Raw genomic sequence first — 66,633 nt, forward strand, 5'->3', positions numbered from 1 at the left:
ATGCAGTCATATGCGGGCCCCACTGTTATGGATTGAGAGCATAGCTGCCGTGCCCCCAGCACTGCCCTTCACTTCGTGGCCTTGCTCAGACTGGGACACATATAGCAGTGGCAAGTGTCCAACTTGTGGACAAGGCTGCCTGAATATGGGTTACCAGACAAAGACAAAGTAAGTTGTGCTATTTTTTGTGATGAAACATCATAGAAAACACTAGGAAATCTATCTGAAGCAGAGTGAATTGGTCCAAAGATCAACGCCAGAAAATTTAACTCTGGCAAGGTATCACAACTTTGGCATGCTTAACAAATGAAAAGAACTGTTTTCAATATGAGATGTATAGAAAAATATACTTAGGGATGTCCTAGAATTTACATGAGGTTGCTAAGGCTGTGGCATAGATGGAGAGTCCCTTCTGGAGAAGAGAGTGGAACCAGGAATTAGACTCTAAGTAATAATCAAAGTTTGAGTAAATTTTGAGCATCCTTACCAACTTTATCACTCATCAAAAACTTCAAGTGATTAAAGAAAAGATTACACAATATTGAGTTTATAGGGGTGTTAACACCTTCTAAGCACAGTGCTAAATACCAGAGGTGCAATGCTTATTTCTAATGCAGGTGAGCTAACTAGTGCACATGGTCTTACACATTTCTCTCTTCACTATGGCCTATAAACAACCCCAATGAACCTCTGTGCATCCATTACCTCCCCTCAGCCAAAGGTGTCAGATCTTGTTGTGTCAAGTTAAAGTGCACAGGTTCACCTATCCGTCAAAATTAGTTGAGAAAACCTGCACAAATTTCTTTTATATTAGTATTTCCAAGAAAACTGACTAAAATTAACAAAGTTAAAAACAATAACTTGCAGGCTCCTTCTGAATATGATATATCTAACATAAAATGCACAATTTGTTGTCAGCAAACAATTATTAAGAGCCTTCCTTCTTTGATCTTCCAGCTTGAGAGGGAGCTATTTCTTGCGCACTAAAGCTGCTGCGCCTTATGCTTTAGGAGACACCCAGTGAACACTGCAGTCTGGCACACCACCCAGGAACATGTGCAATTTGAGCATCAGTATATTGTGTCCTAATTTTAATTAAGTGTGCATCATGTTCAAAAACAATAAGCCTATGCAACAAGTGTGATAAGACAATGAAAGACAACTACTCTACTAAACAGTTTATTTGTTTCCACCTTTCTGCTTCACGCTGACACAATTATCTACAGGCAGCCATGATGCCGGCCACTGAGTCAAAGTCAATCTTCTCAGTGATGTTTTTAGTCTTGACCGTCTCCTCCTGGTTGCCTACAAATATGCACCCATCATCATTCATTTTCCAGCCATACTTGTTCATCCATGCCTGCTGGGTAGCATCTGAATGGGAAAGAGGTTATAAGGATAAACTTTCAGTATCTAATACAATGTGTAAGACAACAATTGAAATCCATAATTACAAGGAACCCTCATTAAAAGGAGAAAAAAATGTTACATATATCAACAGAAGGAAAAATGTGCAAATTTTATTACTAAATTTTACTGAATCCCTTCTTTTGTCTGGGCATGTTTAGCAAAATTTTTCACGAACCACTAGTGCGGCAGTCACTCACCGTCAACGTTGCCCAGAAGCTGCCCCAGCACATGCCTCTCAATGTGCTGGTAGGTGATGCTGATGACGTGGCAGATGTACTTGCGGATGCTGTCACTGAAGTCCTTTATGCCAGCTGTCTGTAGAATGCAACAAAATTATTTAAACTGGCTTCTTAGGTAATGCTAAAAACTTGTTTACAGATTGACTGAAAAGCCAAGCTAGAGGCAAAGAAGTACTTCATAATCACACATGTCAGTCTAACTTAAGATAATAAAAGGATGGGAAAGGAGCTCTGAAAACTTAATATATTTATTAAATTCAGAATTAGACAATCCATTTGGAACTTGAGGTGTTGTATTTGGTAGAAATGTACCGATGCATTGGAATCGGCGGTATCTGCCCATTTTTTGGGTATCGGTATCGGCTTATTTTAAGCCGATACTTCCGATACCTAAAAGGAATTTACTACTTAGTGATATATTCGATATATATATATATATATATATATATATATATATATATATATATATATATATATATATATTGATATAATACGGCGTATTAAGTTTCCGTATGTCATAGAATACTGTTTCCTGTGGTAATAAGCCACAACCTCTAAATTGGACATATATGAAATGCGTATAGGCTGAACTCCGGCATCCTGTTACACGGTCGGTCATGAGTCACCACGCATTCTCACTGTCTCTGTCAGACACTGCTCCTCCACCCACACAAACACACTGCAGTCTGCTCGAGAGTTATGGTTTGACCGTTTGATATTTATTTTATCATCTTTCCTTGTTATCTATAGGATTCTAATTTGACTGGTGACCTATAAATATTAATTCTAATTATAAGACACCAAAGAATATATATTTCTATTAGTAAACATAAATAAAGGCACTCTAATACGAATACAGCTTGCAGCTATTTCAAGAACAACTCAACCTCTTGTCAATTTCTGTTTTGTTATCTTTAATTATCATGATTTATTCAATATTTTTTTTTTTTTTTATCATTCTGCTGCTAGGCTAATACAATCATCACCTACTGGCTTTCAGCCTCGGGTTAACCACTCGTGGTCACAGCAATTATAAGGAAAAATAAATTATGTTCATAATTTTAATTTAAGTTAAAACGTAATAGTGTAGGTTTAGGTAGGCCAAAAATTCTGGAGCAGCGTTACAACACTGGGCGACCTTCAAGCTTTGTAATGTGTCGTAATTGACAGTTTGTAACTTTGTAGGCTATAGTAAACGTACATCATACTGAATTACGAATATCTGTATTAAAACGAGGCAAATCTCTCCTTCTCCCCCCCCCTCTCTCTCTCTCTTTCGATCAATTGATCGATCAACACACACACACACACAAGAGAGAGAGATAGAGAGAGAAAGTGTGAGTGTATATGCCTAGACCTAAATTATCTCTGTACTATCTACGAGAGAGAGAGAGAGAGAGAGAGAGAGAGAGAGAGAGAGAGAGAGAGAGAGAGAGAGAGAGAGAGAGAGAGATTATTCCTTGTGTGTGCTTCATCACCCAGATATTCCGTTCACTATAGAGTCTTTTGCCCAACGTGGTATCACTGAACCAGAAATGCATCTTTGACAACTCAGGTTACTGGGAAGCTACCAAGCGTGTGAGCGACTATTATTCCTTGAGTGTTGAAAATATAAAACATTTATATAAGACTGGTATGGTCAATTATTTAGTTTTTGTAATTTTATTAAAATGGGAAATGAAAAGAAAAAAAAAAAATAAAATAAAATAAAATAAAAAAAACAGCAAGCCAAGAGAAGCTCTCTAGGTGTAGCAAGACAGGAGTGTGTGGAGAACCTTACCAGATCAGCATATTGGTGCTTCTCCGCCCAGAAGGTGCGGAACTGACACATCTCCAGCAGGTCATGGAGGTACATGATGCGCTTGATGTTGTCGTCCTCCATCTGAATAAGTTGAATGACAAGTTTTCAATAACATATATTGCAACATTCATGCTAACAAGTCATGAAGTATGTGAAGCATGTTGACATTACCTGACTATGTATAGATGTACTTCAGGACCAAAATAGTAGAAAATACAAAATATAACAACTCATGGTATCTAAAGATGTTATTGGTAAAGCAGAGTTTAAGTACAAATAACAATAATGTTTTTAAATATAGAAAATGACCATGATCAACAAACACCAATATAGTGCAACTTTTAATACAAATGATAATACTTGTAGTAGTTTGATCATAATGCTGATTAAGCTGTGTGAAGTATATACATATACCAATGACAGTAATCTAGCAGAATACATAACTGACAGGTTAGAGCTAAATGCCATCTTGATAAGTTTTCTGGACCACCACAAGTCACAGTTCAGGAGGTGTCAACAGTACAGCTGCATTCACTCAACACTTACCTGGTCCTGGCCAAGGAGGCACTTGCAGAGGACAAAGTCAGTGTGTGGGAGGTTGGTGAGAGCCTTGATGAGGATCTGGCATGCCACTGTGCTCTGGTAGGTGCCAGGGTTGAACTGGTACAGCTTGAGGAGTGCCAAGTTGGCCTCCAGATCATAGGTGTTCTCTCTGGCCTGCAGTTCCACGTACCTCTCCAGTGTGGCAATGTTCTCTGGGTTATACCTGGCATTGGGGGAAGGGTATGAAGAGTGCTGAGACCTACACAAGGCTTCAAGATCTCTAAACTGAATCATACGTGTGATGTAAGATAAAATTATGATTAAGAGCTATCTTTCTATTTACCAGACCAGTAATCTTACACAAGGTGACCCACACAGAAGTTACTTAGGTAGATAACTTAAATTTACAAAGATGTCTTAGATATTGGTCTATTAATTTGTTCAGAGATCAAAAGTTTCTATTAAGCATCAGCACTAAAGATAACCATGATTTCTGCCTGGCTCCCATCATTCCTGTGCCATGTACATCACCGGGTAAAGACAGCAAACATTCAGCCTGTGACGGCACAAGAGATTCTATGGCTGATGTGCCAGCACTCATGTTGATTACCTCATCATGATGTCATATATCATATCCACACAGAAATTTACCTCACATGTCACCTGACTGCTCCTACCACACACAGAAAACTTTAAATAGGACTAAGTTCCTCACATAGGATATTCAGTCTCTCTCTCAATGATCAGGAAAACCTGCCAACATAGAATTATAGAGCAGTCATAATGATTAGATTACAATAATGAGTTTGCCTATAGTATGTTTCCCTATAGTGTGCAACCAATGCATACATGATAATAATAAGAAGGTACTATTACAGTCTTACATCAAAATCAACATGGCTTTTCTCACCCTTGCCATGTTATAGAGCTTTTCATTCTGAGTAATTTGAACCCATATGTACCCGAGGCAAATAGTTTATAATGCTGACAACATTATTATTATTTTTTTTTTTTTTTATTTATTTATTTTTTTTTTTTTTTTTTTACACTTATGGGGATAATGAGCAACACCTGCATGTTTGATGGATTGACAGGCACTGAGGAACGCCGTTATGTGTGTTCATTCGTGTGTGTGTATTGTCACATTGTTTGCACACACGTGAAATGAATGGCGATGATTGGTTACTTTGTTTAGGCATGCAGCCACTGACCAATAAAAATAAGACATAATAAATCTAACCAATCTGAGCAATTTATGGAGAAAACTCATTTGGTTTGAATTAGTCTATGGAAGACGTCTCAACAGGCAGAATGTCACCTCAATTGTTTCTATTATGTTGCCAGATTTTATGAAGAGAAATAAGGTATATAATGATTTCTTATTAATTTCTTAGAATTACTCAGATAAGGCTAGTTTGCTTTAGTTAAATCAGATTAATTGAGTTAGATAAAGTTAATTTGTTTTGAAGAAGGCATATCAGCGGTCACCTCAACTAGGTTACGTTAGGTAAAGCTTAAGTTAGGGTTAGGTTAGTTTTAGCTAAATAAGATAAGTTTCAATAGGGTGGCACAGCCTGCAGTGAACAGCAGTGGCAGTGAGTACCTCACAACAATAAGTCAAAATTTTTGACTATTACCTTTGTGGTACTTTGTGATAACAAAACTATTTTCTTCTGATACATTTTGATCTGTTTTCTATTAATCATTTTATTGTTTTCATCACAATACAGTACTTTCCGAGGGAACAGACCGTTTTTGGAGGGAAGGGGGAGGGAGAATATAAAAATGTATTCATTTGCAACAGAAACGAAGTGCAGATTCATTCAAAAACATGTCGAAAACTACCAGAAAAAAATAGCTTTATCCTGAACTGAGTGTTTGGTGTGAGATGGTAAATTTACCAATAACAATACTATGAATACAAAAGGCTTCCTGGCTGTATTATAACCATAATGTTACACAATCTTGCCACAAAGGTCTCTGGTGCTCCACACACCATTAAATACAAGGAAAATTATGGAAAAACTACTCTGCACTTATCATTAAAGCCAGCTGTGACCTCACTGAACATTTTCCTGTGTGTCTCACAACACAAGGGGGCAGTCACAGCCTGTCCTCTAAACACAACTCTCTTCACTCACACAAAACTACATGCATTCCTCACGCAAAATTTGAAATCGAAAAAAAAAAAAAAAAAAGTCCTTTTTCATCCTTTGGAGTTTCCTTCTAATTACTTTCTATTCAATTTGTTTGGGGGACTGGCACCTCAGTGGACTTTTTTCACATTTTCGTTGCCCTTGACCGCTCTTCCCTCAAAAAAAAAATAAACCGGCCAGTGTTGCCTGGCCCGCCCTCGCCCACCTCACTGGCTCCATAAGTGCCCCTTCCTCCTTAGTCCAGACCTTGCCTCAGGAGGATACCTGCTCATTGCCGAGACTGAGGCGACGCAGCCCAGACATGCACACGCCTCACATGGTACAGAGAACCCATTCCCTGAGTAAAGCAAGCAGGCGGAAGGAGCGCCTTGTGACACCTGGCGCCGCACTCCCCCACACCTCCTGGCTGCCGGTAATTACCCTCACCTGCCCATCTCTCCTCGTCACTGCACACAGCGTGGAATAATTTGCTGTATGTTTGGTGCTTACCTCTCAATGCCCCGCAGCATGGAAGCCACGGTGCCCCGCATAGCCTCTGCCTGCTCGGCCATGTTGCTTGTTGACAAGGGAGCGTTCGAGTCTGCGCACACTGAATTTTGTGAATTATTGTATGTATAGATTGACAACATTTTGTATTTAGTTGCATCCTATAACAATAATATATTAGAAATACATATAGACGTCAATACCATGATAGAAATACAAAAAACTTTGTTAATTGATATTTTCGCGTAAAATTCAAGCTATTTTTTTTAATAGCTATTCTAGCATAAATTATTTTCTTCCAATACACACAGAAGCTTACCAAAGATTAATGGAATGTTGTAGTGGTGAAGTGGAATAAGTATGCAGATATGTACTTATTTTATTGTGGTTCGAATTCTTATAGGTTGTCATGGCGACGGGTGACATCAACAAACATTCCGGAGCTTCAAAGTGGGAGAGGCTGGCGGGTGGCAGGCTGGCAGGCTGCAGAGTGAAGGAAATGTTTGCTGTGTTGTGCTGATTGTGGTGGACAGAAAATATTTTAGCATTCCAACAATCACGTGAAGGGGGAACAAGAAGAACACATGGTTGGAATGCTTTAGATTCATTATACCAAGAATTGAGGAGACAGATGAAGTATGACTTTGACAGATTCGATAAAGTGAGATAAAAATCAGACGTAACAAATATTGATAGACAAAAGAGATAAGCACCCGAATTGCATCAAGAAATTTCCCTTACAATTAATGACAAAATCAGGACCAACTGTACATATATATATATATATACCTTGTTTGGTCACACTGTTAAAATCTAGTTAAACAAAATAGTTGAAACCCTCTACGCCACGAAAATAATATACATTCGATAACTTGTGAGCTCGTTCGTAACCTGCCCTTCTTTAATAATGACATACAATGAACTGACGAGTGTGTGAAAGGGCTGACTTAAAGTTCCCGCTAGTTGAACGAAGCACGGTGTTGACTGGACGAGGCGCTTCATTAACTTCATAATCATAACTCATAAAGTCTCACGTGTAAAGGACGGCGAGGAACACAGACGGAGCGATGGACCCGTTGTTCCTGGCCCTCAGCTGCTTCAGGAGGAGGAAGTTTGATCGCTGTATAAAGATATGCACAGAGCTACTAAGCAAGAATCCATACGACCAGGTGAGAGCTACAAACTGCCTTTATTCCCATAGTTTTGGTGAGTTTGGCTGGCGATAGTGTTGTGGTGAGTTTCATCGTGGGGGTCGTAATGGCGGCTGTTGAGTGGTGACAGGTGTGGGAGATCAACTGAGGACCAACTACTGCTTACTTACAACTCTATCACATCATGGCTAGACAGTGGATATACAGTAGACTTAATTCTGTTTGATTTTTCTAAAGCGTTTGATGTTGTCAACCACACTATCCTCCTACAAATACTTTCCTGTCTAAGCATCTCTGGTGTCCTCCGACAGTGGATCAAAGACTTCCTCACTCAGCGAACAGTGTCTGTCTCTGTTACAGGCGTCCCAAGCAGTCACAAGTTAATCCCCAGTGGAGTACCCCAGGGTTCAGTTCTCGGTCTTTTACTTTTTTTTATCTATGTAAACCACTTACCGTCTTACATAAAGAGTGATTGCAAAATATTTGCTGACGATCTAAAGATTTATCTGCCCATTCGTAACTTACCGCACACCCACACAGTTGTTGACATATCTAACTGCCAACTGATATCAACTCTATATATAGAATATCAAACTCCTGGGGGCTTTCTTTAAATATAGATAAGTGTGTCACACTGAGATTCAACAGAGGCACTTTTCCAGAGCAAGACATAGGCCCATATAACACCTACTCACTCAATAGTACAGATATACAAAAGGTTAATGCCCACAAGGATCTTGGTGTACTGGTTGACACTTCTTTACGCTTCCACATGCACATAAAACCACAGTTAACAAGGCTGCAGGTCTGGCAGCAAATTTACTAAAAGCAACTATTTGTAGATCACAGAATTTCATGCTAAATCTGTTTATTACACATGTAAGACCACTACTAGAATACTGTTCATGCCTATGGAACACATGTTATCTTGGAGACCTAAAGATGCTAGAAAGTGTTCAGAGGTCGTGGACTCGACACATAGACAGAATGACTGGACTGTCCTACAAAGAGCGTTTGTTAGCTCTTGACCTCTACTCTGTATGTGGACGCCTTACTCGTGCTGACATAATAAAGTACTAGAAGATCTTCCACTCTGAGTATTCTATCTCTCCCGAGGATTTATTCATCACAACACCACATGCACATACTTGTGGACACTGTTTTAAAATAGCTCACAAGCACAGTTCAGTGGATCTTAGATCTCGATTTTTTTCATTCCAGTGTGTCCGTTTATGGAATTCTTTGCCTGCCCATGTTGTTGCTCTGAACTCGCTGCCATCCTTCAAATCAGTTGTTCACAGTCATTTTGGTGACATTCTGTACGACTTTGTGGAGTAATATGCATACACACATGTGCTGCTGTTTGCTGCACAATAATATATCCTGCATTTCTGAACTGTTTCAAATGGGTACACATTCCAGTCCACTCACAGTTTGTTACAATCATCCAGTAATCTACATCTAAAATTGACTGGCATACCCATTTTCCTAGCTACCTTTTTCCTACTCTTCATTGTATTTTTCTGGTTTGGGAGCTAAGGGTGGCTAACCAGGTGAGTAATCGCGTCTTTTACCCCACCGTATGTCATCTTGGTATTCATTTTCTATATTCTGGCCAAGGGTGGAATTGTACTCAGCCTTATTCATTTTCCGTACTGTCAAAGAGGTGATTGCTCATTGGCACAGAACATTGCTGGCACTCAATGCTCATCTGTGCTTGTGTAGGCGACGCGTATTGTGGTCTTGTGCGAGTCTCTCATCAATGTTGTCTTCATTGTCCACACTTGATGAAACTCTTTAGACTGTTGATGCTACTCTGACTAAAAACTCCTCAGCACCATACATTACTTATTGGAGGTGACAGTGTGGATAGTAGTGGTGCAAGGTAACAAGCTGAGGTGAACATTGCTGGCTGGTTGGATTTAGGGACACTGCAGTTTCCCACATAAAACAGTCCACTAAATACTGTATCAACAAATCTGAGCTTGCTGTTGCCTCAAGTGTTTCAATATGTTTCTCAGTTACTGTGCCAGAAATAGGCATCGTGTTTAGATCTCGAGTCGGACAATAAACCAATCTATTTAACAAAATAAGGCACTGATTATGTTCATCTGGGTGAGAAGAGAGTCATTACTGAAAACTGATTGTAACCCATTACTGCATTCGTGCTCCCTCAGGCAGTGTGGAGCCTCAAGACACGGGCACTGACAGAGCAGGTATGGGTGGATGAGTGTGACGGGGAGGAGGAGGGCCTGGCTGATGTACTGATGGATGACAACACTATAGCCTCAGTAGCCCGGCCTGGCACCTCCCTCCGCACTGCCCCACCCTCCTCAGCAGGCGGACCCTCACAGACCTTCAGGTGAACACACACACACACACACACACACACACACACACACACACACACACACACACACACACACACAGCTGGAAATACAGGAGGAGGATGGGATAAGATACAGAGATGACTACAAAAATGAGAGATTAAATTATGAAAAAGCAGATTTTTTAAGAATTAAGGAACTTTTTTGCTGACAGTGAATGGAGAAACATTATGTACAAAAGGACAATACAAGGAAAATATGAAATATTCATACAGAAGTATAATGAAGGAGTAAAGAAATACATAGCTTTTCATAGAGTTAAGAAAAAAATACACACTTAGTACAATGCTAGATGCACAGAAGTGAAAAAGGCAAAAGATAAAGCTTGGAAGAAGCTCATAAAGCAGAGAAGTGATAATAACAGATGGCAGTACAAGGATGCGAGAAGTTAGTATATTAGAGTAAGGAGAGAGGAGGAAAGAAACTTTGAGAAAGATGTGGGGAGTAAAGGCAAAGACGAACCCAAGCTTTTCTACAAATTCATAGTGGCAAAATGAAGAACTAGGAAACAATAGAAAAATTAATTAAAGGAGGGAAGAAATACCAAACAGAGAAGGAAATGTGTGAAATAATGAATGCAAGCTGCAAAACGGTGTTCACTGTAGAAGATTTTATAGATCCTAATAGGGCATTGCATTGCCAAGGATTACAAGAAATCACAGTGCACAAAGAAGATATTGGAAGATTATTGGATAAGTTGGAAATCAGAAAAGCAATGGAGCCAGATTGTGTATCCGGCTGGGTGCTAAAAGATTGTAAAGAGCAACTACTGGATTCAGTTTGGGAAATAATTACAAGTTCACCAAATGAAGGGAAAGTTCCACTAGAATGGAAAAAAGCCAATGTAATACCAATATTCAAAGGAGGAAAGACAACTGAGCCATTAAGTTACAGACCGATATCACTTACAAGCATTAAGGGAAAGTTGTGTGAAATAATTTATCAAAGAAAAATGGGTTAAACATCTGGAAGAACAAGTCATATCAGACAGACAATTTGGGTTCAGGACAGGATGGTCATGTGTGTCAAACTTATTAAGCTTCTACTCAAGAGTAATAGAAGGACTGGAAAACAGAGATGGATGGGTGGACACAATATATCTGGACATATAAAAGGCTTTTGATAAAGTTCCTCATGGAAGACTACTTTGGAAACTAGAGAACATAGGAGGACTGCAATGAACTTTGTTGGAATGGACAAGGGATTATTTGAAGGACAGGGAGATGAGAACTGTGACGAGAGATACTCATCTTGGGGTAAAGTAACTAGCGGAGTGCCACAAGGGTCAGTGTTAGCCCCCATTATGTTTCAGATTTATGTAAATGACATTCATAATGGGACAAACAGTTACATTAATTTATTTGCTGATGATGCAAAGATGCTAAGAGTTATCAAAACCCAGGAGGACTGTTTGCTATTGCAGGAATATATAAACAAAATCTATGAGTGGAGTAAGAAGTAGAAATTGGAGTTCAATGCCAAGAGATGTCACATAATGGAAGTAGGAAAGAGCAAAAGAAGACCGGTATGGAACTGTCTGATGGGAGAGGAACAAATAATGAAGACTAAAGGGGAAAAAGATCTAGGAGTGATTATACAGGAAAATATGAGCCATGAAAAAACACGTAAGCAAGATATTTGGATTATCGTATAAAATGTTGACTAATATAAGAGAGGCATTTCAATTCATGGCCAAAGATATGATGAAAAAATTCATCACAAGCATGATACGTCCAAGGCTGGAATATGCAGCTATGGTGGGGTCTCTGAGCTCTAAAAAATATATAAGAAGAGTAGAACGGATACAGAAGATTGCTACAAAGATGGTGTAGGAACTAAAGGACCTAACATATGAAGAATGGCTGAAGGAAATAGGACTACCAACCTTGCAAGATAGAAGAGAATGAGGAGACCTAATAACAATGTATACAAGATAGTTAATGACATTGTAAAAATAGACAAGGAAGACCTGGTGCTGGTGACAGAAGATAGAAGGACAAGAAGTCATATAAAGATCAGGATGAGGTAGTGTGTGAAGGATATTGGAAAATACAGTTTTCCACACAGAATAGTAAAGTTGTTACAGCACATAATGTGCATAACTTTAAAGAAAAATTGGATAAATGGAGACATGGAGACAGGACACTATGAGCCCTGCTCAAGCCCTGTACAATACAACTAGGTAAACACACACACACACACATTTAAACATGGCCATTTTTTTCTTTCTTATTTTCTGTCTTTCCATATTACCCATAAGATGTTTTTTTTTTTTTTTTTTTTATTTATTTATTTATTTATTTTATTTTATTTTATTTATTTATTTATTTTTTTTTTTTCTTCATGTATTTGCTAGAAGTTATAAGTACACACTTGCTGTTTTCTCTTTTTCTTAGTTCTATCGTGTGAAAATAGTGCTTGCTTTAGAAGCAAAATGACAAAATTATTTAAAACACAGATCACAATATTGTGTTTTTAAGATTAGCTATGTAGCAAACTTACCTTGAAATGCTGTAGAAAGTTTCAGGTAGTTCTTGATGTGGTTTTGTAATTTTCTCAATATTTGCAGCTCTCATGCTTAGGTCACAAGATTGGTTCCCAACATGGCACTTTTCTCCTGATTTACTTGAGCACACAGATAAATTTTTCAGTAATTCAGAGTATCAAGCATGTTGTGATTACACTCTAGTGTGAGATGTGGTAGCTTCTTTCTCAGAGAATGTAAAGCTATTATCACAGTAAGCAAACTCTGACTCTCAGCAATGTGTCTCTAATAAGGGGACTTGTAGCATTAATTCACTGTACCAGTAAACCATCTATTTCAGGCCGTCCACACAGTCCGGTCGCCCCCTGAGTGGTGTGGTGCGGCCAGGGTCCCAGGGAGGACGGCCAGGCACCATGGACCAGGCTTTGCGTACCCCTCGCACTGCCCAGACTGCTCGCCCAGTCTCGGCCACTTCAGGTTAGGGTTCACCACTTGTCTGTGTCATTCCTGAGTTCAATAACATTGTTCTTCATTCTCAGCAGTACCAGCAGCCTCTGAATCCATCTCTGCACAAAGAGGCATCCATCAGTTTTCTTACATCTGCTGTCTTGTCTGTTTGAGGTCAATGCAGCAAATATTTTTCGATCACTGACTCCATCTAGTTTGCTTCCATCAAAATATACATATCTCAAAGAAAGTTGTGTGACCATATCTTCATTTAGAATCATGAAGCAGCTTTATTTTAGGGGCTAGTTTTGTGTTCATGTTTTAGTGACAAGACAGTCAAGGCTGACCAGAATCCTACAGTCTTTATTGGTTTAGTAATTGGTAACATGTCAGGTTTGTATTGAATTTGAATGTCCTACCAAGATTCTATTCTCAGTGACAACCTCTCATGGTCAATATAGTATCTTACTTTCATATCAGATTCTAAATGTGTCAGGGGAGCATCAAAGTGGGGAATGGCATTGCGTGTATAGAGAAGTGATGTAAAATAAGTAATAGTGCATGCTTCTGTCAGGACGACACGTCAGGTTGGGCACGGCCTCCATGGTGCAGGTTGGGGAGGGACCTTTCATCAACTTGGCACGCCTCAATGTTGCCAAGTACGCAGCACAGCAGAACATTGCCAAGGCACTCTTTGAATACATCTACTTCCACGAGAATGACGTTAGACATGTAAGTGTGTTGATAGTGATATTCTCTCTCTCTCTCTCTCTCTCTCTCTCTCTCTCTCTCTCTCTCTCTCTCTCTCTCTCTCTCTCTCTCTCTCTCTCTCTCTCTCTCTCTCTCTCTCTCTCTCTCTCTCTCTCTGGTATTTTTACACACCTACATTCTCTGCATCCTTGAAGTATAAGACACTCGTGTCTAAAATTCATGAAAAAATGAGATGCATATCCCATAGACAGATCTCAGACACATTGTAGTAGTTGTTACTGCATCATAACTTTCAAAAGAAGGCTCTCTCTGCACCACACAAGTCCACTGAGAGGTCTAAGCAGGATTATATGTTGGACACCCTGCTTCTCCTCACATGCCTTTTTCCTATAAACAGTTTAACATGTAGTTATTATAGTTAGACTGGTGATTAAGGTTGATAACATTCATACTTAATACAAATGAAAAGAAAAGGATAAGTTAGCAATAGTGCCGTGTTATAACTTTTCACTAATTATTTTTGACATGCATAGAAACAAGAAATAATATTATGAGATCTCTAGTGATTGACTAAGAACCAAGTGGATTCTTGTATTATTTGCACCTAAAATTAATTGTGGCTTCACTGTTTACTTTCCCATTATCATATTAATATAATTTGCTCATCCATCTTGTACAAGTCTTTATCTTTGAATCATCACATCATCCTCTTTGTTCATTATCATTCACAAACTTCCTAATATCAACCAACTTCTCATGTACTGTTCATGGTCAGAAAAAATTCTCTCAGACAGAAAAGTAACTAATTCCTTGAACTTTATCCATCTCCTGACTTGCTATGATATACCTTTTCATACACAGGACCTTTTGCAACAGAAACTGTCTTGTTTAAAGAAAGTCACAATCATTAGGTGCTTTCCTTCCTTTTCTTTAGCATGTTGTTTTTTCTCTTCCACATAAGGTGAGTTGTGTTTCTTAGAATTTATTTGTACACCTTTGATAATTTTTGTACTGTGAGTCAAGACATGCTTCATATTGCATTGAATATACTTCTGTTTGTACTGATGTAAATTGTGCTGAAATACTTTGGTGTGACAGGCGCTGGACTTGGCAGCTCAGGCAACACAGGTGTTGGAGTTCAAGGACTGGTGGTGGAAGGTGCAGCTGGGCCGCTGCTACTACAGGCTGGGCTTGTTCCGGGATGCTGAGAAGCAGTTCAAGGTCGGGTTTCATGTTTTTGCTTTACAATAGAGCTAGCAAGCTCAAAGGTTTTGTTTATAAGTGATAATTTAAGATAAAAACACTTGTTTTTGTCTAGTGTAAGAAGAAGCATTACAACTCTTACAACTCGCTTAAGTTAAGAGATCAATGTGTTATTTTATGTAGTTTTTGTTATAGTGAAGAAGTGAGATGATGATATATAGATTTATGACAGGACTGCAGTTCAGTGATCAATGCAGTACATCAACTGATTCATGGCAGTGTTATCAGTGTGAGTAGTGTTCTCTCATAACAGTAGTTGTCACCCCTTTGTGTTGCTGTTGCCTTGCCCTAACTCCATTTTCTTGCACAGGCATGATAAAAGCTGTATACTTGCTTCATTTGGCAACAAGCCTGTAATTACAATAGATCATTTTAGTGGTCACATGTCAGATGATATGTTGATTGGTTAGCAGTTAGCACATCTCAGTCACTGCATTACAAGGTGACCTAATAGTGGTGTTGATGGCTGTTGTGTTGCAGTCAGCACTGAAGCAACAGGACAACATCAACACCTACCTGCTGCTAGGCCGAGTGTACATCCGCCTGGACCAGCCGGTGGGTGCCCTGGAGGTGTACCGAGAGGGACTGGATAAGTTTCCCGGTGAGGTGACGCTGCTCACGGCCATGGCAAGGTGACTCACTCCTCAGGGAAACTACTTGTGTGTGAAGAGTTGTTGTTGGTCCTGAACACTCACTTCATAGTGTTAATTCATTTAGTGTAGCTGAAGTGTATTGAAGGCTTTAGTTCACATGTGCTTCATTGGTCCTTTTTCTTGCTCAAAGGTAGGTTGCATATTATATTCATGTTTACTTATGTGTAAGTTAGGTTATACAATTTCTTTTAAATTTCATTTGTTTGATTACTTATTTATTTATTTATTTATTTATTTTATTTTATTTTTTGTATGTATGCTAAACAGGCATCTTGTATAGAAAGGCAATCCATGGCTATTAATAGTACAAGTTTATCACATAATGTTTACACTAAGCCTCCTTTATAAAGCAAAACTGGTCATAACATGCAAACACATCACACATCCACCTCCACAATGACTACTACTGCAAGGCATTTTGTGATTGTGCATTACATTGCTGGTAAAGTATCACCTGGCCTTGCCTCTCCCTAGGATACACGAGGGCCTGCACGACCTGCCCAAGGCCGTCAAGTATTACCGAGACGTCCTGAACTATGACGCCACACACGTGGAGGCCATCGCCTGCACCGCCACCACTCACTTCTACAGCGACCAGCCTGAGGTGGCACTCCGCTTCTACAGGTGACTCATCTATCCTATGTCTCTTGTGTCTGTCTTGCCATCGTTTGCTCTCCCATTCATGATGAAGGTGTTGCTCAAGGAAGTCTGCTCAGCACCACAGTGTTCCTGGGGTTTCCTTGCCAGCACCTTTAGTCCTGCCCTGAGATGACTTTGGTTTGTATGCTGCCATGCAGAGCTCCCATTTCAGACTCTCACTATGTCATTCCCCTGGTATTGTGGTCACTTCTCGGGCTGCTAATCCAAGTTTCCATCTTTTCCTAATGTAAGTGAATAATTAGCATACTGTGACTCATATTTACTGGGTAAGGTTTAGAAACTCTCTCTCTCTCTCTCTCTCTCTCTCTCTCTCTCTCTCTCTCTCTCTCTCTCTCTCTCTCTCTCTCTCTCTCTCTCTCTCTCTCTCTCTCTCTCTCTCTCTCTCTCTCTCTCTCTCTAAACACTTTAAACACTTTAAACACTTTATTATATCTACCTGTATACAGAGGATAACTAAATAATGACAGTAAAACAATAAAGATTATAGTAGTAATAATAATGGCAATGACAATGACAAAGATAATAGTAATAGTTCTAATAACATATACAATAATAATAATACTATTTATAATAAAATAATAATAATAAAAACAATAGTAATAAAATGTGACACTAGACATAGCAAAACAAGGATATCAGTATTAGGAGAATTTGTGATGGATTTACATATAGCAAAATTATGAATTGTTGTCAGTACATAGATAAGAACATTTGTTTCAGTTTATTTTTGAAAGTTGATACACTGTTACATTCTTTAACACATTGTGGTAGTGTATTCCAAATTGTAGGACCTTTGTACATCAATGATTGTCTAAAAGTGGTTAAATTGTGTCGAGGAACATTTAAAGTGTGGTTGTTTCGGGTAGAATAGCGATGCGATAGCGTTGCAGGCGTGTGGTTATTTTTTAAGTGTTTGAACATGTGAGTGGCAATAAAGAGTTTGGACCTAGGGCTTATCTGTTACAACTTTAGCAAATAAATGTCTTGAACAAGAATTTGATGTGCTTTTGTTTTCAGTGCTTTTATCATGGGAAGGAAATGGAATACAGCATTTCATGACAATTGTGTATATCATATTCATGCATTTATGTTGTAGTAGTCTGACATCATCTTATCTTCACACAGACGACTGCTTCAGATGGGCATCTATAACTGTGAGATATTCAACAACCTTGGTCTGTGCTGCTTCTATGCCCAGCAGTACGACATGACTCTCACCTGCTTTGAGCGAGCACTCAGCCTGGCCACAGACAAGAGCATTGCTGACGTGTGGTACAATCTGGGCCACGTTGCCTTGGTGGGTGTTTGCTTGCTTGCTTAGAGGGTGCTGTGTACTGGGTGTAGGTAGGTGCTCAAGGACTACATATACAGGCAACACCCACTTAACGAAGGGGTTACGTTCCTAAAAAACCCTTCGTTAAGCGAGACTTCGTTAAGCGAACCGATAATAACAAGTTTAACCCCTGACTTGAACTTCCATTGAGAGTAAGCAAAGAGAGAGTGGATCATACTACAGTGAAAGGTTTAATGAAAGTAAAAATTATGAAATTAAACATTTAGGCAGTTTGATTAAAGTCATTATAATGAACACTAATGTATGTATGTGTGTAACTTTATAATGTTGATGATCATAAATTTATGAAGAGAGGGAGAGTGAAACGGGAAAGACACTAACTGGCAACCCGTGGAATGTAAACAAAGGGCGCATCATTGTATCACATACAAAACTTATGTACCACATTTCCACAAGGCTTTCCATTTTATCCATTGTAGAGAGGTGGTTCTTTTAGCTTGCAAGGAAGATACAGTCTCACCAGCCTTCTTAATAGAGTCTGCTGACTTGAAAATAGTAGAGACAGTAGATGGAGTCAAGATGGTGGCGAGCAATGCTATTAGTTTTCTCGTATCTGTGAATGATATCCAGCTTCACTTCGAGAGTAAGAGACTTCCTGGTCTTCTTAGCAATGCTAGGCGACATTGCAGGGCATTTTGGTTGTAAATTTAGCGAGGGAAGACGAGCTGCAGCTGACGCTGTTATTGTTTTTGAATAGGGGCAGTGAGTGGTGCGCGTTTCGTCCACGAGAGGCGCTGGTGTATTCAAAAGCCTGTCGGCTTGTGTGATATGGCGGGGCTTTCACACTTGGAAAAAATTACCTGGATTAAAACTTTGTTGAAGCGAGTTTGGTGTTCGTTAAACGAGCAGATGGTAGTAAAATGAAACCTTCGATGTAGCAAAATTTCGTTAAGCGGAGGTTGCCTGTACTGGATAAAGGGATGAATTATGAGAAGGAAGAAAAGTAAGCAAGGGGGAGGACTAAGAAAAGAATACTAGGTTGATATTCTTTGCTACATGATTCCCTGTCATGCACCTCATATGTATATAGATAAAGTACAATGTATGATGTGTGGAAGATCTGCATTATTAGTATGTGAAGAAATGTTAAGCTGTGAAATATCCTTGTCTTACAGTGAGTCTGGGCAGGAAAGGATTGTGGTTAAAGTGTGGAATAACATTCATTTGTAGCTAAAAGGTTGAAGTGTTGATGATGTGTCTCGTGGCTGCTTAAGATTCAGGAAAGACATTCTAGACGTGTGGCTCTGTTCGGTGTGTGAGTGATGTGGTATAAGAGGTTATTTTCTATTTGTTCCTTTTGTTTTCTGATTGATATTTGTTATTCCAAATTGAATTTTTGACATTTACTCTACCCACTGATTGTGAAATATGAAATGAAGATAATGAATACAATACACAGTCAGTTGCTTAGCCACGAGATGCCAAATATTCATAATATTGCCAAGGTAAATTACCATAATTTCCTGTTGTAGCATTCATATTAGTACATCTGCACAAGCCATGAACTGTTACAACAGAATAGATAACAGAAACAATTGTGTGTAGTTGATAGAACTATTGCTTTGCCTCAGGGTATTGGGGACATCAATCTGGCGTACCAGTGCTTCCGGCTGGCCCTGGTGTCAGACAACGACCACGGAGAGTCCTACAACAACCTGGGCGTCCTGGAGTACCGGCGAGGCAACCTGGAGACGGCCCGGGCCTTCTTCATGACTGCTGCCAACCTGTCCCCACACATGTTCCAGCCACACTACAACCATGCCAAGCTGGCTCACAAGGTCAGTGCTACCCTCCCCAATATTACTGCCATCTCAAGAACACAGTAGTCACACTCACCTCATTTTTTTTCTCTGCCTTTTTAACATGTTAGTTCTTACCATCATCATCACCGTCAACATTTTAGGTAGGGATCTTCATAGGGCACGTCTTTGCTTTCACAGTCAAGAATGGTGTTTTGTGATGTATTAGCACACAAAATCAACAAATTTGACACTTGTCTCCATAGTTCAAGAGGCTTCACCTAACACACACTGATAATGAAAATATGACTTGGAAAAATTCTGTCATTTTCATCGTGGTGGATATAGGACAAAGACAATGGGAGAAGGGTGAAGATAATTTCCACATAGATATTTTTTGGCAGAAATGCCATAGAAATGTCTTAAAATTCATATGCATGTACATCGTACTTTACAGTACCATTTTTCTGTACTGATGTTTGTAAATGGTGACAGTTAATCAGACAGTTGCAATATGAAGATGCAAGCAACATGTGGATAGGCTGTTTATGAATTAGGACAGAATGCTGGAGGGATTACTGTACTGATGTCTTCATTTATGCCAAGCTGATTAATTCTCTTACTCAGCATTCATGGATTGCATAGAAGTAGTGGTGTGGTATACGAGTGTTTCACTTGTGTTTTATGTTTGTTTCTTTTCAGAAAACAGTATTTTATTTTTATGAAATTGAAGTTTATTTAAATTTCTGTGGTTTCTTAATTTCAGGTTGGAGACTTGCAGACAAGTTTCATCATTGTCCAGAAAGCTTTGGCACTTTTCCCAGAGCATGTTGACTCAAAAGAGCTCCTCAAAACTCTGGAGATGCACTTCCATACATTATAAAATATATTAAGGTGAGTTGTGTTCTGTGATCTCAAGTTAATGTAGTAAAGATGTATCTGTATGGTGTTAGTAAAGTATTTAGGTAACATTTGGTGCTTTTTAATAGTCCTTACTAACATGATGGTTGTACAGATTCTAATAAATCTGTTCACTGGGTTGCATGAAGGTAAGATTTGCTCTATTTTGATGGGAAGATAATGACATTGCTAGTTTTTGTGGTGGAAAGTGAAGGATATTTGTAGCACATTGTAGTGAAAGTCAAAACTGTGAAAATATCCTGGAATGTTGAATGGAGCCCTAGATTATATGAAAAAAGTGATTTACCTTGGATGAGGCAGACTAAGTAAACTGTCCCACAAGGCTGAGTACTGTGTAGGTTAAACTGACATAGTCTTCAGGTGTGGCTTTCTTCATAACCCTTAACCACACTCGCTTAACATCCATTCCATTCACACATGCTAATCATCTCAGCATTCACTGTTCTGCATGTCTAATTAACTTTCTCAAAACACCAATGCTCATTTTCTCATTTCTCATTGAATTTCTGATTGTTACTCCACGTATACTCCTCAAACACTTCATTTCCATTGCATTTGACTGTTTCTTCTTTGCTAATCACACATTCAGTATTTTAGCACTGTGCAGCACAATGTGCACCACCATTCCTTGATGTTACTCTCTCGTTATACTTTATCCTGTATCGTATGTTTGAACACCTTCAGTCTACCAGTGACTTTTCTTGCACCTTTCACCCTGCACTTCACCTGTTTCAACTCTTCCAGCCTTTGCAACTTCATTCTACATACATTATGTCCTCGTTATACAGTAGTTCTTTATCCGGTAAATTCACAGATACGGTATTTGGAAATTATTTCCCTCGAATCAATATACGGTAAGAGAAATTCACAGATGCGGTATCCGCTCATGTCATCCGAGAGGGCCCAGCGCGGGGGAGCAGGGGTGATGACATCATCCACACCACGCCTCCCTGCCACTCACAATACTGACTTTAACTTGACCACCCTTGGAGCCTCTTATCTCTTCCCCTACCCCCCACCCCCTTTTTTTAACTGCATTACATATTACTTGCATGCATTACTAATTAGATGAATAAATGGAATATTAAAGGGTCTATTGTAAGCATAAATACATATATTCATAATAATCATGGCAAACACTAAAAGCCTACTACAAGCGGTGAACCATGCAGCAACTGATAAAGGGCACAGATGGGCCTGGCAAGCCCACTATCAGAGAATGGTGGAAGTCGTTTAACATCAAGCACGCCTTAGATAACATCAAGTCATCGTGGGACGAAGTGAAGACGTTTACCATGAACTTGCCATGGAATAAAGTATGGCCAGAATGCGCGCATGACTTCCCAGGCTTCGCTGAAGACGACATCGGTGCGATCAGAAATGACTTAGTAAATCTGTGCCATAGGGCTGGCTTCGATGAAGTTGTTGATGATGATGATGTTCAAGATCTTTTGGAAAGTCATGCTAAATCTCTCTCAAATTATGAACTTAGAGAACAAGACAAGGCATTAGAGGAGACAGAAAAAGAGGGAGACGAGGAAGAAGAACCTATGCGTGGCCTGGACATCAAAACTTTTAGAGAATGTCTCTGTGGTATCGAAAAACCTCTGGAAACCGTGAAGGAGCGTGACCCAAATCCTGCCAGGAGTAGCAAAGTGGCTCATGGCGTAGAGAAAAGTGTTAAGATTTATCAAGAAATCTATGATGAAAAACAAAACTAAACAGTCCTCCATTCACTTCTTCAAGCCAGTCAGACATGCCGTCCCTATCACACCTGCCGATCCTGCTACAGCTGGCCCTTCCTTAATATCCTCTTTCTTCAAACCATTGAAACGTGCCGACCCTGCTACAGCTGGCCCTTCTGCATCTGCTTCCGACAGTGCAGACGACGACGTCTTATCCTTGTCTGCCCACTCGGTGGAAGATGATTAAAGGGGGTTTACACCTGGCAATTTTCGGGAGGCAATACTGCCAAAACGTGCTGCCGACAACTCCGGCTGGATGCTCTCGGGAGCAAGTACGTTTACACTACTCTGGGGAGATGTTTCCGGGAGCATCAGCTGGCAGGACATAAACAAACCAACAAGATGGCTCTCCGCAAGAACTTTTTTGGTCCTGATTCTTCCTCCAGCGATGAAGAGGCAGCGATGGCTGTTCTTTTTTTACATGAATTGACGATGGCAGGAAAAAAGAAACGTCTGTGGATGCGCTCGTGGCTGAAAAGACGGGAAACGAAGAGTGTGTACCATACTCTTCTGGCCGAACTTCGCCTGGAAGACTCCGAGACCCTGCGAACAATGGATACGCCTTCCAAAGGAACATTATCAAGAGCTGCTACGGCTTGTGACTCCTCTTATCAGTGAATCAGCCACTCTCTGGAAAGCGTATTTTCGAAGACTACGCTTCTTGTAAACCTCGTCTTGTGGGTCCCACAAATGTTTCACCTCCCTCACGTGCTCCAGCAAGGCCACCTCGGCCTCCCGACTCCAAAATTAATGAAGTTGTCTGCATTCATCAGGGATGCTTCTCTGGGTGCCGACATGCTTGTTTATATTGCCGCTAGGCAATACAAGACCAACACGGTCGGCTAGCTGCGAGAAGCGCTCCCAGTCTCAGACCGAGACCCAAAATGCTATCGGCAACACGTTTCGGCATTATTGCCTCCCAATAATTGCCAAGTCTGTCCTGTCCACGGTCCGAGTGTAGGTTGGGCTTCCTCACTTGGGGCAACAGTTTCCTAGCGGGGGGGGTCTTTGAGATAGGAGGTATCCCAAAAAGTATCTCCTTTAGCCCATAAATTCCCGTAAAAAGCCCACATGGTATAAATAAAAAAAAAAAGTAAACCCCCTTTAAGGGCTGAAATCCCTACTGTCCCTTAGCCTCGGGAAGTACATCACCTGATAGAATACATGGCGATTGAAAGGTAAATAAAAACATTTTCTGTTTATTTCTTTTGTGCAGTACTTTACTTTTTTTTAATGATTATTTTCATGTATTTTAATTTCTGTAGGGGTGACTTTTGACGTGCTAGAACGCATTCCCTATTATTACATGTTATAATGGGTTCGGTATACGGTAAATGCGATATGCGGTAAGGTTTTCAGGAACGCATTGCTGTGTGTGTGTGTATGTACCGTATAACGAGGACTTATTCCTTGCTGTTCCACGTGTCAAATCTCTTAAGTCAGGCACCATTTTCGTTGCAGCCCTCTGTACTTTCTCTAGTTTCCTTATGTGTTTCTTTAAGTTCGGAGCCCACTGTATTGTTGCATATTCAAGCCTCGGTCTTATCATTGCAGTAATTATTTTCTTCATCATTTCTTCATCTAGATATACGAACGCCACTCTTATGTTCCTCAATAAGTTCAATACTTCTCCAATTATTTTGTTTATATGTCTCTCTGGCGATAGGTCATTGGTAATTGTCACCCCAAGGTCTTTTTCTTCATGACTGGTTTTATGTCTTCATTTCCTATCTTGTACATACTCCTGATTCTTCTTTCACTCTTGCCAAACTCTATTTTCTTGCATTTTGTCGTGTTGAACTCCATTTGCCATGTACAGCTCCATTTCCATATTCTGTCCAAGTCTTCCTGGAGTAGTTCGCAATCTTTGTCACATCTCACTTTTCGTAACAATTTTGCATCGTCTGCAAATAGGCTCACATAACTGGACACCCCATCCACCATGTCATTTATGTAGACTGCGAACATTACTGGTGCCAACACTGATCCCTGTGGAACTCCACTCTCCACCAATCCCCATTCTGATGGTCTGTCCTTAATTATTGTTCTCATTTCTCTTCCTACCAAAAGTCTTCCATCCATTTTAGTAAACTGCCATGCACTCCTCCTACCATTTCAAGTTTCCAGATCAGTCTCTGGTGTGGTACCTTATCAAAGGCCTTTTTTAAATCCAGATATATTCCATCAGCCCAACCATCTCTTTCCTGTATTACATCTATCACCCTCGAATAGTAACATATCAGGTTTGTCGTGCATGAACGCCCTTTCCTAAAACCAAATTGACACTCACAAAGTATGTCATTTTTCTCCAAGAAGTCTGTCCATCTAGTCTTCACCACCCTCTCACACATCTTAGCTACCACACTTGTAAGTGACACTGGTCTATAGTTCAATGGGTCTCTCTTGTTACCTGATTTATAGATTGGGACAATGTTAGCTCTTTTCCAGTCTTGGGGCACTACACCTTCCCTTAATGAGGCATCAATTACTTCACAAACTTTTTCTGCCAATTGCTCCCTGCATTCTCTTAAAATCCATCCTGATACCCCATCAGGTCCCACAGCTTTTCTCACTTCTAAACTCCCCATCATGTTCTTGATCTCCTCCACCGTTACTTGAAACTCCTTCATAATCCCTTTCTGTTCCATTACCAGTGGTTTGTCAAAAGCAGTCTCCTTTGTGAATACCTTCCGAAAGCATCCATTCATAGCCTCTGCCATTTCCTGGGATCTTCACTGCATACTCCATTTACTTCTAAACTTTCAATACTTTCTCTATTTTTGATGTTGTTGTTCACATGTCTGTAAAAAAGCCTTGGTTGGTCTTTACATTTATCAATTATATCCTTTTCTTGTTTCTTTCTTTCTTCTCTTCTAATCAACACATATTCATTTCTTGCTCTTTTGTAACTTTCCCACTGCTTAATCCGTCTTTTCCTTCTCCACCTCTTCCATGCATCCTCTTTTCTTGTTCTAGCCTTTTCACATCTATCGTTAAACCAGTCCTGCTTTCCAACTTCTCTATGTTGTCTTATTGGTACAAATTTTTCTCACCTTCTTTGTATATTTTTATAAATTCCTTCCACTTTTCATTTGCTCCTTAGCACTCTTGAATTTCATCCAATTTGTCTCTTGAAAGAATTTCTTTAGGTTTCCAAAATCTGTCTTGGCATAATTCCATCTTCCCACTTTATATTCTTCATTTCTTCTAGATTTCTCTTCGTCTATCACCTTGAACTCCAAAACTGCATGATCACTCTTTGCTAAAGAGTGTGTGTGTGTGTGTGTGTGTGTGTGTGTGTGTGTATATATATATATATATATATATATATATATATATATATATATATATATATATATATATATATATATATATAACCTTTCTTCACCAATTAATTTCCCTTCACCCGCCTAAGTGCGCTGGCTCCCCTGTCCCTCCTCCCCTCCCCGGCCCTTCCTAGCGTCAGATCCCGATAATAAATGCAAGACAGAACACAGTGCCTCGCAGGGCTCCAAAGCATCACCGTCAAGGATTTACGCTGAGGGCTTGAGCGGCCTCCAAGCACCTCCAGCCCCCCAGAGGCCCCTCAGTCCTCACGCCGCTGAGGGAACGTAACCACAAGTCTAGCATGCTCCCTCCTCTTCCTCCTCCTCATTTTGTCCCCTTCTCCCTCTTCTTCCTCCGGAGTCTTAAAGAAACATAAACACTCCTTCTCTCACTCCACTTCACTTCTAAATCTACTCCCATGACTCATAGCTATTATTATTCTGCTTCCTATTCCATATTTGTCACTCATTGTCCACTTTACTCCACTACTGTCTTCCCTAAACACTCCATTTGTCTCTTTTCACTCCTTCTCTCACTCCACTTCACTTCTAAATTTACTCCCATAACTCAGAGCTATTATTATTCTACTTCTTACTCCATGTTTGTCACTCATTTTCCACTTTCCTCCACTGCTGACTACACTAAACACTTCACTTGTCACTGTTCACTCTTTCTTACTCCACCACTCCACTCTTTCCACTAGCAACACTGTCACCAACTCCACTTTTCACTTTTCACTTCCCACGCTACACTCACCACGTCTCAGGGCAAAGGGCAAGATTTTCAAGTGTAGCGTTCAGACTCTTAACCTTCCAGTGTCAGTTTAGTCTTCTAAAATGCAGAAATTAGCCTGTTGCCTCTTTTCTGCACATTCATATTAAAGAGAGATGAATAACAACAGTAAAGAGATTCAGAATATAAGCTTGAATTAACTATTTTATCACCTTTGCAGTCAGTAACCTCTTCAGTACCAGGACGCGTTTTCATATTCATTCTGCTTACTATTTGTTGATTTTATACAGAAACTCATGTGGGGATTGAAATAGTGAAGACTCTGGCCATTAATCTTCTGACCTCCATAGACCCTTCCTAATGCAAATAAATTGTCTAATCACATGATAAAAATGCCTTCCAGTACTGAAGGGGTTAATTTCTAAAGATCCCCAGGTATTCTCAGCATTTCTTAACCATCTTCAGTCCTCCCCTTCATATTTTCCCCAGTCCTCCCTAATCCTCCCCAGTCCCTCCTTTCCATCCTTAGGCCTCCCCAGTCCTCCCCAACTCTTTCCTAATCTTCCCCAGCTTTCTCCAGTCCTTCCCTAATAAGTGACACTTCCACATCACCTATACGTTAGAACAATGTTTAGACGGTATTGGATTTCACTTTAAATTATATCTTATTCTGTATTGGCTTCATTACCATGGAATTATGTTAGAACACTGCTTAGATGGTATTAGTTTTCCCTTACATTTTAGTTCATTCTGTGTTGGCATCACTATCATGTCGTTTATCCGGTAGACGAATGATTGGATGATATTAGCTTTGGTCTTAAATTCCATCTTATTGCTGCAGGAAGATGAGGCAGATTGATAGATCATGGCTTGTGTTTTCAAACATTTCAGAGTTTGCCTCGAATAGGAAGAACGGAATGCAGCGAACGTTATTTGAGTTTTCGAGGATGCTGCTATTAATTTTGTGTGGTTTAACAAAGATTCTGCGTCATCAGAGTGGAAAATTAATAGAGTGAGCAACATTCATGAGGACCCAATTCCAAAAACATGATCAATGAGAGAACATAGTAAGATTGACAACGAGAGAAGAGATATAACGAAATAATTGGTTTATATTAGTTTTCTTTCAAGATTCCACGTGTCATCTTTGTTATTGGATCATTTGCTTTTGACGTGTGATTTGGCAGATTACGCAAAGGACTGATTAAACCTTGAAATGCGTGGACTTTAGATTGCCTTGCACTGATTCTGTCCAAACTGTTTTCCTGTCAAAGCAAATGTTGTTTTCATTTCAAAGTGAAAGGCAGCATCAGGGGGTCTGGCACTGAGGTGGAAGAGGTTCAGGCCATGAGGGCCTCGAGTCACGTGACACTCAGGCTACACTGGCCTGAGACCGTAAGAGCCTAAGTCTGTTTGTGTCACAGGTCACTCTTGTATCAAGTGTCTAAAGTGTCTGTAGATTGACTCAGCCGTCTTGACTCAGTTTAGTGAGGGAAGCACGTACATCTATCCACACCACATACCCACACAGAGTCCATTCATTCACTCATTGAGCCACTCACTCACAGCGTCCAGGAAGGCGTTGCCTCTTGTGACGACCCACGTGAAGTACATCACGTAGGCCACACCAAAGAGGAAGAAGTATGGCCACCGCCACGTGGCAGCCCAACCACGGCGGAGGTGCAGAGTGGGCAGGGTCACCCCAGGCAGCCCCGCCACAGCCCCACCACTTGGGTGAAGAGCGGGCAGGGTCACCCCAGGCATCCCGCCACAGCCCCACCACATGGGTGAAGGGCGGGCAGGGTCACCCCAGGCAGCCCGCCACAGCCCCACCATATGGGTGAAGGCGGGCAGGGTCACTCAGGCAGCCCCGCCACAGCCCCACCATATGGGTGAAAGGCGGGCAGGGTCACCCTAGGCGCCTCCGCCTCAGCCTCTGCCTCCTCCTCCGTCGCTTCCTGGGAACCGCACAGGTCGTCCATGCTGGTCCACGCCCCTGGGCCCCGCCACCTCGCCGCGGCCTCCTCCTTGGTGTGGCGAGGAAGCCGCAGCGTCTTGCCAGTGGTGGGGTTGTAGAAGCTCACCCACCCGTCATCTGCCTCGCCGTCCTTGGCGACGCAGGGAGCAGGAGTCACGGGGACCGGCTCCTCCTCCAGGGGAGTAACGGGGGACAGCTCCTCCTCCAGAGGAGTCTCCTCGCCATACCCGAGTGGTGTGTCAGCCAAGTCCTCCTCTAGGCCGTCGTCACTCAGGAACGGGTCGGCGTCAGCACCGTGGTGGTGGTGGTCCGCTGGCTGCCAGCACACCGCTGCTCCTGGCCTGTGGCAGTGAATGCCAGCCAGGCCTCGGAGGCGGGGCTTCCTTCCAGTTGGTCCAGTAGGGCGCCCAGCGAGACCTGCAGGACCCCCTTGCCGGACCGACCCTTGCTCCACCACTTTGCCTTGACGGGCAGGTCAGCCTCAAGGCGTTTCAGCCTCGCAAGGTCCTTCACACCGCACTCTGCGGTCTGTTCATACTCGCCAGAGGCTCCCTGTTGCCAGAGAGCCTCCTTGAAGACGAGGGTGGCCACTGTGCGCCTCTTGGACCACCATGGCAGACAGCCTCGGCGTGGCTGCCGCACACTGAGCCGCAGGCGAGATGGAGCGTCTCGCAGGGTGGCAGCGCGAGCAACACACTTCAATTCACAGAACATTTTGTTGCCAGGCATTTTATAAAATCACGCTTCTTGCTCAACATTTGACGAACATCGAGTTGAGCCACTTTTAGGATGAAGTATATATATATATATATATATATATATATATATATATATATATATATATATATATATATATATATATATATATATATATACACACACACACATGCATGCATACATACATATATATATATATATATATATATATATATATATATATATATATATATATATATATATAGAGAGAGAGAGAGAGAGAGAGAGAGAGTGTGTGTGTGTGTGTGTGTGTGTGTGTATATATATATATTATATATATATATATATATATATATATATATATATATATTATATATATATATATATATATATACACGAAACACTTAACCTTATGTTGCAATTCTACATTTAATATTAGTACATCCGTCTTTCACCAACCTTCACTCTAACATTTCAATTTTATCAATATTCACTTTCAGCTTCTTTCTTTTACAGGCATGCCTAAACTTCACTAGTCTCATGAACTTCTTCTGGATCAGTCAGTCATCAGATCCCCAAACTAAAAACTAATAGTAATGATACAGCAACACTGTTCCTCTCTGGATCAGTCAATCATCAGATCCCCACACTAAAAACTAGTGATAATAATGATACATATAGCAACACTGTTTCCCCAAAATGACAGTAGCTAAGAGAGGGCACTCAACTTTTACATTCACACCACTCTCTTAGTTCTTTGGCCTGCATCAAAGAGAAAGTATTCCTGTCCTTACTTTGGTTTGGTGCTGATATCATTTAAGTACTTTCCTCTACTACTCCTGATTGCTCCATACCTGTGTGAAACTTTCAATATGTGACATCTCCTTTAGAGGTCACTGGACTGCAATGTTCTTCACATACTCATTACTACTCTCTGTTCCCTTTGTCATGCACAATCATTCTACTATGCTCCAGTGTCAGACCTCTTCCCTTTAACCCCTCCCGTGGCAGAGCAGATGAGCGAATTACCAAATGAAAAATTGTCTATACAAAGACGCTACCGACTTTCATCCATACATCTATATATAGTAGTTTCCCCACAAATGGGTACTCTTGATTGACATCTATATATACTCTGCCACAAAACTGAACAAACAATTGAATCTATATGTAAGTGTTGTTTGTGTTTGATTGGTGATAGTATATGTCAATATGCTTGTATGAATGTTTTAGTTACTCACATCCAGGACTTGTGACCTGGATGTAATTCACTTCCACTTTTCTTCGTATTTTTTCACATACGTACTCGTTTTGTACCTATTCATTTTTAGGCAACGTTGTTGGCGTGTGGTACAGTTCTTTCTCTGTGACATGAAAGGCTAATGATTAAAAAAAAGTGCAAAAATTTTCAGTATTAGCTTATATGTGTAGCACATCCACCATCAACAAACCACAATAAGTGACCAGACTTGAGAGGCCATACTGACTAATGTTTGGGTAGTTGAGATGCCAAATAATTATTTACTTCATTGATTTTGTTTGTAAGGAATTGTCAATATAAAGACAATGCTACAACTTAGTGCAGTAAGATAAGAAGCGTCTATATATAGACAATCCAACAAAAAGTTCCGTTTTTTAAACATATATAAATCCTCCGCCAGGATGGGGTCAATGCTTCCTTTAAACTATCCATCGCATAGATTACTTACCTCAAGTTAACACCTTTCTTGCCTGCTTTTGTTTCTTGCACCAATGCTTTTCCACTTATATTTTCCTCAATTTTGTACTGTGTTGATCCCTCTATCCTCATCAAAGCACCTAATCAATAGTGTCACAAGCTGGTTTCTTTGAACTTTGTATGTACCTGTCACACTCTACTATCATTGGTCTCCTTTTCTTATCACTTGCTCCCAAAAGCTAGTTGTGTTACCCATCACACTTCATTCATGACTTTAGTAGTGTCAACATCTCCTCAGTCTTACTGTGCTTCCTTAAATTGTCTGACTGTGTTTGAAGTGCAAACAGTAATTTATATGTAATGGACAGTAATTTGTAAGCATAAGCATTTAAAATTACTTTTATGCAAATATTACTTAGTGATTGGGATAGATTGAAAGTGGTTCCATTAATTGTTCTGGGGAAAAGTTACTTATACTTGCAATAAATAATCAATGTACGACTGGCATTCTCTTCCAGAGCACAGAGGTCATTGATGTACAGTGGAGATGTGTTATATGTAAATGCATGTTATCACTCCTTGTTGAACTACAGATATTCTGGTAAAACCTTCACTTTGGTTGATGGGTGTTATGTCAATTTTATGTATTGAGTGTGACTGTTCAGTAATTGTATGCATGTTTTTATAATCAGTTAGGTCTGGTTAAGCTGCTGAGAAAAGTTGCCAAAAACTTTTATTATTAGCTGAGACTCAAGTACATAATTATAGTGTGATGCTCCCCACGTGTGTACTCAGCATCCAGCATCCAGTGGTGTAAAAAATTAGGCATTGAATACTGGCTAATAAGATTGAAACACCTTCACAAAATCAGGCTCAATGCAGGTAGTAAAAAAAACTAAGTGTGACATAACAAAAGCTTCTATCCTGACAAATGGTGGTGTCAATGTGCCCACCCAGGGAACTCCTCCTCTTACTAGTCCCTCTCGGCAATGGCACTCAGGTGGTAATCAATCTCCTGTTCAGTCAGAGTTCTGAAATAGAAATGCCTATGTTAAGAGCAATGTATTTCACATGACAGCAAGAACTGAAGTTGTGATGACATTCATTGTTATAGATCTACTGTGCTGGGTTTCACTGTTAATCTGATTACAGTTATTGTCATTAAATTTTGCCAAGTAATAGGGTGTAACAAACTACAATAGTGTTAAGTGTAACTTTGTCCTTGACGTGGTACAGAATATGCTTGTGAAACTGCACATATTGGGCACCAATACGACTGAGTAATCACTGTGGGAAAGGCTTGTCCCTCCCTATAGTCTGTCCCTTTTGATTATCTCAGAGCAAACCGTGTGTTCAGTTGGCAGCCCTGCCTCACCTCTGCTCTCGCTCAGCCCCGCTGAGACGCAGATTCATTAACAAACATTTATATTTATTCACTTTACTCAGTAACGACACAAGTTACACATTACTGAGTAAAGTGAATAAACATAAATATTTGTTAATGAATCTGCATCTCAGCGGGGCTGAGGTGAGGCAAGGCTGCCAACCGAACACACGGTTTGCTCTGAGATAATAAAAACGGACAGACTATAGTTGCTTCTTGATCATTGGAATAAGCATGCCTCCTTTTTGTGGCCACTATCATCGTATTTTGTACAAGGCCTATGGTAGGGGTAGGGTTTCTAATGCAACTAATTCATCAACTCTGTCACCCAGCAAATTTTATATTCCACATTGTTTTAGAGGCTGCCCTGCTATGAAGGCATTGTGCCACAGTTGCAGCACTAAGGGGCACTGGCCACACAATGATGCTTCTCCAGCTAAGACCATCCAGTGTACATGGCTGAAGTTGATATGGACTTTTAACAAAATCAGGAAACTTTTCTGGCGCAAATCTTCAAATACCAAGAAAGACACCACCCAAATGGTGTAGACATGTCTGTCAGTGGGCCCCATGACTCTTAAAGCAGTCAGTAAGTAGCATATGCAGCCCTGTCAACTGCCCATGACAACTTCACCTCCTACTATATGAGTTGTTGTCACTCATGGTGGAAGATCAAGTAGCCTTGAGATGGTGCCTGACACAGGAGTTGATACCACAGTGATGGGCCTCACAAGACATAACCTACAACCAGCCTCTTCACTCGAGTACAACAACACTGATGGGTCCAAGATACCTGGTATGTTGGGTTCCCACCAGGTGGAGCTCACATTTGGCAGGTTATTGTGCTCTGGATGGATTGATGTGCAAGGTGGCTTTAGTTACCCCCCTTGCTCTCATGGCAGCACTGCAATGATTCTTACCCAAAAGGAATTCCCACAGCAGATCTCTGATATTGGTAGTACCTTCAGCAGAATCAGAGGCCAAGCAGCAATTCTTTTGATAATTAATGCATACACGTCCTAGTGAATGACGTCGATTTGCAGAAGGCACCACTACAGCCTATGTAAATTTACCTTAGGAAGGATGCATAAGCCTTTACAGTTCACATACCTCAGCTGATTCCCCAGGTAAACTAAGACCTTGCAAATGCTGAGTGGGACTCCATGATGGCACAGGGTATCATCAACCCATTTCCTTTGTGTCACCTGATGGTTATTATTGTGGAGGTGTATGCATCACCACAAACTCATTAAAGCTAAATAGCCAGGTGTACCACTCAGCCCACCTGTAATCTACCCGACTCTTTACTGGCTGCTTTTGCTAATTCCACAGCCCCATGAGTTTTGCCACCACGGATGCTTTCTGTCAACAAGGCAACCTGGCATCCCAGGCAGTGGTGCAATACAAGAAGGTAATGGACAATCTCCTGCTGTATGACAAGGACTACAGTGGCACCTCAGGATACAAGTTTTACAAGCTAATTGGGTTACGAGCACTAGAGACTTGGAACATTTGCCTCAGCATAGAACCATTCACTCGTGTTACAAACAACGCTACGGTTAACCCAAGTGGTTCCAACTGCTGCATGATGAATCACACTCTCTGTCCACACACACTAGGACTTGTACACAGTGCCAAGGATTCCAAGTGCTGCCACTACAAGGACCTGACCAGTAGATACGACTTTTCACCCCTTGCTGTAGATATCAGCAGTGTGCTCAGACCTGTCTTCAGTGACTTGCTGCAAGTCAGTGAGGAGCCTTAGGAAAGTGCTCAGCTGCAGTAACACAGCTGCATCCTTTGCTAAGGGGTGCATACTAAGTCAGGCACACATTTTCCACATAGGCTGACAACTGCACATGGGTATTTTTTTTCTATAAATATGTATAACAAATAAGAGATGATGCAAAGCTGCTTAGAGTTATCAAAACCAGAGAGGACTGTCTGTTGTTGCAAGAAGATATAAACAAGATCTATGAGTGGAGCAGGAAGTGGAAATTGGAGTCTAATGCCAAGAAATGTCACGTAATGGAACTAGGAAATAGTAAGAAAGACCGGTATGGAACTATTTGACGGGAGAGGAAAAAGATCTGGGAGTGATCATACAGGAAAATCTGAGCCCTGATAAACACATAAGCAAGATATTTGGACTATCATATAAAATGTTGACTAATATAAGAGTGACATTTCATTACATGGATAAAGATCATCATAAGCATGATACACCCAAGGCTGGAATATGCAGCAGTGGTATGGTCTCCAAGCTCTAAAAAGGATATAAGAAAATTGGAAAGGGTACAGAAGATTGCTACAAAGATGGTGCTGGAATTAAAGGACCTCACATATGAAGAATGACTGAAGGAAATGGGACTGCCAACCTTACAAGATAGAAGAGAACATGGGAACCTAATAACAATGTACAATATAGTAAATGATATTGAAAAGATAGACAAAGAAGACAGAAGATGGAAGGACAAGAGAACATGAAAAGAGGCAGTGTGTGAAGGATATTGGAAAATAGTTTTCCACACAGAACAGTGGAAAAATGGAATGCATTGGATAATGAAGATGTTACAGCACATAATGAGCATAATTTTAAGGAACAATTAGATATATGGAGACAGGACACTGAGCCCTGCTCAAACCCTGTACAATATATACAACTAGCTAAATAAATACACACACACACAACAAGGGTATGATGGCAAGTTATTACCAAAACAAAATTCTTGAGCTTAACCCCCCCCCTTTTTTTTTTACCTTGAGATTTTCTTAAGTACAATTAGACCATTTAATGACATTAGGAAGGGACCATTTTATTGACATTAGGAAGGGTGTATGGAAGTCAGAGGATTAATGACAACATTCATTACTATTTTAATCCCCAACAACAGACAGTGGTACTATAAGGTCAAAGATTTGTGTGGTCTACAAAAAAATTAATCTCCTTGTACCTCACACCTTTCTTCTACTCGAGTGGCAGAAGAGATCAAGGGTCACTTTGCCACCACTATCTGTCAAATTTTCCCTCCAGTCCACTCCTCTCCCACGCTACCTCCCCACAACCTCAAGCTCCTTCAGTTTGTCAAGCAGGGATTCCTAAGTGACCACTATTTACTACCCACCACTTTGTGCCCTTACTGGAAACATGAGGACCTGTGCTGGGAGGAAGACCTCATCCTGTAATGGGCTAGAGTTATGGTTCCAGCCACTTTTTGCCATTGCTTCCTGGCCAAAGCTACAAAACAGTAAACCTGACAAGCAGTGTACTTGCCCAGCATAAAGGCATACATTTGCCAATACAGAATATGCCTGTGAGCCACGCCAAGTCAAGGCAGCAAGAGCTCCATCTCTGTGATGACACCCCTACCCTTTTACCACAAAAAAGTTCTTCATGATCACTGATCACCTGTCCCACTAGCTTGACATGCTGTCTGAACATAACTTCTTTGGCGACCATTCATCACTTCAGGCAAGTATTCCAAGACTTAGGTGCTTCAGTTCATCTGCATATGGACAACAGCCTTGGTTCTCAAGCCAGGAGTTTGCTGCCTCCTCAAGCACTGGGAACTCCACCACAACAAATCATTACCACACTATCCACAGTCGAACAGCCACAAAGAGGTCACCATATAGGCAGTAAAGCACCTCATCCAGAAAGTGCCTCCTGGAAATCTTGACTGTAAGGTATTTTACAGTCTCCTTAAACTTCATAACACCAGTCACCCCCATCCCAGTCCAGATCTTGTATGGTCACTCTCTTTGCTTTTGCATTGCAGCAAAGGCTTTCCAGAATCAATCGCAGGCCAGAGACAAGAGCTCTGATTGTCAGGCTGCCACTCGTCTACTTGATGACACTGCTCAGTACAATGGCCACGCTTGACCTCTCCCATGGCTTGAGTTTGGCACCATGGTCCCTGTCCAGGATGAGGTCATCACTATCATGTACATTGGTAAGTCCCATGACTCCCTCATCAAGATGCCCAATGGCCATATCTGGAGGAGGAACCACTGCTTCCTTCACCCATCCACACCCGTCCAAAAAACCTGACGCCCACAGAAGTCATGCCAGCAGCAGAGCAGAGCCACTTCAGCCCACTTTGCCCTGTTGCTCAGCACACATTAAGGACAGAAGAGATGCTCAAGACACTGCATGCTACGAGTGTTAAGAGAAAGGTGGATATAGGATAGTACATTTTATGTCATTATATTGTGAGAAGCATTCCTATGTATTATTACTTTAAGCCAAGCTGGCAACCTTCAGTTACCTCACAATTGCCTCGGTCTTGGCCAGGCTTTTGTTGAATAATGGATCTATTTTGAATACTTCAGTGAGTCCATCACCTTCACTACTGCTAACATATATATATATATATATATATATATATATATATATATATATATATATATATATATATATATATATATAATTTTTTTTTGTTTCTATTATCTAAAGTTTAGACAACTATACTTAAATTATGCTTTTACTGCTAAGTCTAATAATAGCAACTAGAATTCTCTGAATTGAACAAGACAAGTTATTATAAACAATATATGCCAACAAGGAGAGCTCGAGTGACAGGGAGGGAGTGAGGGTGCAGCCAACCCTGAGACACTTCAATGCTGCCTAGGTGCCAGTTTTCTTGACTAAAGCATCTTGCTCATCTATAAATATCTACTCATTCCTATAAAAGTTACTAAAGAATGCAAGACAAGAAAGAGCAGGTTTCTCTAAACTTAATGTAAAAGCTGATGAACCACTTTCGGGAAGGTCAGGCTATCATCACCAAAAGATCAAATGAATTAAAACAATGAATGCTAAAAGGACCATTTCTGGTACCAAATTGGGCAAATATCAGAATAATCAGTTTAACAATTGAGCTAAACCAATCTACACAGAGAAGGTCAATATAAAATACACTCGACCCTCGAAACAACGGACAAATACGTGCACGACCCTGTCCGTAGATTGCAAAAGTTCGTTCTTTGCAAAAGTCCGTAAATAAACTGTATAAAATGTACGTAAAATACTGTGTAATCATTAAGAAATCATTCAAGCATTAAGTACAACAAATAACCTGAAAACACACGGACTGAAGGTAAAACATGGCGGCCAACAGCTGATGATGCGACCGACCTGCCACCTACCGGAGAATAATTTGCCGGGACCGGACAATCGCGCGCATTTTAATATTCGTCCATAGATTAAACCGGACTCCAGAAATTGTCTGTAGTTTCCGAAATCCGTTGATGGGAGGTCCGTTGTTTTGAGGGTTGAGTGTATTTCTACATCAAATATGTACCAAGACACTAATATCTAAGGAAACCACAGCAGCCTTGCCGCCACCACCACCACCACCCACCTGAAGGCCGGCTCATCCTTGGACACGACGGCAACCTCCACCTCGGTGGGCTTGAAATCTGCCGAGAGGACAGTCATGAGGCAGGTGATGGCCAGCTGGATGGTCTCATCGTGGTTGTAGTTAGTCTTCTTCCGGTACCTGCAAACACCAACAACATTAGAGAGTAGAGAGGAGGGTACAGATGCTGCAATGACTACTGGTCATGTTAAGACTCAATATACCACAAATACTATATTGAAAGGGTGAGTAAGATTATCCTCTAATGTTTTAAGAAGTACTTCTTTTAATATATATATATATATATATATATATATATATATATATATATATATATATATATATATATATATATATATAACAAAGCTTCCTCCAAACAGGTGGGGGAGTCATGAATAGCAGAGCTCAAATTCTTAAACAATACTTATAAACTTCTCCTTAACTACTACTACTTAGTAGGAAGACATGGCCTTAAATGGATTTGAGACACAAGACAAGACACCTATCATCTATTGACCAAGCTGGCAATAACCACAGGGAATGGCCTAGACAAAGCACCCCCCCAACAAACATATTCTCTCTCTCTCTCTCTTTTGCATACATTTACCTCACAGACCATCTTTATCACATGTTAAGCCTCTGCACAGACAAAATCCACCTCACCACCCACATATTGAAAGGCTGAGTTGCACCACTTCAAACACTCAAAAATTGCATTAGTACATGCTCCCATACTTGAGAGAGAGAGAGAGAGAGAGAGAGAGAGAGAGAGAGAGAGAGAGAGAGAGAGAGAGAGAGAGAGAGAGAGAGAGAGAGAGAGAGAGAGAGAGAGAGAGAGAGAGAGCCTCCAAATCATACTTCTTCTCCAGAAAGCTATTCGCCTCGGTCTGCTTGACCCCGGCTGAACAGGCTCGGTGACCACAGTAGTAGCCGGCCGGGTCTGTCTTGTACACACACGGCCCCAGCTCATCGTCGTACCCAATCAGGATCATACCTGTAAGTGAAACCATCACATAAGCCATCAAAAGGGGCAAAACACACTTCTCACTAGATGTCTGAACTGAAAAACATGGCAGTTTCGATTCAAGCTCCCTCTTCACACATGGCTTTCTTCTAAACAAATAGGCAAGCACACAGTCTTATTATATGCAGAAATACACTCCAATATCTCAAAACGACCAGATGTTCTTTCAAAACAAAACTTCGACACACTGAGAACTTTACAAAATTCTTTCTTAATCTAAAGCTACATTAGTCTTTTTGACTCTGGACCTAAATAGCTTCACAGCCATACAGGATTGATGATATAATTCCTTAAAACATTTCAATCCTTGTCTCTACAGTCAAACCCAAGCCTTTTCACCATGTTAAGGATACCTAACTCACTAAAACCTTTCTTACATGTACTTATCTTAAATTATCTCTATACCAGGATGACATTCCCACAAAGCTGAATGGCTAAAGCACAGTGCCCACCCACGCATGCACACACACACACACACATATTCCTGAGGACTAAAAAAATCTCGGTACTCCAAACCACACAACAAGGTAAGTGATGCAGGGAGAGGCATAGTGGCTGGCAGGGACAGGACACTCACCACAGCCGAGGGGTCGCATCTCGGCATTCTGTGTGTACACCTGGTTGATGTCAGCCATGCGGCGACACAGGTCGTTGATGGGCATGTCGTACCTGTAGCGGTACTTGAAGTTGTTGGCCTCGTTCTGAGCCACCATCACCTGGTACCTGCTGTCACCTGTACAACAATGAGTCATACTAGTGATGCATGAAAGGATCTTAAGCTCAAAAGTATTCAAACACTTATCAAAGCTTCTGAAAGTCACAATACTTAAAGATATTAATAAACACTTAGATTATCTTGCTACATTAGTTAAAAAATTGTAAGAACTATAAAGAAATGTTTTCACTCTTAATATTTACTATAATGATTGATGAAAAAAACTGAATTATAATTTTGTAAAAGAAACATTCATCTTTGCACAGTAATTTCCGAAAAGTTACAATAAACAAAATTTCTATAGACTACTATTCAAATGATCTTATAAAAAATGTAATGATTATGAAAAAAAAATCACCACTGAAGTCAGGATCTTACAAAGACAAGTGCTCAAGCAGTGCTAATACAATGACTCATGAGTTAAAAAAAAAAAAAAAAAAAAAAAAAAAAAAAAATGAAAACTACTCCACAACACAAATAAATCAACACATGAGACAAATCTACAATATTTTGTACATAAAACAATCTTTCAAGGTAATTTTAAGGTACAACACATTGAAGAGGAGGAAGCATAGCAGTGAGAGGAGCACTCACCCTGCATGCCGGTCATGACGCAGCCGACAGTGGGCGTGATTTTGTACATGTGGGTTACTGTGATGGGGTCCAGAAGCTTGTCCTGCAAGGATGACACGCTATTCAGTTAACAACACACTTGCCATACATTAAAATAACATTCTTAAAGTTAACAGTTCTGTCAAAAGTAACTTGAAAATCATAGTTCAAACACTGCCTTAAAAACTACAAGGTACCAACAAACATTTATTCTGTGCATACTTAAGACAGCATGACACCTGCTCCATCACTCAAGTAATGCTCCAAGGCTTATCAAACAAAAGCAAAACTGTGAGAATGGAAGGTTTAAACAGCTTGATCACTATGCTGATCAGCATTCATAAAACTCTAGGTAATTAACCTAACCTAACCTAACCGTATATGACGTCAAAACATCAAAAGAATCAAGAAAACCTCAGCAACATGCACAGTGGCACATGAAAAGAAAGATGCCAAAACTGCACTTTGAGATTATCTTTAACAGTTAGGTTACTTACATTCTATTTTCTACTCCCTGTTGGACATCTTCCAAAATATTAGCTGATGCTTTCCACATCTTCGCAGTGATAATATGTACTGCCAACACAAACTTTCAGTATATAATGTGGATTGTTGAGAAAGACTGGTAAGTTTTGTAAAGTAAAGCTGTCACTTATTCAAAATATTCCATTCCACTTATATAAAGCTTATTTACTTTCCAATTCATGGAAATACTGTGGTTCCATTTCCAACAGAACTGTATAACTTTTATCACTATTCTCTAATAATGGAAGAGCAGAGAGAGAAATCACAGCACTGAGTCCCTCCAATGAACAAAGATACATGAAATATTGGTCAAGGAAAAGAAGTAAGATTGATGTAACTTTCTTTAAATAAATTGATAAATAAAATAATAATAATAATAATAAACAAGTAAATTAAATGATGTAATAATCAAGAAACTGCTTAATAAACTAAAAGGAAGGTGTTTACTTAGGCTTTGAAATCTTTAACAGTAAATTGAAAAAAACAACTTTGTCAGGAAGCAAGTTAAAAAGTGTGGATACATGCAAGGTGTGTGTTCTGTGGTGGCAACACTCAGTACTCAGTGACCAAAGTGTTGTGTTGCAGGCTCAGTCAGACACTCAGTCAGCACACTACTCACTGGCACTTTCTTCTGGGTGACACACACGGCAGTGTCCTCTCCTTTACAGGCCACGGACGTCAGTCCCTCCTGGTTGATAGCCTTGAAGGCATACTCTGAAACAAGCAACATCACTGTCATCCACAATGGCTTCACTGCAGCAGCCCAGACCACCAATGAAACCCATGGCAACACAAGGGAAGGGTGGGCCAACCACTGCGAAGCCATCCATGGGTCAGCCACCTAGTATACATACATCAGCATGTTTCAGTTTAACACTTTCTCCAGCTTTAGATCAGCAAGCATGATGGAAAATCTGTACAACAAGGTAACACTTTATTAACAGGACACTAACTGTGGAGCAGCATTAAGTATCATGAAAGTAAAGGCAATGATTTGTAGAGACTGATATTGAGGTGAAGCAGTGAAGCCTGGCATAGTGTGTTGTGTTGATCACTTGAGTCAGGCCAGTGACACGGAACAGTACTGGCGGGTGCAGCTCTCGACACCTAGAGGCAGGATAAGAGTTTCTGGGGGTACTGATGGGGAATGTGTGGAAGAACTACCCGGAAGTTGTTGTAGCTTTAGTCTGTGAATATCATGACACTACAGTAAAGAATTACATCAATTCAACAGCAATTAGTTTCATTTTCTATACATTGTGTCCCGATAGTTTTTTTTTTTTTTTATCTAAGAGGAGGGAAATCAGGCCAGGGGAAACAAAAGTGATTAAACAAAGAGACCCACTGAGATGCCAGTCCCCAAACAGGTCTGAGAGTTAGTCACAAGAATGGGATAAATATCTTGAAACAAACTTTTCAAGATGCACATCCTTCAATTTTAGACGATTCTCTTTGATGTCTTTTCTGGGAGTGGCACCTCAATGTTTTTTTTTTTTTTTTTTATTCCCTTAGTCAATGATCCTCTTAAGAAAATACCTGAATTTCACCAAGTCACTCATGGAAGGGAGGGCCAGTGCTGGTCTAAACCCACTCCCAGGAAATGACCCGACTGATTCTGTCATAAATGAGGATGTGGATGAACTCACCAACTAAAAAACAAACCTCCTCATATACTTCTGATGAATTACGCATCTCACACCCACCAAGTCACTGAGTCATGGCTGGCAGGGTGCAGGCAGCAGGGTGGCGGTGGACTTACAGGCACCAAACACCAACACCTCCCTAACCCCCCCCAACACACACACACCAGGAATAATACAGCGCCTAACCTAACACTAACCCGCAACAACCACACACCTTCCCGGGCTGAACTAGCTGCCCTGGCCCGCCACACGCCAACACAATGGGAATGGCATTATTTCCCTTCCCCAGCAGCAGGGCGAGTACCGGTGTCCTAGCCAGAGCCGCTGCTGCCCACCAAGCCGCTCCAGGCCATTACTAAGGACATTGCAGGAAATTTCACGCCGTCACTCCCTCACTCCAGCAGGAGATTGTCATGCAAAGAGCCACCGCCTCCCCGCGCCCCATACTGTGCTAATTATCGCACCATTTTACCTTCAGACACATTCCCCCACACCACACGAATCTTCTCGCCACTTACCAACTTGATAAAGCCTTCCTTCCGGGGAAAATATAGTAATATGACGATCAAAACCGGCGCTTGTCCCCCGAGCCATCCTGTCTGTCTCGCTGCGATGGACCAACTCGCTCAGGGATTAGTTCCTGCACTCTACGAAATATATTACTTCTCTTACAAAATTCTGAAATATAGTAAATATTAGCAACTACATTTATAATTAGTTAATATATTTTTATCTAATGGTGATATTTAATAACGCTCAGTAGACTTATAAACAAAACTGTTCCCAATTTGAGATTTAGACAAAACACCGACTGTTTACCTGCGAAATGTGAAACATCGACTTTAACTGTATTCCATTGTTTTCTCTAGTTCATTATGTTTCACAATAGCATTTTATTTCAAGTAAATTTTATAAAAGCAAAAAAGTTCCCAGGACACAATAAAGACAAAACACTGAATGTTTACCTGGAAAATGTGAAGCATCGACTTTAAGTGTGCTTCATTTTTTTTTCTTTCATAATTGACTAGTTAATTATCTGCCAACATGACATACAAACACTATTAATGATGACAATGATTACAATTACCTTACAAAACTCAAGTTCACCAATAAATATTTTCACAGTGGGTTTGAGAAATTAATTTGATGGTAAACTGCGCTAAACTCATCAGTCTGTTGTTCCTGCGCGGCAATGCTGCCTCACAGCTGTCACTAAGCTAAAGGCTGATTGTTCTTCATGTGTCACTTAATTTTATACATCACCCTCCCATCCTTCCCTCTTCCTTTGTATACTACTCTTCCTTTTTCTCGCAGTATTTACAATAAAATACACTACGAAAAAATACCAATTCCAGAGAGAGAGAGAGAGAGAGAGACTGACACACACACACACACACACACACACACACACACACACACACACAGAGAGAGAGAGAGAGAGAGAGAGAGAGAGAGAGAGAGAGAGAGAGAGAGAGAGAAGGGGTGAAGAAGATATGAGAAGCATGAGCTGTGGAGGAGGGACGGGAATGGAGCGACCTGCGAAAGAGAGGATCAACAACAGCTGCCATGAAAAAAATGATGACAGATTTCACTTCTGCTAGAAATATAGGTAAGAAAACTGCTTCATCAAACAGGGAGACGACTGCACGTGGATGTGAAGTGAACCCTGTCTGTGTGATATAGCCTTGCATGACTGACCATATCTGAATAGTTTTGTTTAACCTCTTAAGTACTGAGACACATTTTTACCTTGAAATTTGTGTATACGATTAGACCATATTATTTTTTTTTTTTTTATATTAGGAAGGGTCTATGGAGGTCAGAAGGTTAATGGCCACAGTCTTCACTATCTTTAATCCCCATATGAGTTTCTGAAGCTGTATAAAATCACCAAATAGTAAGCAGAATGAAAATAGAAACGCGTCATATTACTGAAGGGGTTAAATGTTCCTGAAGCCACGAACTTTTTTTTTTTTTTTCTTCCTCTCATTTTTCCCAGAAGTGAATCTCATCAACTCTGGTTCAGCATTCACAAAAGAAGAAAAGGAAAATCTCGAGCGGAGAATTAAGTTTGCATTTAGTGCGAGTAGGAATTGCTGGAACTTGGCTAGACTTCTCTTTGGAATGCCTTCTACTGCATCTTTTTTTTTTCCTGAGAGAGCGTCTTTTCTGTTCCTCCCTTCCCTCTCTCTCTCTCTCTCTCTCTCTCTCTCTCTCTCTTGCATACCTTTATTTTTCTTATCTTTATTTTCATCCTTTCTGCTCTTCCTTTTCTTTCCCCTTTCTTTCTTTCTATTATTTATTTGCCTTCAACTCTTATCTAATCTTGCATATTTCTACTTTTGATCTTGCCTTTGTTTCTAAATGCTTTATATTTTTAAAGGAGTATATCGATTTCTTACTCCTTCACACATTATCATATGCATCATAGAAGATAGAAAAGGAACAAGGCATATATGACGCCTGAGTCCTGAAAATTTGCAAGGTTACATGACCACACAGTAACATAATGCACGAATCATATTTAAAAAGATACATTTTCATATTTTCTTAAACCAGGCTTTGCTCCCTTCGTAATTTATAACTCCACCTTCTAAACTTACTCTCAGATGCTTCTACATTTAATTTTATATTGTTATATCAGCTACAGTGGAAGTCTGAGTGATTTTCAAGCGTGTTTTCGTGATGTAAGAGATAAGAATTCTGTATCATCATTTAATCATTTATCTCATCCTTTTGGCTAATTCTCTCAACACTGTTCGGGGACGGGCATCTAAGTGGGTCTTTTTATTTAATCCTTTTTGTTGTATTTGGTCAATTTTTCTCCTCTTACATAGAAAAAAAAAATTCAAGGAGAAAATATGCCATCAGAAACCGATTGATAGAAGCAGCCTAGCTCTCTCAACACTGTTCGGGGACGGGCATCTAAGTGGGTCTTTTTATTTAATCGTATTTGTTGTATATGGCCAGTTTTTCTCCTCTTACATAGAACAAAAAATTAAGGAGATAAAAATGCCTTCAGAAACCGATTGATAGTAACAGCCTAGCTCTCTCAATACTGTTTGAGGACTGACATCGAAGTGGGCCTTTTATTTAATCTTTTTTTTGTTACCCTTGGCCAGTTTTTCTCTCTTAAATAAAAAAAAGAAGAATTATAAGGAAAAAGTATCAACACAAAACCGAATAATAATAGCAATTTTTTTTAAGAATATTCCGTTAATAGAACACCAAACGTTTCAGAACACAAGCCTCTGTTTAAATATATGTACAGTGGTGGTCAATAAACATCTATCTCTCTCTATATCTATCTACCTATCTATCTGTCTATCTATCCGTCTATCTGTCTATCTATCTATCTATCTACCTATCTATTTGTTTACCTATCTATCGATCTATCTGTCTACCAGTCTATCTATCTATCTATCTATCTGTCTACCTATCTATCTATCTATCTATCTATCTATCTCTATCTATCTATCTATCTATCTATCTATCTATCTATCTATCTATCTATCTCCAGGAATTTCTGCTCAGCACCTCACTTCACCACAAGCTTCCAGGAATGTCTGTATCACCACTCACTCGACTCCACACCCACAGCCACGCTCCCTGGAATCACTAGACTGGTCCACACACCACTCCACTTAGCAGAATGTCCCGTTAAATTTAGCCTTTGTTCCGCGCCGCTCTGTGCTTCCACCAAAGAGGTTCAATAAAGCTATGAAAACGCCTCGGATTCCACCCAATGGCATCGTCAGCTCCACTTGGGAGGTGATGGTGTTGAATATTTGAAGGAGTGTCTAATTTGAACAATGAATATGAAGTGGTTAAAGCAAAAGTGTGTGTGTGTGTGTGTGTGTGTGTGTGTGTGTGTGTGTGTGTGTGTGTGTGTGTGTGTGTGTGTGTGTGTGTGTGTGTGTAACTACCCCCAACTTATCAACATCATTCTCCCTTCACAAATAGATGACCCCCATAATGATCTCCAACCTTATGCTAAACTTCAAGTCAATAGTTACAGACAGCCTTGCTTCTATCCTTCCGCTTCACTGTTCCTTGCCCTCTTGCTTTCCCTTTCCCTCTCCTCTCCTTTCCTGTATGCCTTTCCCGGCCAACCACTGCATAGTACGTGGATATGCAGCTGCTCCACAAAACCGCTTACTCAGCCCTCGTCCTTCGATGCTATACGAGATTCTGGCACAGTGTTGGAAGCGTGTAATGTATTGGAGATCTTATTTTTATTTTCTATGTCTTTTAGTGGATTTCCTCGTTGCTATATTTTGTTACACTTCTTTTTTATTTTAGTTAGTTAGTTAGTTAGTTAGTTTTATTTTTTTTATGTTAATTTCTCTTCTAAGGAGAGAACACCTGAGGAATTTCGTTTACTCGCTCTTAAATGATCACTTACAGGAAATCTCTGAGGTCATGATAGAAACGACAGAGAGACAAACCGGCAGAGAGAACGGATCACACACACACACACACACACACACACACACACACACACACACACACACACACACATCAAACACGGAAAATATTATTGACACTGATATACCGACGTTGAATTATTGATAACAGGATGATAACAACGCTCGTAACCTTCAGGAGGACAGGACCGGCAGGACAGGAGGAGGAGACCCAGTGGAACTTCCTTGCACCCTTGTTGGCAGTCACGCGCCGTGCAAGGGACAACATGGATCCTACCGGCCCTGCATGACAATTTTTCCGTTTTCCTCTTCCTTTCTCCCTACCTCCTGCAACGAGCGCTCTGACTCACAACTCCTGAATCACAGCTGGCGCATCTTTTGGTACAGTCATGGTCAAGTAACGTATACTATATTCACCGTCCCCCTGTTAGCGTTTTCTTTCAATCTTGAGCTCTCTGACCTACTGAGAATCTAGCTATTGTCCTGTATTCAGAAAAGACTATATTCAAAGGCCAGAGAGATAATCAGCGAGGTTTTCAAGAGTGTTTCTACACTTCATAGAAGTAGAAATCTTGTCACTCTGCTTCTACATAGAACAGTAAAAAAAAAAAAAAAAAAAAAATAAATAAATAAATAAAAAATTAACTCGTGTAAATTTAAATAAAGCCTTTTGAAATATAATGGAAGTGAAGCAAAAAAGTGTTTGAGATTACGAGCCAAATTGTCAATTGCTGTAAGACTGTCCAGCGTGCCAGACGAGTCAAGATATGTAGAAAGATTGTAAAAGTAGTGAAGTGAAGGCCTATATTTGTTAATTTTTACAGAAACTTTTAAGTTTGCACTAACCAAAGTCTCGCCATGACTATATCAAAAGACCACGGAGATGATTAGCAATAAATCTAATCTAATCTAATCTAATCTAATCTAATCTTCAGAAACAATTTGCCGTCTCGCCATGACTATATCAAAAGACCACGGAGATGATTAGCCGGGTTTTTAAGTGTGTTTCTCCTGTTAACAATGTAGAAACCTTGTTAATGTCTCGCTAGAACCATAAAATCATCCTTTAAAACCAGTGTATCTTCATCTACAGCCTAGTGACTGTAGTGAAGGTGAGGACAGGAGTGTTTCAACATTCAGTGTGACAGGTCTCTCTATACCTCATCACGGCTGCACGTGACGCCTTCAGTATACAGTATCCAGCAACTTACAGCATTAAGATGAATGTATGTAACGTTTACAAGCACCTACAAGAAAGAAAGGGACGAAAAGAAGCAGATTTTGTAATGTCTTGCCAGTATGATATTAGGCAGTGGTTGTAGAACGAGAAGAATTAAAATGTCCCATGAGTAGTTATAGCGGTTAAGGAAAGGTGTGCCGAATAGAAGTTAAAGGGAAATTCAGGAGTTCTCTATCTGGCTCTATATAATGTTCCACTTTCTTGACTTCAACTATATTGTTATTAAACATTTTATTATAGCCTTAGTTATGAATTATAATAATACATGGATTTCTGTACAAAATTATGGGTTAGCCTTTAAAGTAAGCAAAGTTTTTCAGGCAAGGATATGGAAGATATATGTAACAAAGTTATTTGAAATTAGAGATTGTATTTAATTTAAGAAATATGTAATATACTAGGTAAGTAAGTTTGAAAAAAAAAAAAACATTAAAATGAGGAAATATGGATAGTGAGATAATGAGATGGATATGATACTAAATGGTTAAATGGAGTAAGTGCGGGTACATTTTTCTGACCACAGTTATTGTATTAAACTTACGAAGTCTCTGTTTGATTCTACCGTTCCACCTTGACCTTATCCGCCTTGGTAGTATTTAAGACACCTCGTGAATTAACTTGCTCAATTTGACTGGTGCTCTATTTCCTGTTGTTTCTGTGGTGTTACTGATGTTTATCTATCTTTATGTATTTTCTTTCTTTTTGGTTGACAGTTGGATAGGGTCGGTTAAGCTGTTTTTTCCTTTTTAGCTTAGTTGTCTCCTTCGCACAGAAAAGTGAATAAATGAATGAATTAATAGATAAATGGATAAGTGGATGAATAAACAAATAGGTTGATGAATGAATTAAGTAAATGAATATGAACGAAGAAAATAAACAAGAAAGAGAAAGAAACAAGGAAAATGAGTAAGTAGAAGAAAGACGTTAGGTCAGGTTAGATTAGGTTGAATGAAAGAAAGAAATCGACAAACAAGCAAAGAAGAAAAGAAATAAGTAAAAAAAGAAATAAACAAAAAAAGCAAGAAAAAAACTTATATTCCATCAGGGCATCTCACACAACTCAGCACAATCTCTCACAAAGACACTCACAATCATTCCACCACACAGAATAAAGACACCGCAATATTTTCTCTCCTTCATGCACATTTTTTTTTCTTTCACACACGAACGCAACTTTTTTTAAACTCACACAAATACTCATAACCATTCCAATCCACAGAATAAAGACACCACAATGTTTTCTCCTTCATGTACAGATCTTTTTCTCACACACGAACGCAACTTTTTTTGAACAGCTGTAACACTAGCCCCAAGCGCCGAGTCAGGTGACGTGAGGAGGACGAGGAAGAGGAGGAGGAGGAGGAGGAGGAGGATTCAAGCTGAGAGAATCCGAACACAGACCTCACTAATCACCCTCCGCCTCATTAAAAGTCCAGGAGTGTGTCAGGGAGTGCATGGGACGCTGTAATTACAAAGGCCTGCAGTCCCCGTCAACGTTACATTACACGCGGTGAATAGAGAGATACCACCACCACCACCGCCACCTGTACCATACCGCCGCGAGGGAGAAAAGGGTGACGCGGAGGCTGAGAAATTTCACTCGTTTTCTCTGCTTCCTTACTCGGCAAAATAGAAAACCCACGAGAAGGATGCTCTGTTATACCTCCGGCCTTGCAATTACCGACACTCCACGCTCTACGAATAGTGAAGGAAGGATACAGTTAGGTTAGACTATCCGCGACGTGTGGCAGGACCGGCGGTGTGTTGCGAAGTGCTCCTGCCACGGTCAATTGCTGCGCTGTATTGAGTCACTGTTGTTTTGCGTAGAAATGTGCGTTTGAGTCTCAAGGTTAGTCCAGAGAGCATCAAAACATGGAGTGGCGTGGGTCTACAGGAATGGCTATAGTTGAATGATTGGCTGGTTGGCTGACTCACAGAATGTCTTGAGTTGGTTGGCCATTTTGCATGTGTGTCGGTTGACTGACTAGATTGCTGCTGACTGTGACTAGATAACATGATGACTGACAAGATTGCAGGTGTTTTGACTCGCTAGCTGGCTGATTAACTAGTCGTTGTGTTGGCTTGATGATGGATAGAATACTCAGATGGTTGGCTGGCTGGATAGACAGTTTGTTGAATCGCAGGTGTTTTGGCGTAATGGTTGGCAGGTGTTATTCATTATCTTTTCGTCTATCATTATATTTTTAGCTGGTTAGCTGGCTGGCTGGCGTGTTTTCTTTGGCACGATTATTGTCTGATTGGTGTGTTGGTAGGATGGCTAGATGGATGAATACACGACTGGCTGGCTGAATGGCTCGTTGGCTGGCAGGTGTTGGCTAAGTGGTTAACTTGCAGGTGTGTTGACAATGGGAGTGAATCTACCTGCAGTGGGCGAGACGTGCTGAGCCTGGCAAGGTGTGGGAAGGCAACAAGGGGACCATCTCACGTCCCCACAACACACACCGAGGGTTCCGGTCAAGTCTCCGCGCTGCCTGTTTACCGAATGCTGTCTTAGTGTTTTTCCAGCTCATAACGTAGAAAACTCGTTAATGTGTCACCTGAACCATAAATACATCATAAAAAGTATCTATGATTTCCTCTAAAACCTTTGTAGAGTAGTGAAGTTGTGGCGCATTAGCATCTCAAAATAGGATGTCTGAAGCAGGCAGACCAAGTGAGAGGGGGAAGATGCTAACTGGATGATGAGATCAGGGGGAGGAGCTAGCCGCGTTTATCAGTTATGGTCAAGATAATAGAATTGCCAAATGTAATCATCAGTGGTAGATGACACACCTCCACCTGCCTTCGTTGCCGACTTGTGATGTGCAGCCAGGCAGCAGCAAGTATAAGGAGGTCGCTGCACGCCAGGGTGGAGAGTGTGCTGCTGGAGAACCAACAAGTCTGAAGAAGTAGTAGTAGTAGTAGTAGTAGTAGTAGTAGTAGTAGTAGTAGTAGTAGTGTGTCGCATGTATTAACAGTAGTAATTATGATAATGATAAGAGTAATGATGATGATGATGATGATAGAGACGAGTCATAATAATCTGAACCGGTGGGACTCAAAGAACGTAAGACAGGAAAGACGACAAAACGCTAACACACCTCCGTTGAGCCGCCAAAAAATTGAAGCGGAGTGAACGAGTCTCTTTCTTTGTCAGTTAACAGTTACGCGTGGCGGTGTCAATCGACGGTTAGATCGGGCCTCAATACGTTTCACGTTGAGCGTGGAAGGCGCCGTACGCGGCCGCCTCCCACGTGATCACCAAAGGACGCCCGTCGCTCCCGAACACCCGCACGGAAGGCGAGGGCCAGACGGGCCCCTTGTCGGTGACCAGCGATTCTTCAGTAGTCGCAGCGAGCCGTGCCTCGCTCTTCGAATATGCGGTTAGAGCCTTGCGGCGGGCTCTGCGCCGCCTCGTCGCGCTGGTGCCGCTGTGAGTCCTTGCGGCCCCGAGAGCCTCAGGCATGAAGGCACACTTGTCGCTCCCATGCGCCCCTACGTAGGGCGCGGGCCAAACGGGTGTCCCTTCGGGTGCCTGAGGCTGCTGAGTGCTATCGCTGTTGTCGGATGCCGCTGCCGCAGGAGCCTCATTTTCTGGCGAGGCTTTCCGAGCTGCAGCCAGAGCCTTGCGTCGGGCCCTTCGCCTCTGTGTGGCGCTCATCTTAATGTTAGTCGCTGTTGCTGCAGTGACCTCATTTTCTGGTGAGGCCTCTGTATCGCAGTGAACGGTCGCAATGTGGGGGAGGCAGCTGATGGGAGCGAACAGGTCCAAGCCCTTCTCCTCCGCCTCGTCCACTTCCTCAGCCCAGGTCTTGACAACCTTGGGCTCCTTCCCTTCCTCTGCCACCTCTTCGTCATCCACCTCTACCTGCCTTGCCTCTTCCACATCCTCGGCAGCCACTGTGGCGCCGTTTTCATTTTCCTCTTCGTTTTCTAAGAGCCCTGTGTTACTAGCTAAGGCCGTCAAGGATGGCTCTGGATCCTTGTTCTTCTGTCGGCGCCCTCGTTTCTTCCTCCTGAAGAATCTGAGGAACCACCCGAAGCAGCCGCAGCAACCTCGGGTGTGTTCCTTTGCAGCTGCTGCTCGTGAGGTTGTCTCCTGAGACATGTTTCAGTCTACTATTTTACCTAACAGACCCTCGGAACCTTGGCACCCTCGGTGCAAAAATTGTAGGTAATAGAAATTATGCAAACGTATTGCTGATTGGCTGAGCGTCGCCTCACATCACGAAGCTAATTGGCTCAGCCGCCTCACTTAGCTCCAAGCTGCCGCCATGCACGCGTGTCATAAGTTGACTGTGGATTTGTTCAAGACCAGGTGCAGGTCCTCCGCGGCGGTGACACAAGACAGTATTCAAAAGGATCAAAAGGACAAAAAATGAAGGAAAGCTCAGATGACGCCACCTACATTAATAGTACTTATCTTTACTACAATTTACCCTAATTTATCACTTCATATTACTTCGTTTAAATTTAAAGGGATTTTTTTTTTTTTTTTTTTTTTTTGGTAGGTGCATAATGTGTTATTTGGGGTTTGCGGACGTAAGAAAAGAAGAAAGAGTGGATGGTAATTTTTCGTGCCAGTAAACTTCATGTTTACGTTCAACTTCAGGCTCACATAATTTTTTTTTTTTTTTTTTAGTTCTTCAGCAGCAGTGACCTTGGAATACTGCATGCTTTGCCGTGAACAAAGAAGCCCATTGCATAAGGTCAGCTCTACACAATCAGTATTATTGACACCATATTCTGACTCAGCTTTTATTGTGTAATACATGTATGTCTGCCTTTACATGGTTACCTAGTAGTGCACAACATCGTCAGTCAAGAGAAGAGCTTCAGAGACATGACGGTCACTGATGTTGCTTTAATCGGAACTGCAATACTCTGCTGCACAAAAAGAAAAGAAAAAAGGCGCAGATGGCTGAATGACTGGTACAAGAAAAATACAGGAGTCCACAGCAATGAGAATTTGTTGCAGGAGATAAGTGTCATTGAACCGCACGATTATGGACATTATATGCGAATGAACACGATTTACAGTAACGTTTTAGATGATAAACCTCATCTGAACAACACCAGATATTTGTGAATTTTTTTTAAATTGAATTTCTTTCTAAACCTTGTTCTGAATCAATCCTTAGTTCATTTTGTTGTAGCCTCTGGTGGGTATTTTCATTAGACTTTCTCAGCAAGACCTCATGATTACGCGCTGCCTTCCTCTGCCTCACTGACACTTATCTCTTGCACCAAATTCTCCTTGTTGTATACTCATGTCTTCTTCGACCATTCCTTCAGCCATCTGCGTCTTGTTTATTTTTTTCTTTTCTTTTCTTTTCATGCAGCAGAGCATTGCAATTCCGATTAAAGCAACATCAGTGTCCGTTTGATGTCTCTGTGAAACCCTTCTCTCGACTGACGATCTCGTTCATTAATACGGAGCACAATAAAACTGAGTCAGCATGTGGTGTCGATAATACTGATCGTGAAGGGCTGGCTTAAAGAGGTAATGGAAAGCAACAGTACGGCCCAAGAGAAGAGAAATATCCATATCATATTTACGTGGAGGCTAACAACAACACTGATGGCACAAAATTTGAGAAAGTTGGAACAAATTAGATCTATAACAAAAGTTTGCTTCGACTCTTGACACCAACAGTCAGATAAAGAACACCATGAGATAGCACTATCATGAGGGCAACACACACCATGGAGGACAGCATCACAAGACTATCACACCCCAGTCATCACCCCACACCAAGCCTGCCTCCACTGTGACGGCCGGGAAGGAGGGAAGGAGGGGAGGAGAGGAGGAAGAGTGCCATTCCCCCCATACCTGTCAAGCTAATGTGGTGTCTTGCCAAAGATTTTGCTTTAGATAACCTAAGTTTGTGTATAAAATGGCAATTAATCAATATTAATTTGTTTCAAAACAAATGAAAAATGAAAACACAATATAAACACATGACACAGTATGAACTCCACATACTGAAAAACAGTATACCTGCTGTTTACAAAGGTTCTTGTTAACAGAACTGTTTTCATTATGTGGTGTCATAAATATAACACTTGAAAAGGGGAATTTATTTCAGATTGTTTAAAACAAATACATAAAAAAAATATATTGCAGGCGGAGAAAAAAAAAGTAAGATTTGAAATTCAGGCCGCAAAACTTGAAAATCACAGAAATTACGTAAGACTTTAGACTTACTGAAAAAAACGTAAGACTTGACAGGCATGACCACCCACAACAGGACTCAAAATATCATCTATTCCAACGAACCTCACTGCAAGACAAGGGGACCATGCCAGTCTTCCGATCAACTGCTCCAACACTACAGGAATCAAACATGGCGACATTACACATCTATTCCAACTAACCTCACGACGACACAAGGGAAGCATGTCATCGTTCACAGCATTCCGCAGAGGTGATGGTGCACACTACACACACCACATCCTCACCACAACAGAAGTACATGCCGAGAAACGCAAGATGAAAACAATACAAAAGAAACCTGAAAAGAACCACCCGCTCAGTTTTTGTAAAGAGTGCCACAGTTCACAGCAAGCCTTGAATATGTTATTATATACTGTTATATCCCATAACCTTATTAAAGCTCAAAGGAGGAATGCTAACACGCCTTAGTGACGGCGGTATTCAACTATTATACCCTCATCCCTCCCCCCAAATCTTTGCACAGCACTGTCGCAGATTTACCGCTCCTAATAACTCTAGAGAAGGTCTGACACAACTGTTACTCCCACAATCTCTGTACAACACCGCACCACCATGTTTATAAGTCTAACTCTACAAAAGTCCTGAACTGGGCGATACACAACTGTCGCAACTCGCAGCCCCGCCACGCCACCGCCACGTCACTGTAATGACTCCACCGCTGAGCTTATCCACGTTCGGACTCTGCTGCATCTCATTCCCCGCTAGTTCCCACTATTCCCCGGCACATTGCAGACCGTGAATGATGTCACAGTGAACCCTCGGCTCTCCGTCACCAGGTGAGGCACGGCTGGTGAGACTGAAAGGTGTGAACAAGGCACCAGCTTCCCATCTCTCTCAAAGATGGATTAAGAGTGATGACTCCTGATCTCTTTCTGTTCGTTATACTCACTGTGACGTAGCACAATAATTTTGTTGCCTCCATTTACGAAGCATTATTCTTATTGTATTCACTGCCATTTGTATTAATTCATTTCTACTTGGTAGCTCTTTTTTAATCAGACATTTGCATATATCCAGAGGAAAGTAAATTTATTCCTAGATTACGAACACAAGCAAATGTAAAATGTGTTTCTTAAAAGTTCACATCCGTGGGAAGAGGAAGCCTTGATTCCCTCACCTGATCACCTTGCTCTCAGGTGATGCTGCCGCGGGGTGACTGGCCAGGTGGTGCAGGTGTTCCCTCCAACCACGGTGATCCTTATCACTCAGTGGCCAGGAAGCCCCTCACTCATGATGGAGTTGTGTGGGTCAGGCGGGTCATGTTATACATTTCACATGCACTACAAAACATTCTTGTACCAAGTAGAATTACATTAGAAAAACCGGATATCACGGAATCTAAGTCCATAAGAAGAGTTTCCGTTGAACTGCACATTATTAAGCCAATGATGGGAATATGGGACAACATGAAGTCAGCAATCTTGAGGAAAAAACACGTCTACAATTCAGTCAATAGTACACTTGTTACACTGCTTCAAGCTTGCTGAGGTTTGAACAGCTGTGGTGCTGCATTAATTCTTACCCGGCACTGGCAGAACACAGCGGTGCCTTTTAAGGGTGCAGGACACAGCGAGTGGAATCCTCGCGTCCTGAGACAACGAGGACAATCCCTTCCCACCAGTGCTTTTTTTTTTTTTTTTTGGTAGCATCTAACAATGACATTTAATAAACTGAGCTGATTACGAAAAGACGATTGTAAGAAAGTCAGCCGTATTTTTTGTACTTTACTCCATGATTTATTGTAGAAATAATTGAGGTGGTGCACACATGACGCTCGCCTGTGAGAGATACTTATGTCATCCCAAGGAGAGCTTCCCGTAGGCGCTCGGAGCATGAAGTCCTGCACTCTCAAACGTTCCGGCAACTTATCTTGACTAAACCAACCACTCAATAAAAGTCACTGACGTTCTTAGATAGGCTTTCATCATTCTAGTTACATGAAATGGGATTCTGCATCATCAATAGAATAAAACATCAAGAGAAACCAGTTAATATTTTTTTGTGAGCTTTGAAAACAACCAAATGAAAGTGCAAGACGTTTTAAGAGAGTGTCACGGAGGCGTTGTGGAATGGTTTGTCTTACTGGTGAGCTGAGAAGTGAAAGGATCGATATACTGCAAATCCACCGTCCATATCTCTACACGTTTCGGTGCCTCATCAGACCACTGTTAGCAGGCTTTGCTGGAAGTTAGTGAGAGTTTCAAGGGTCTCTATGATTCTAGTGACAGTCTAGCAAGGATTCTAAATCGTTAATGAATGTAAATATCGATAGAATCCTATACTAATCGAGCTTATGGGCTTTCACAGTAGTCGCAGTGAGAGCTTAAGATGCTACGAACACAGGTTTAACAGTCTCTCGGAGGGATCTTGGTGCTTGACTGGCTAGTTAAGAGATGAAAAATTGATGTAATGACCCGTGCTCTTCAACGCTTTATTCTTCAACCTAGTACTATATTTTAGGGCGTCAGAGATAATAAGTAGAGTTCTCATGGGTGTTTATCCCACTAACGGTACAGAGTCCTTGTTAAACTGTCCCTGCATCCTGAGAATGTCCTTAAAAATCTTAGCAAATCCCACCAAGGCCTTGATTTCTAGTACAGTTTGTTGAGAGCAGCAGGGAAGGGTTAGATGTTTACCTTTGTGTTGTGAGGAGCCACGTGCTGTGATGGCTGCTGGCGGGAGGCGTGTGGTGCATCTCTGAACACAGTCGTTGTAAGGATGCAAGATTGCGCTTCATAAGTAAGATAGATCGAAATATTTGCCATAGATCGAGATATTTGCCATTAACTTTATATATTTCCATTACGAGTATATCATTTGTTAACTTGTTTACTTGTTTGAGTGATTCCTATTTTATTGTTTATTTGCATTTTGTTTTGTCTATTCATGTATTCCTTTATCTATCTACTTACTTATCTTTTCATCTATCTAGCCATGTTTCTATTAATTTACTTCCTTGTCTACGTATTCATTGTTTTTTTTTTTTTTCATAATAATCTATTTGTTCCTTTATATCTTCTAGGAACCACAACAGCAAAGTCCATTACCAGAGTTGCTCATGGTGGTGGTGGTGGTGGTGATGCTGGTGTTAATTTCTGTCGCGGCATAATTCTGAGACTTTCCGGGGGAGTTCCTGTGTGGGTATTGATCCGATGACTAGCCCTGCACGGGAACTGAATGGACTCGTGTTTAGGGAAGCGCATCACACCATCGTTCCTGTTAGCGGCAGGGCGAGGCGGCGAAACACTCTCACCTAACATGCCTTTTCTCAGCAATTGCACGAACTGAAGGGAATGAGCCACATTCCAGGCAACGTGCAGGGCGTCGCCACCTTCACGGACTTACTGCTAGACCAGTGACTCAAACATCAAATTTTCATCCTCTTAACTTGATGTGTTTCGTTGTTCACTCCTTACTCCAATAAAAAAAGAAAAAAAAATGTTAGGCTGGCAGATAAATGCAGAAAAAAAGGTATTCCTATTCTTCAAACCTTTACACGAAATAAACTTTGATAGGGGAGAAGTCACCAGTTTCTTCACTCTTTCATCCTCCCAACTGGAAACCTCGAAAACTCGGTGCCTGATTCTGTCTTTCCTTCTGACGAAAAACTTATATATCCAGAAGTCATTATCATCGGAAGAGATTTTTGAAGACTTTACTTCTATAAATGCAACAATTTACCAAGCCTTCCCCTTTCCCAATATTTGTGCCCTTGATCGACATCTTTCACAAAACTCAAAAAATACCACAAACATTTATTGACTTTGCTAGATTGAATGGGTTTTTTGAGTCTCTCCCCAGTTACTCTTAATATATATACAACATAAAATATTTCCTACACAACAGAGTGGCCAGGTTCTGCATGTCACACAATCACCAGTACTTAATTTTCAGGCATGCTGTATTTACCGTATGCCTCTTTAGTCATATCTTCTGTTTATCCTCAGGTCGTAGATAATTTGACAAGATAAATTCACTAGTCTCAGGAGATCAAGCTGTACATCACGTCACAGAACCACCGATACAAGTTGTGATTTTCAGGTATATAATTTTACTCCTTGTTATTCATCCATTCTATTGATCAATTTATTAGTTTGTTTCTGACTGTTTGGGGACCGGCACCTTAGAGAGCATGTTTTTTTTTTCAACTGTTGTATTTTCTCTTGGCCGGTGCTCTTCCCACGTGTACATGAAAAGGTAAAAAGATAAATCGCCATGAAGTTAATCCCTCTAACCGGCCAAGCAGAAGATCCAGTGAAGCTGCAGTGACAGGAAGCCTTTTCTGTGTGTGTGTGTGTGTGTGTGTGTGTGTGTGTGTGTGTGTGTGTGTGTGTGTGTTGGATAAGACGTGACACCAATGAGACATACCAGTGGCTATATTGTCTTCTTTCTGCACCTCTAGCACCACCACCACCACCACCACAACCACCTACAACACCACCACCACCACCATCATCCTCACCATCTACACCTATGACTCCAAAGTAAGACAAAGACACACAGGGAAACGGGTTGATGATTAATGATGTGTGTGTGTCGATGAACCATTACTGTGGAACCATTATATCGGGAGGGGGAAACTGAGTACATTACCGTGTTTAACTAATGACTACTACTCCTACATATTAAAAAAAAAAAAGCATTATTAAAAGACAATTGCGTGATTTGATTGACATGTAGGAGAAAATCATATTGGTGAGTTGCAATGTGTGTAATGAATGTTATTAGAGGACGAGGTGGAAGAGTTGAGGGAGGAAGAGTTGTTGGAGGAGGAGGAGGAGGAGGAGGAGGAGGAGTTCGAGATGGAAATAGAGTTAGAGGAGGAGGAAGAGTTTGAGGAGAAGGAAGAAGAAGAAGAAGAAGAAGAAGAAGGAAAGGGAGGAAAAAAGAGGAGGATAAGGAAGAAGAAGGAGGAGAAAAAGGAGGAAGAGGAAGAGGAGAAGAAGAAAGAAAAAGGAGGAGGAGGAAGAGGAAAAGAAAAAGGAAAAAAAAGGAAGAGGAGGAGAAGGAAGAGAAGAAGAAGGAAAAAGAAGGAGGAGGAGGAGGAGGAGGAGGAGGAGGAGGAGGAGGAGGAAGAGGAGGAGGTGGTGATGGTGGTGTCAACATATAAAAGGGAGACAGTGCACAACCACAGCAACACGAGTTATTATCCTTTCAACATGGTCTACTTCTATATTGAAATTAGCTTACATTATTCATTTTGAGTCAAGCTATTTCTCTTTCTTTGTTTTAATCTTGATCTTGGTTTATTTATATCTTGATCTTAACCTTATTTCTCTTCTGAGCATATTCTTTTTCTACCTGGCTGTATTTCGATCCTGAATCTGGTTTATTTTGACTTAACACCCGATTTTTTCTTTATCTTCAACCTATATTTCTTTCTTTTAGTCCTGATCCTATTTTCTTATCTTGAACTTGACCTTTTTTTTCTTATTTTGAACTTGGATCCTTTTATTCTATCTTTAAACTGGATTTTTCTATCTTGAACCTTGCTCAATTTCAATAACTCTAAACTGGACTTTTTTTTCAAATCTTAAAGTTCTTCGATTTTTTTTTTTTTTTTTGTGTGTGTGTATTTTTACCTTGAATGTCGTTTATTTCGAAATCAGTCTTAACTTTTTTGTCCTGAAACTGTGTCATTTTCATTTCCCATCTCACTCGTATTTCAACCTAGAACTTGGCTTATCATCAGAGTGAAAACAGAGCAACACGATTTCCCCGTCACCTTTTTTTTCTTCTACTGTATTTCCTTCCTCACTATAACCCTCCATTTTTCCCTTCCCACCCACTTTGCCTCCATGTTTCACCCCACTTTTCTATCCTCTCTATCATCAGGGTCAGTCATTGCGTCACTCGTCCAACACACGCGGCATATCTGAACACAAAGAGGCTGGAGTTTCATGTTCTCTTCACGAAGCCTTGAACTGCAATGAGCAGTGAACCCAACGTGGTCTTTAACAATGCTTTGGTCTCTTAAGCCTCTTATTCAATGAAGCCCCGGACCACTTAATGCCACTCCACAACTCTTCTGGCAACCGTATCGACGCGTACCATTCTTTAAGCTCCAGTCTGCTGGCATCTGTTAGGAATACTACCTCTCCTCAGCTTATTAAGTAGCAAGGTGGGTGGATTGATAGACAGGTAGACACACAAACAGATAGATAGAGATGGATGGATTGATATATAGACAACTCGACAAATAGATAGATAAATGGAAAGATGATAGATAGATGGATAGAGATACAGATAGATAAATAGGTATCTTCAAGGGACTTCAAACATTCAATGATAAGGTAAAATCTTCAAAGTGTTTACAGTAGGAAATAAAATGTCCCATAGATAAGAGTTCAATAAGAGAGAATTGTAAAAAAATCCTTGGTTTGTGAAATAACACTTAGAAAATTTTGTTTACGATATAACTTCAATCGTTACATAATAAATTAACAATTTTAATCAAGGCCTATATTTTATTAATCAAGACCTTTGTTGTCGAGGAATTAGCCTTTTTATTGCAAGATGCTTTCTGTATAAAAGAGGTTTTCCTAAATGTGCGAACGTGTGAAGACAGAGGCAGCATTGTTGGTGTTACAGGAAAACGCTCCTTTCTTAATCAAATCGAGCCAGTGATGCTGCGAACGCTGCAACACTCACACGACCCAGCTCGGCTTGATTCACAGATGGCACTCCCCACCCCTTACACTATTACGGTCTTTAGTGATGGAAAACCCCATCTACCTTCCACTGCATGGTACAGACACTGGTATAAGTAGATAGACACAGGTACAGGACTGGCATAAACACAAGTAAAGGCATGTTACAAATACAAGTAGATTAAGTTACGTCAGATGTCTTACAGACTCAATGCGTAACTAAATAGTTGGACAAAAATCAGTGGTAGACAAATAATCAAATAGATATGTAGGGTTAAAAGGTTCTTTTATGTAAAATTTAGATTGAAAAATATAATAGTTTGTATTGAAGTTGACTGTAAACAGCCGCACATGTTAAAAAATCAACCAATTCCACATGATAGTTATAGCTAAGAGAAAATGCTTATTGCAATAATAGTAGTAGTAATAATAGTAATAATGATAATAATAATAATAATAATAATGATAACAAACTTACGTTGATGTTATTGTCGTGATGTTCAATCCTTGTATCTCAGTTTCGCTCCTGCCGTGACTTCTTCATCCACACTTCCCGACGCACCGCTGATGTATCCTCTCCTGGACTGTTCAGCGAAGCACTTACTGTCAGACTAGAACACTGGCACACGAGACACAGGATCATTACTCGCAAGCCTAAAGTCCCAAACCAAGGAAGCCCAACCTTTACTATATTGCTTCCGCTGCATCAGTCTGCCCCGTTCTCCCCGCCACAGTGTACTATTAGCAGTGGTAGAGTGGGGAGTAGCAGAGCAGCACACCACTCTTACCCTATATTGAACATTTTCCCTCACTGCTAAGCCCTCTGATCTGCTGATAATCTCCTAACAAACACTCGATAACCACAGTGGAAGGCGACTTAGTGGTTGTCTCTGTAGGTGCCTTGTTTAAGTAATTAGTTTTTATCTTGTATAGTTACGTTGATTATGAAGAGAACAAATTCTTTTCGGCTTCTTAAACGTAAATTCTATCTAAAACAATCTATAATTCTATACCATTATTGGCCATGAGTAAAGGTTTCAAATGTTTCAAATGTTTCAAATGTTTCAAATGACTGTCCGTATTAGATGTAATGGAGAACGTGCAAATTGTAGTGGTAATGGTGTAATCGCGGTGAGAACTTTCCATTCCTTTTTATCTCCGAGGATTGTGGTGGTGATACGTACTGTGGTGGTAGTGGTCAGTACTGTGGGGGTAGTGATACGTACTGTGGAGGTAGTGATCCGTACTGTGGTGGTAGTGATACGTAGTGTGGTGATAGTGATCCGTACTGTGGGGGTAGTGATCCGTACTGTGGGGGTAGTGATACGTACTGTGGTGGTAGTGGTGGTAGTGATACGTACTGTGGGGTAGTGATCCGTACTGTGGTGGTAGTGATCCGTACTGTGGGGATAGTGATACGTACTGTGGGGGTAGTGATCCGTACTGTGGTGGTAGTGATACGTACTGTGGTGGTAGTGATCCGTACTGTGGTGGTAGTGATCCGTACTGTGGTGGTAGTGATACGTACTGTGGTGGTAGTGACACGTACTGTGGTGGTAGTGGTACGTACTGTGGGGGTAGTGATACGTACTGTGGTGGTAGTGGTACGTACTGTGGGGGTAGTGATACGTACTGTGGTGGTAGTGATACGTACTGTGGTAGTAGTGATACGTACTGTGGGGGTAGTGACACGTACTGTGGTGGTAGTGGTACGTACTGTGGGGGTAGTGATACGTAGTGTGGTGGTAGTGATCCGTACTGTAGGGGTAGTGATCCGTACTGTGGTGGTAGTGATACGTAGTGTGGTGATAGTGATCCGTACTGTGGGGGTAGTGATCCGTACTGTGGGGGTAGTGATACGTACTGTGGTGGTAGTGGTGGTAGTGATACGTACTGTGGGGGTAGTGATCCGTACTGTGGTGGTAGTGATCCGTACTGTGGGGATAGTGATACGTACTGTGGGGGTAGTGATCCGTACTGTGGTGGTAGTGATACGTACTGTGGTGGTAGTGATCCGTACTGTGGTGGTAGTGATCCGTACTGTGGTGGTAGTGATACGTACTGTGGTGGTAGTGACACGTACTGTGGTGGTAGTGGTACGTACTGTGGGGGTAGTGATACGTACTGTGGTGGTAGTGGTACGTACTGTGGGGGTAGTGATACGTACTGTGGTGGTAGTGATACGTACTGTGGTAGTAGTGATACGTACTGTGGGGGTAGTGACACGTACTGTGGTGGTAGTGGTACGTACTGTGGGGGTAGTGATACGTAGTGTGGTGGTAGTGATCCGTACTGTAGGGGTAGTGATCCGTACTGGGGGGGGTAGTGATACGTAGTGTGGTGGTAGTGATCCGTACTGTGGTGGTAGTGATCCGTACTGTGGTGGTAGTGATACGTACTGTGGTGGTAGTGATACGTACTATGGAGGTAGTGATCCGTACTGTGGGGGTAGTGATACGTACTGTGGTGGTAGTGATACGTACTGTGGTAGTAGTGATACGTACTGTGGGGGTAGTGATACGTACTGTGGTGGTAGTGATCCGTACTGTGGTAGTAGTGATACGTACTGTGGGGGTAGTGATACGTAGTGTGGTGGTAGTGATCTGTACTGTGGTAGTAGTGATCCGTACTGTGATGGTAGTGATCCATACTGTGGCGGTAGTGGTCAGTACTGTGGTGGTAGAGATCCATACTGTGGTGGTAGTGGTCAGTACTGTGGTGGTAGTGATACGTACTGTGGTGGTAGTGATCCGTACTTTGGTGGTAGTGATCCGTACTGTGGTGGTAGTGATACGTACTGTGGTGGTAGTGATACGTACTGTGGTGGTAGTGATCCGTACTGTGGTGGTAGTGATCCGTATTGTGGTGGTAATGATCCGTACTGTGGTGGTAGTGATCCGTATTGTGGTGGTAGTGGTGGTAGTGATCCGTACTGTGGTGGTAGTGGTGGTAGTGATCCGTACTATGGTGGTAGTGATCCATACTGTGGCGGTAGTGGTCAGTACTGTGGTGGTAGTGATCCGTATTGTGGTGGTAGTGGTGGTAGTGATCCGTACTGTGGTGGTAGTGGTGGTAGTGATCCGTACTATGGTGGTAGTGATACGTACTGTGGTAGTAGTGGTGGTAGTGATCCGTACTATGGTGGTAGTGATCCATACTGTGGCGGTAGTGGTCAGTACTGTGGTGGTAGTGATGCGTACTGTGGTGGTAGTGATCTGTACTGTGGTGGTAGTGATCAGTACTGTGGTGGTAGTGATCCGTACTGTGGTGGTAGTGATCTGTACTGTGGTGGTAGTGATCAGTACTGTGGTGGTAGTGATCCGTACTGTGGTGGTAGTGATCCGTACTGTGGTGGTAGTGGCGATAGTGATCCGTACTGTGGTGGTAGTGATGCGTACTGTGGTGGTAGAGATCCGTACTGTGGTGGTAGTGATCTGTACTGTGGTGGTAGAGATCCATACTGTGGTGGTAGAGATCCGTACTGTGGTGGTAGTGATCCGTACTGTGGTGGTAGAGATCCGTACTGTGGTGGTAGAGATCCGTACTGTGGTGGTAATAGTGATCTGTACTGTGGTGGTAGTGATCTGTACTGTGGTGGTAGTGGTCAGTACTGTGGTGGTAGAGATCCGTACTGTGGTGATAGTGATCCGTACTGTGGTGGTAATAGTGGTCCGTACTGTGGTGGCAGTGATAAGTATCCTGTAGAGGTAGTGGCAGGTCGGCAAACCATCAATACCCTTGTTACTGACCACGAGTTTCCGGGTACCTGTTCGTCCTGTGTAATCCTGTGTAATCCGATCACCGCTGAGACGCCGTAATTGTGAAGCCCCAAGCATAAAGTTGCCATCCTCGAACTGAGCACTCCACGCCGCGCTCCTCCTCTCCTCTCACAGCCATACCTTCCCTGCTAACAACCCGCATCCCTTCCTCGGTACATTATATACCCATCTCCTGTCCACCCACTTCCCTTAGCACTCCCAGTCTTCACCCAGCAGGACACTAGGTAGGTAAGGGTTAATTAACAGCTATTTTCAAGCGTATATTCTTGATTTCTAGTTATTGACAGCAGCATAAGATAGATCCTCGTTTGATATCAGTCTGTTGTCATACGTAGAGTAAGAACAGCTTCATAAAACTGAGAGGTAAAGTAACGATGGATCTATGAGGGAATGGAAGGCCGAATAAGGTATCAATTTTATTTCTTTATGCTCCCAGAACAGCATTCTCGAAATTCATTACCTCATCTCTTCTACTACTACTCGTATTAGGAGACTGTAATGGAAGCTGCTGGTGTTTTCAGGGGTGTCTTATTTCATGATTTTTGTGATGTCTTAGCAAGCTTTCTGCAGCAGCAATGAAAAAAAAAAGATACAAAATCTGACTAACAATCTTGAATGCAGCCCTAACAAGACAACAAAGCGAACCATAATGCGAGAACTTGTAATGTTTTGCGAGTCATGAACTTAACTTGCCATAAATGGTTGACTAAATTCTACGATTCCTTTTATGTTTATGTAAGAGGGGGAAAATTGGCCAAGGGCAACATAAAACGAAAAAAAAGGCCCACTAAGATTCCAGTCCCCTTGTAGGTCAGAGACAGCAAAAAAAAAAAAAAAAAAAAAATAAATAAATAAAATAAAAGGGATAAATGTCTTGAAACCTCTCTGAAGTCAAGTCATAGGAAATTGGAAATACAGAAGATTGAACAACACATCATATTTTCATTATCTATTTTTTCCTTTATTTTTTTTTTCTTTTCTTTCTACTACTACTAGAACTAAATACAAACAAGTCCTGAACATTCCCGCGTTGCCATGCAGTGTTGCCAGCCACACAGCACCAAACCGGAGCGCAGGAAGCAATGAGGCGCCTACCGAAGCAGCAGACGAAGCAACGAAGCACTTCAATTGTCGAGCCGCGCCACAGGTACTTCACCGGCCACGTAAATGTAACAATGGGGAGACACAGCAGCGGTGATGTGGCGCATAAATTATATTACGCATAATAAGGATGATACAATGGCGCTATACATTACAAGGCTTCGCTCACAATGGCAGGCGCTTCTGTCTGTTCATTACCTGTCTCGCTCATTTTGCTTCGAGTCACGTAGAATTTAGACCACTACCTCCCCTCTCTCTCTCTCTCTCTCTCTCTCTCTCTCTCTCTCTCTCTGGTGAAAAACAAATAAATGAATGAATAGATACACAGCATGATATGTTAAGGAAGGAAGAATGAAGGGAAAGTATAATGTTTAGTCTATATTTGGTTACTTGACAGTCTTTTTTCCTGTTATTTGAAGTTTGACATGCTTTACTTATTATTATTATTATTATTATTATTATTATTATTATTATTATTATCATAACTATTACTATTATTCATTGTTATTACGCATCATCATTATCATGCATTTCCACACGACAGGAATAAATAAAGGAATGCATCGGTACACATGGAGTACTTTTTTTTTTTCATTATTCTGCTGTGTATCGTCTTTTTGTGTCCCTCGCGCGCGCGCGCTCACACGCACACACACACACACACACACACACACACACACGTATGTCCTGTCACCCAGCAAACTTATCGTCACCACACACACACACACACACGTCCTGTCACCCAACAAACTTATCGTCACCACACACACACACACACACACACACACACACACACACACACACACACATAAAACCGGAACATGCAACAAGAACACTTGGTACACATTGTTTCTCCACACAGACGCCCCGTAAAAGTTACGAGTCAATAAAAAGCCCGATAGAGTCAGGAAAAAGTATAGTATATGCCAAGCGAGGCCTTTCTACACCTGTTTATGAAATGTCAGAGGGTCCTCGCCCGCCCTCCTCCCATGCACTATCGCACCAAGTAAGGCAAAGTGGAGGTAGTTTCATTAAATGCCATAAAGTTTCATCCTACTTCTGAAATCACACACATTCAAGTGTGGCAGTGGATGAATGGATGAGGAGTGAAGTAACAATATGGTGGAGAACAGTGATGGTTTCATTCAATACAAATACATAACGAAGGAAGCGAGTTCAGAGACAGCAGCATCAGGTAGTGAAGAGGTGGTGGTGGTGGCGGTGGTGGTGTAGGTGGCGGGAAATGTCAGCCTGTCACTCACGCCTCGATCTGACGGCCACTGACTGACGATTGGCTTCAAGTGCTTCCCAAACTAGATAACACTGTAACTAGAGGACGTCCCCGTGATGCAGTGGACCTCCGTGCCCGCCGC

General features: G+C 41.2%; 4 protein-coding genes across 5 annotated transcripts in view; 2 read left to right on the forward strand and 2 right to left on the reverse strand.

Annotated features, from left to right (window-relative positions):
• LOC123498010 (pancreatic triacylglycerol lipase-like) overlaps window positions 1–1,175 on the forward strand; it is a 19,117-nt gene extending 17,942 nt beyond the window's left edge. For both annotated transcript variants that reach the window (XM_045245082.1, XM_045245084.1), the window contains exons 8-9: window positions 1–168; window positions 958–1,175. The exon at window positions 1–168 is cut by the window's left edge and continues 7 nt beyond it. In XM_045245082.1, coding sequence (XP_045101017.1) covers window positions 1–168; window positions 958–1,024 — 235 coding nt within the window. In that variant the 3' untranslated portion in view covers window positions 1,025–1,175. The remainder of the gene's footprint in view (window positions 169–957) is intronic.
• On the reverse strand, window positions 1,167–6,733 carry LOC123498013 (eukaryotic translation initiation factor 3 subunit K-like). The gene is made up of 5 exons (XM_045245087.1): window positions 6,639–6,733; window positions 3,997–4,216; window positions 3,430–3,531; window positions 1,608–1,725; window positions 1,167–1,374 (listed from the first exon to the last, which is right to left on the reverse strand). The coding sequence occupies exons 1-5, from the start codon at window positions 6,698–6,700 to the stop codon at window positions 1,217–1,219; spliced, it is 660 nt and encodes a 219-aa protein (XP_045101022.1). The 5' UTR covers window positions 6,701–6,733; the 3' UTR covers window positions 1,167–1,216.
• A 307-nt stretch (window positions 6,734–7,040) lies between these two features.
• LOC123498015 (tetratricopeptide repeat protein 8-like) lies at window positions 7,041–20,467 on the forward strand. Its single transcript, XM_045245089.1, has 10 exons — window positions 7,041–7,804; window positions 9,964–10,148; window positions 12,999–13,135; window positions 13,680–13,837; window positions 14,915–15,037; window positions 15,560–15,711; window positions 16,207–16,356; window positions 17,518–17,689; window positions 19,318–19,524; window positions 20,252–20,467. The coding sequence occupies exons 1-10, from the start codon at window positions 7,703–7,705 to the stop codon at window positions 20,366–20,368; spliced, it is 1,503 nt and encodes a 500-aa protein (XP_045101024.1). The 5' UTR covers window positions 7,041–7,702; the 3' UTR covers window positions 20,369–20,467.
• Window positions 20,468–31,278: 10,811 nt separating this feature from the next.
• Window positions 31,279–42,491, reverse strand: LOC123498016 (proteasome subunit alpha type-6-like). The gene is made up of 7 exons (XM_045245090.1): window positions 42,344–42,491; window positions 40,802–40,896; window positions 39,640–39,721; window positions 38,908–39,063; window positions 38,165–38,300; window positions 37,310–37,447; window positions 31,279–31,593 (listed from the first exon to the last, which is right to left on the reverse strand). The coding sequence occupies exons 1-7, from the start codon at window positions 42,417–42,419 to the stop codon at window positions 31,536–31,538; spliced, it is 741 nt and encodes a 246-aa protein (XP_045101025.1). The 5' UTR covers window positions 42,420–42,491; the 3' UTR covers window positions 31,279–31,535.
• Between the last annotated feature and the right edge of the window lie 24,142 nt (window positions 42,492–66,633).

This window comes from Portunus trituberculatus, chromosome 47 (assembly GCF_017591435.1).
Source record: "Portunus trituberculatus isolate SZX2019 chromosome 47, ASM1759143v1, whole genome shotgun sequence".
NCBI classification, from domain to species: Eukaryota; Metazoa; Arthropoda; class Malacostraca; order Decapoda; family Portunidae; genus Portunus; species Portunus trituberculatus.

Bases quoted from the DNA above. Each gene is read 5' to 3' on its own strand.
- LOC123498013 (XM_045245087.1), bottom strand. From the start codon at position 6,700: ATGGCCGAGCAGGCAGAGGCTATGCGGGGCACCGTGGCTTCCATGCTG. The intron at 3,532-3,996 runs GTAAGTGTTGAG...CAACTTATTCAG, and splicing joins GCCTCCTTGGCCAGGACCAG to ATGGAGGACGACAACATCAA. The intron at 1,375-1,607 runs GTGAGTGACTGC...TTTCCCATTCAG, and splicing joins GCTTCTGGGCAACGTTGACG to ATGCTACCCAGCAGGCATGG.
- LOC123498015 (XM_045245089.1), top strand. From the start codon at position 7,703: ATGGACCCGTTGTTCCTGGCCCTCAGCTGCTTCAGGAGGAGGAAGTTT. The intron at 13,838-14,914 runs GTAAGTGTGTTG...TTGGTGTGACAG, and splicing joins ACGAGAATGACGTTAGACAT to GCGCTGGACTTGGCAGCTCA. The intron at 15,712-16,206 runs GTGACTCACTCC...GCCTCTCCCTAG, and splicing joins CTGCTCACGGCCATGGCAAG to GATACACGAGGGCCTGCACG.
- LOC123498016 (XM_045245090.1), bottom strand. From the start codon at position 42,419: ATGGCTCGGGGGACAAGCGCCGGTTTTGATCGTCATATTACTATATTT. The intron at 38,301-38,907 runs GTGAGTGTCCTG...TTTCACTTACAG, and splicing joins GATGCGACCCCTCGGCTGTG to GTATGATCCTGATTGGGTAC. The intron at 37,448-38,164 runs GTATGATTTGGA...TGGTGTTTGCAG, and splicing joins AATAGCTTTCTGGAGAAGAA to GTACCGGAAGAAGACTAACT.